This window comes from Haliotis rubra, unplaced genomic scaffold (genome assembly GCF_003918875.1).
Source record: "Haliotis rubra isolate DU_JTF1 unplaced genomic scaffold, ASM391887v1 Scf1625, whole genome shotgun sequence".
NCBI lineage: Eukaryota > Metazoa > Mollusca > Gastropoda > Lepetellida > Haliotidae > Haliotis > Haliotis rubra.
The window spans coordinates 53,232-125,320 of NW_025765587.1; the positions used below are offsets into that span (position 1 = coordinate 53,232).

General features: G+C 43.4%; 2 protein-coding genes across 2 annotated transcripts; one reads left to right on the forward strand and one right to left on the reverse strand.

The window, feature by feature from the left end:
* The first annotated feature begins 22,737 nt into the window (after window positions 1–22,737).
* On the forward strand, window positions 22,738–37,046 carry LOC124271704 (ras-related protein Rap-1-like). The gene is made up of 3 exons (XM_046706864.1): window positions 22,738–22,887; window positions 35,509–35,717; window positions 35,967–37,046. The coding sequence occupies exon 3, from the start codon at window positions 36,001–36,003 to the stop codon at window positions 36,721–36,723; it is 723 nt and encodes a 240-aa protein (XP_046562820.1). The 5' UTR covers window positions 22,738–22,887; window positions 35,509–35,717; window positions 35,967–36,000; the 3' UTR covers window positions 36,724–37,046.
* LOC124271705 (adhesive plaque matrix protein-like) lies at window positions 32,583–35,610 on the reverse strand. The gene is made up of 3 exons (XM_046706865.1): window positions 35,605–35,610; window positions 33,098–34,791; window positions 32,583–32,982 (listed from the first exon to the last, which is right to left on the reverse strand). The coding sequence occupies exons 1-3, from the start codon at window positions 35,608–35,610 to the stop codon at window positions 32,583–32,585; spliced, it is 2,100 nt and encodes a 699-aa protein (XP_046562821.1).
* Window positions 37,047–72,089: the final 35,043 nt, after the last annotated feature.

The following is a 72,089-nucleotide window of genomic DNA, read 5'->3' on the forward strand; positions in this document are numbered from 1 at the left end:
AGAAACTAACATCTGCGAATCTATAACACGATGCATTGAAAACAGTTTCATATTGGAAATGTTTAGATTTCATATGTTGTGTAAGCCTGACAACGATGCTGACTAGGACTGTGAGCACCAGGCTGCCCGTCAGGTTTGGTCACTTCCATCATTTATACCTACACTGTATGTTGATACTTATCTGCAAATGTCATTAGCTTAGAAATCTAAAAATGTCAGACGAGGTACGTGGCCGCTCTTCTGTATACAGAGAACATGTCTGCCGCTTTCAAGATGGCAGACAACAGTAGCATGGTAGAAGTTTGAGTCGATATGTGCCTCTACCTCTCAAATACTGATAGATATAGGTAGATGTTCCTCTACCTCTCAAATACTGATAGATATAGGTAGCGTAGATGTTCCTCTCCTTAAAGATAAAGAGCACTGGAATAGCCTGGTAAAGAATGTGGCTTGATATGTAAGAGTAGCATGCTTTTATTTAAGGGAGTTCTAAGCATACCGACACCTCTTATTGCTTCGTGCTAATTGTAACAAGACGGCTTGTTCTTTCGTGTGATCTACAATGATAGCTTATTCTACAAATAGTGCTTATTGTTTCGTGTGATCGACAATGATAGCCAGTTCAACAAATAGTGCTTGTTGTTTCGTGTGATCGACAATGATAGCCAGTTCAACAAATAGTGCTTGTTGTTTCCTGTTATTCATAATGATAGCCAGTTCAACAAATAGTGCTTGTTGTTTCGTGTGATCGACAATGATAGCCAGTTCAACAAATAGTGCTTGTTGTTTCCTGTTATTCATAATGATAGCTAATGACAGTCCCACCATCCTGACCTCTTGATGTCCTGCTGGCCAGTCTGTAGCAGAGCACCAGATGACAGTCCCACCATCCTGACCTCTTGATGTCCTGCTGGCCAGTCTGTAGCAGAGCACCAGATGACAGTCCCACCATACTGACCTCTTGATGTCCTGCTGGCCAGTCTGTAGCCGAGCACTAGATGACAGTCCCACCATCCTGACCTCTTGATGTCCTGCTGGCCAGTCTGTAGCCGAGCACTAGATGACAGCACCCTGACCTCTTGGTGACAGTCCCACCATCCTGACCTTGATGTCCTGCTGGCCAGTCTGTAGCCGAGCACTAGATGACAGTCCCACCATCCTGACCTCTTGATGTCCCGCTGGCCAGTCTGTAGCCGAGCACTAGATGACAGTCCCACCCTATTGACCTCTTGATGTCCCGCTGGCCAGTCTGTAGCCGAGCACTAGATGACAGTCCCACCCTACTGACCTCTTGATGTCCTGCTGGCCAGTCTTTAGCCGAGCACTAGATGACAGTCCAACCCTACTGACCTGTTGGTGTCCTGCTGGTCAGTCTGTAGCCGAGCACTAGATGGCATTCCCACCATACTGACCTCTTGGTGTCCTGCTGACCAGTCTGTAGCCGAGCACTAGATGATTGTCACGCCATAAGGAGTTCTTAGACTTGACGATAGTCCCACTCTTCAACGTCCGGTTGGTCAGTCTGTAGCCGAGGGCTACATGAAATTTTGTGCAGCTGGTCACTGGTTAAACCAAGCTTGTTTATCTTCCAATTATTATCACTATGCGGTACGGCTCGGACACAGTCCAATGTTCCTGCATGTCGTTATGTTACAATATAGCCATCAGTGCGTTGTCACGCCATAAAGAGTTCTTAGTTCCTCCTGGCCAGTCTGTAGCCGAGCACTAGATGACAGTCCCACCATACTGACCTCTTGGTGTCCTGCTGACCAGTCTGTAGCCGAGCACTAGATGACAGTCCCACCATACTGACCTCTTGGTGTCCTCCTGGCCAGTCTGTAGCCGAGCACTAGATGACAGTCCCACCATACTGACCTCTTGGTGTCCTCCTGGCCAGTCTGTAGCCGAGCATTGGATGACAGTCCCACCATGCTGACCTCTTGGTGTCCTCCTGGCCAGTCTGTAGCCGAGCACTAGATGACAGTCCCACCATGCTGACCTCTTGGTGTCCTCCTGGCCAGTCTGTAGCCGAGCACTAGATGACAGTCCCACCATACTGACCTCTTGGTGTCCTCCTGGTCCCACCATACTGACCTCTTGGTGTCCTCCTGGCCAGCCGAGCACTAGATGACAGTCCCACCATACTGACCTCTTGGTGTCCTCCTGGCCAGTCTGTAGCCGAGCATTGGATGACAGTCCCACCATGCTGACCTCTTGGTGTCCTCCTGGCCAGTCTGTAGCCGAGCACTAGATGACAGTCCCACCATACTGACCTCTTGGTGTCCTCCTGGCCAGTCTGTAGCCGAGCATTGGATGACAGTCCCACCATGCTGACCTCTTGGTGTCCTCCTGGCCAGTCTGTAGCCGAGCACTAGATGACAGTCCCACCATACTGACCTCTTGGTGTCCTCCTGGCCAGTCTGTAGCCGAGCACTAGATGACAGTCCCACCATACTGACCTCTTGGTGTCCTCCTGGCCAGTCTGTAGCCGAGCACTAGATGACAGTCCCACCCTACTGACCTCTTGATGTCCTGCTGGCCAGTCTGTAGCCGAGCACTAGATGACAGTCCCACCATACTGACCTCTTGGTGTCCTCCTGGCCAGTCTGTAGCCGAGCATTGGATGACAGTCCCACCATGCTGACCTCTTGGTGCCCGAGCACTAGATGACAGTCCCATCATACTGACCTTTTGGTGCCCTGTTGGCCAATCTGTAGCCGAGCACTAGACGATAGTCTCACTCTTCTACATCCGGTTGGCCAGTCTGTAGCCGAGCACTAGACGATAGTCCCACTCTTCAACGTCCGGTTGGTAAGTCTGTAGCCGAGGGCTACATGAAAGTCCCACTCTACTGACCTCTTGGTGTCATGCTGATCAGCCGAGTGTTAGAGGATAGACACATTGTATTGTCTTCCTGCTGGCCAGTCTGTAGCCGAGCGCTCGACTTACATTTACTACCTGCTGGTGGCTGATTGCGATTTGAATTATCTGGCTAAGTTGGGTCATTCTTCTCGTGTTGATTTTGGAATATTCAAGAAACGTTGGGTTATTGTTTTGTGTTTGTGTTAGAATGTTCTGTAAATTTTCTAGTTGCGCAATAAGTTTTCGCAATCCGTTGATGATGAAATGATCTGACATAGGGTCATTCTTCTTCAGCAGATGTGGAAATTTTGTGCAGCTGGTCACTGGTTAAACCAAGCCTGTTTATCTTCCAATATTATCACTTTGCGGTACGGCTCGGACACAGTCCAATGTTCCTGCATGTCGTTACAATATAGGCATCAGTGCGTTGCTAAGGAAACCGAAATGTGTTAAGTCGATGTAAATGCCACCAGTCGAAAGCAGCGACACATAAAGACACACATGATTATGCGATTGAACATATGGAGACGAATGTGCCCTCTCACCATTACACATGTGGTGAGGAATGTGCCCTCTCACAATTACACATACGATGAGGAATGTGCCCTCTCACCATTACACATACGATGAGGAATGTGCCCTCTCACTATCACACATATGATGACGAATGTGCCCTGCCCTCTCACTATCACACATATGATGACGAATTTGCCCTCTCACCATTACACATATGATGAGGAAAGTCCTTTTGCATAGTAACATATAAGTAAACGAAATTGCCATCTCAAGATCTTAGGATGACGAATGTGCCCTCACACGATAACATATGAACTTCAAATGCTAGCGCACATGATGATTCTATATGTGTGTGTCTTCGTTAGCACATCTGATGTCGACCATGTCTTCGTTTCCGGCTGTTTGTCTTTGGTGACAAATGATTCCATCTGTTTGTCTTTGGTGACACATGATTCCATCTGTTTGTCTGTGGTGCCACATGATTCCAGCTGTTTGTCTTTGGTGCCACATGATTCCAGTCATGTTTGTCCTTGGTGACACATGATAACAAGTACATCGTGCACGTCGTCTTAAAAAAAACCGCGCATGTCTCGAAACCAAAGAGTTTGTCTGAAGGTGAAGTATATTTTTTTGGTTTTGGTTGGTTTCTGTTGTTGTTCTTGTTGGTTTTTCTTGTTGGTTATTTTTTATTTTCTTTTGTTTTTTAATTTTTTTATTTTTTAAGGTTGATACAGTATCTTTTACTGAACGAACAACTTAATACAGTGTCTATTACTGACCGAACAACTTGATACAGTGTCTATTACTGAATGTACAACCTAATACAAGGTTTATTACTTAACGTACAACTTGATACAGTGTCTATTACTGAATGTACAACCTGATACAGTGTCTATTACTGAATGTACAACCTAACATAAGGTCTATTACTGAATGCACAGCCTGATATAGTGTCTATTTCTGAATGTACAACTTGATACAGTGTCAATTACTGAACGTACAGCTTGATACAGTGTCTATTACTGAACGTACAACTTGATACAGTGTCTATTACTGAATGTACAGCTTGATACAGTGTCTATTACTGAATGTACAACCTGATACAGTGTCTATTACTGAATGTACAACCTAATACAGTGTCTATTACTGAACGTACATCTTGATACAGTGTCTATTACTGAATGTACAGCTTGATACAGTATCTATTATTGAACGTACAACTTCATACAGTGTCTATTACTAAATGTACTTCCTGATACAGTGTCTATTACTGAATGTACAAATTGATACAGTGTCGGTTACTGAACGAACAGCCTGATACAGGGTTTATTACTGAACGTAATACCTGATACAGTGTCTATTACTGAACGTACAGCTTGATACAGTGTCTATTACTGAACGTACAACTTGATACAGTGTCTATTACTGAGCGTACAGCTTGATACAGCGTCTATTACTAAATGTACTACCTGATACAGTGTCTATTACTGAACGTACAGATTGATGCAGTGTCTATTACTGAGCGTACAGCTTGATACAGTGTCTCTTTCTGAACGTACAGCCTGATATAGTGTCTATTACTTAACGTATAACCTGTTACAGTGTCTATTACTGAACGTACAACCTGATACACTGTCTATTACTGAACGTACAACCTGGTACAGTGTCTATTACTGAACGTACAACCTGATACAGTGTCTATTACTGAATCTACAGATTTATACAGTGTCTATTACTGAACGTACAACCTGATACAGTGTCTATTACTGAATCTACAGATTTATACAGTGTCTATTACTGAACGTACAACTTGATACCGTGTATATTACTGAATGTACAGCTTGATACAGTGTCTATTACTGAACGTACGGCTTGAAACAGTGTCTATTACTGAACGTACATCTAGATACAGTGTCTATTACTGAACATACAGCCTGATACAGGGTCTATTACTGAACGTACAACCTGATACAGTGTCTATTACTCAACTTACAGCCTGATACAGTCTCTATTACTGGACGTACAACCTGGTACAGTGTCTATTACTGAACGTACAACCTGGTAGAGTTTCCATTACTGAATGTACATCATGATACAAAGTCTATTACTGAATGTACAACTTGATACAGTGTCAATTACTGAACGTACATCCTGATACAGAGTCCTTTACTGAATGTACAGCATGATACAGTATCTATTATTGAATGTACAACTTGATACAGTGTCTAATACTGAACGTACAGCTTTATACAGTGTCTATTAGTGAGAGCACAGCTTGAAACAGTGTCTATTACTGAATGTTCTACCTGATACAGAGTCTATTACTGAAAGAACAACTTGATACAGTATCTATTACTGAACGAACAGCCTGATACAGGGTCTATTACTGAACGTACAGCCTGATATATTGTCTATTACTTAATGTACAACTTGATACAGTGTCAATTACTGAACGTACAACTTGATACCGTGTATATTACTGAACGAACAGCCTGATACAGGGTCTATTACTGAACGTACAGCCTGATATATTGTCTATTACTTAATGTACAACTTGATACAGTGTCAATTACTGAACGTACAACTTCATACAGTGTCTATTACTGAACGTACAACTAGATACAGTGTTTATTACTGAACGTAATACCTGATACAGTGTCTATTACTGAACATTCAACTTCATACAGTGTCTATTACTGAACGTAAAGCTTGATACAGTGTCTATTACTGAACGTAAAGCTTGATATAGTGTCTATAACTGAATGTAGAGCTTGATACAGTGTCTATTACGGAATGTACAGCTGGATACAGTGTCTATTACTGAAAGTACAACTAGATACAGTGTCTATTACTGAACATTCAACTTCATACAGTGTCTATTACTGAACGTAAAGCTTGATACAGTGTCTATAACTGAATGTAGAGCTTGATACAGTGTCTATTACGGAATGTACAGCTGGATACAGAGTCTGTTACTGAACATACAGCCTGATACAGTGTTTATTACAGAACGTAAAACCTGATACAGTATCTATAACTGAACGAACAGCCTGATACAGTGTCTATTACTGAACGAACAGCCTGATACAGTGTCTATTACTGAACGTACAGCCTGACATAGTGTCTATTACTGAATGTACAACTTGATACAGTGTCAATTATTGAACGTACAACTTGATACCGTGTATATTACTGAATGTACAGCTTGATACAGTGTCTTTTACTGAATGTACAGCATGATACAGAGTCTATTACTGAACGTACAACCTGATACAGAGTCTTTTACTGAATGTACAGCTTGATACAGTATCTATTATTGAATGTACAACTTGACACAGTGTCTATTACTGAACGTACAGCCTGAGACAGTGTCTATCACTGAACGTACAACCTGATACAGTGTCTATTAAAGATTCTACAGCTTTATACAGGGTTTATTACTGAACGTACAACCTCATACAGTGTCTATTACTCAACGTACAGCCTTATACAGTGTCTATTACTGAACGTAGAACCTGATACAGTGCCTATTCCTGAATCTACAGCTTTATACAGGGTCTATTACTGAACGTACAACCTCATACAGTGTCTATTACTCAACGTACAGCCTGATACAGTGTCTATCACTGAACGTACAACCTGATACAGTGTCTATTACTGAATGTACATCCTGATACAGTGTCTATTACTGAATGTACAGCTTGATACAGTGTATATTACTGAATGTACAGCTTGATACAGTATCTATTATTGAATGTACAACTTGATACAGTGCCTATTACTGAATGTACAACCTGTTGGAGTGTCTATTACTGAACGTACAGCTTCATACAGTGTCTATTACTGATTGCACAACTTGATACAGTGTCTATTACTGATTGCACATCTTGATACAGTGTCTAATACTGAATGTACAAACTGTTACAGTGTCTATTACTGAATGCACAACTTTACGCAGTCTCTATTACTGATTGCACAACTTGATACAATATTTATTACTGAACGTACAGCTTGATACAGTGTCTATTACTGAATTTACTACCTGATACAGAGTCTATTACTGAATTCACAACTTGATACAGAGTCTATTACTAAAAGAAGAGCTTGATACAGTGTCTATTACTGAATGTACAGCTTGATACAGTGTCTATTACTGAACATTCAGCTTGATACAGTGTCTATTACGGAACGTAAGGCTTGATACAGTGTCTATTACTGAATGTACAGCTTGATACAGTGTCTATTACTGAACGTACATCTTGAAACAGTGTCTATTACTGAACGTACATCTTGATACAGTGTCTATTACTGAATGTACAGCTTGATACAGTGTCTATTTCTGAACATACAGCCTGATACAGTGTTTATTACTGAACGTAAAACCTGATACAGTATCTATTACTGAACGAACAGCTTGATACAGTGTCTATTACTGAACGTACACCCTAATATAGTGTCTATTACTGAACGTACAACTTGATACAGTCTCAATTACTGAATGTACATCTAGATACAGTGTCTTTTACTGAATGTACAGCTTGATACAGTGTCTATTACTGAAAGTACTACCTGATACAGGGTCTATTACTGAACGTACAACCTGATACAGTGTGTATTACTGAACGTACATCTAGATACAGTGTCTTTTACTGAATGTACAGCTTGATACAATGTCTATTACTGAACGTACAACCTGATACAGTGTCTATTACGTACAACGATACAGTGTGTATTACTGAACGTACAGTACAGTGTCTATTACTGAACGTACAAATTCCTGGTACAGTGATACAGTGCCTATTGCTGAATGTACATCTTGATAACAAAGTCTATTATTGAATGTACAATGAGATACGGTGTTTAATACTGAATGTAAAACCTGTTACAGTGGTTATTACTGAATGCACATCCTGATACAGTGTCTATTACTGATTGCACAACTTGATACAGTGTCTAATACTGAATGTACAACCTGTTACAGTGTCTATTACTGAATGCACAACTTGAAGCAGTGTCTATTACCGATTGAACAACTTGATAGAAAGTCTATTACTGAACGTACAGCTTGATACAGTGTCTATTACTGAATTTACAACTTGATACAGTGTCTATTACTGAATTTACAACTTGATACAGTGTCTATTACTTAATGCACAACTTGATACAGTGTCTATTACTGAATGTACAACTTGATACAGCGTCTATTACTGAACATACAACTTGATACAATGTCTGTTACTGAACGTACTGCCTCATGCAGGGTCTATTACTGAACGTACAACCTGATACAGTGTCTATTACTGAACGTACAACTTGATACAGTGTCTATTACTGAATGTACAACTTGATACAGTGTCTATTACTGAATGTACAACTTGATACAGCGTCTATTACTGAACATACAACTTGATACAATGTCTGTTACTGAACGTACTGCCTCATGCAGGGTCTATTACTGAACGTACAACCTGATACAGTGTCTATTACTGAACGTACAACTTGATACAGTGTCTATTACTGAATGTACAACTTGATACAGTGTCTATTACTGAATGTACAACTTGATACAGTGTCTATTACTGAATGTACAGCTTTCTACAGTGTCTATTACTGAATGCACAACTTCATACAGTTTCTATTACTGAATTTTCTACCTCATACAGTGTCTATTACTGATTACACAACTTCATACCGTGTCTATTACTGAATGTACAACTTGATACAGTGTCTATTACTGAATGCACAACTTGATGCAGTGTCTATTACTGAATGGACAACTTGATGCAGTGTCTATTACTGAATGCACAACTTGATACAGTGTCTATTACTGAACATACTTGCAGTGATACCGAACAGTGATACAGTGTCTATTACTGAACGTACAACCTGATACAGTGTCTAATACTGAATTTACAACTTGAAACAGTATCTATAACTCAAGGTACAGCCTGATACAGTGTCTATTACTGAACGTACATCCTGATACAAAGTCTATTATGAATGTACAGCTTGATACAGTGTCTATTACTGAACGTACAGCTTGATACAGTGTCTATTACTGAATGTACAGCTTGATACAGTGTCTATTACTGAAGGTACAGTTTTATACAGGGATTATTACTGGATGTACAACCTGATACAGTGTCTATTACTGAACGTACAACCAGATACAGAGTCTATTACTGATTGCACAACTTGATACAGTGTCTATTACTGAACGTACAACTTGATACAGTGTCTATTACTGAATGTACAACTTGATGCAGTGTCTATTACTGAATGTACAACTTGATACAGTGTCTATTACTGAATGTACAGCTTTCTACAGTGTCTATTACTGAATGCACAACTTCATACAGTTTCTATTACTGAATTTTCTACCTCATGGCATGCAGTGTCTATTACTGATTACACAACTTCATACCGTGTCTATTACTGAATGTACAACTTGATACAGTGTCTATTACTGAATGCACAACTTGATGCAGTGTCTATTACTGAATGGACAACTTGATGCAGTGTCTATTACTGAATGCACAACTTGATACAGTGTCTATTACTGAATGTGCAACTTGATACAGTGTCTATTACTGAATTGACTACCTGATACAGAGTCTATTACTGATTGCACAACTTGATACAGTGTCTATTACTGAATGTACAACTTGATACAGTGTCTATTACTGAACATACAACTTGATACAGTGTCTATTACCGAACGTACTGCCTGATACAGTGTCTATTACTGAACGTACAACCTGATACAGTGTCTAATACTGAATTTACAACTTGAAACAGTATCTATAACTCAAGGTACAGCCTGATACAGTGTCTATTACTGAACGTACATCCTGATACAAAGTCTATTATGAATGTACAGCTTGATACAGTGTCTATTACTGAACGTACAGCTTGATACAGTGTCTATTACTGAATGTACAGCTTGATACAGTGTCTATTACTGAAGGTACAGTTTTATACAGGGATTATTACTGAACGTACAACCTGATACAGTGTCTATTACTGAACGTACAACCAGATACAGAGTCTATTACTGATTGCACAACTTGATACAGTGTCTATTACTGAATGTACAACTCGATGCAGTGTCTATTACTGAATGGACAACTTGATGCAGTGTCTATTACTGAATGCACAACTTGATACAGTGTCTATTACTGAACGTACAGCTTGATACAGTGTCTATTACTGAATTTACTACCTGATACAGAGTATATTACTGAATTCACAACTTGATACAGAGTCTATTACTAAAAGAAGAGCTTGATACAGTGTCTATTACTGAATGTACAGCTTGATACAGTGTCTATTACTGAATGTACAGCTTGATACAGTGTCTATTACTGAGTGTCAGCTTGATACAGTGTCTATTACGGAACGTAACTTGATACAGTGTCTATTACTGAATGTACAGCTTGATACAGTGTCTATTACTGAACGTACATCTTGATACAGTGTCTATTACTGAACGTACAACTTGATACAGTGTCTATTACTGAATGTACAGCTTGATACAGTGTCTATTACTGAACGTACAGCCTGATACAGTGTTTATTACTGAACGTAAAACCTGATACAGTATCTATTACTGAACGAACAGCTTGATACAGTGTCTATTACTGAACGTACACCCTAATATAGTGTCTATTACTGAACGTACAACTTGATACAGTCTCAATTACTGAATGTACATCTAGATACAGTGTCTTTTACTGAATGTACAGCTTGATACAGTGTCTATTACTGAAAGTACTACCTGATACAGGGTCTATTACTGAACGTACAACCTGATACAGTGTGTATTACTGAACGTACATCTAGATACAGTGTCTTTTACTGAATGTACAGCTTGATACAATGTCTATTACTGAACGTACAACCTGATACAGTGTCTATTACTCAACGTACAGCCTGATACAGTGTGTATTACTGAACGTACAACCTGGTACAGTGCCTATTGCTGAATGTACATCTTGATAACAAAGTCTATTATTGAATGTACAATGAGATACGGTGTTTAATACTGAATGTAAAACCTGTTACAGTGGTTATTACTGAATGCACATCCTGATACAGTGTCTATTACTGATTGCACAACTTGATACAGTGTCTAATACTGAATGTACAACCTGTTACAGTGTCTATTACTGAATGCACAACTTGAAGCAGTGTCTATTACCGATTGAACAACTTGATAGAAAGTCTATTACTGAACGTACAGCTTGATACAGTGTCTATTACTGAATTTACAACTTGATACAGTGTCTATTACTGAATTTACAACTTGATACAGTGTCTATTACTTAATGCACAACTTGATACAGTGTCTATTACTGAATGTACAACTTGATACAGTGTCTATTACTGAACATACAACTTGATACAGTGTCTATTACTGAACGTACTGCCTGATACAGGGTCTATTACTGAATGTACAACCTGATACAGTGTCTATTACTGAACGTACAACTTGATACAGTGTCTATTACTGAATGTACAACTTGATACAGTGTCTATTACTGAATGTACAACTTGATACATACAGTGTCTATTACTGAATGTACAACTTGATACAGTGTCTATTACTGAACGTACAACCTGATACAGTGTCTATTACTGAACGTACAACCTGATACAGTGTCTATTACTGAACGTACAACTTGATACAGTGTCTATTACTGAATGTACAACTTGATACAGTGTCTATTACTGAATGTACAACTTGATACAGTGTCTATTACTGAATGTACAACTTGATACAGTGTCTATTACTGAATGTACAACTTGATACAGTGTCTATTACTGAATGTACAACCTGATACAGTGTCTATTACTGAATGTACAACTTGATACAGTGTCTATTACTGAATGTACAACTTGATACAGTGTCTATTACTGAATGTACAACTTGATACAGTGTCTATTACTGAATGTACAACTTGATACAGTGTCTATTACTGAATGTACAACTTGATACAGTGTCTATTACTGAACGTACAACTTGATACAGTGTCTATTACTGAACGTACTGCCTGATACAGTGTCTATTACTGAACGTACAACCTGATACAGTGTCTATTACTGAATTTACAACTTGATACAGTATCTATTACTGAAAGGTACAGCCTGATACAGTGTCTATTACTGAACGTACATCCTGATACAAAGTCTATTATGAATGTACAGCTTGATACAGTGTCTATTACTGAACGTACAGCTTGATACAGTGTCTATTACTGAATGTACAGCTTGATACAGTGTCTATTACTGAAGGTACAGTTTTATACAGGGATTATTACTGGATGTACAACCTGATACAGTGTCTATTACTGAACGTACAACCAGATACAGAGTCTATTACTGATTGCACAACTTGATACAGTGTCTATTACTGAACGTACAACTTGATACAGTGTCTATTACTGAATGTACAACTTGATACAGTGTCTATTACTGAATGTACAACTTGATACAGTGTCTATTACTGAATGTACAGCTTTCTACAGTGTCTATTACTGAATGCACAACTTCATACAGTTTCTATTACTGAATTTTCTACCTCATACAGTGTCTATTACTGATTACACAACTTCATACCGTGTCTATTACTGAATGTACAACTTGATACAGTGTCTATTACTGAATGCACAACTTGATGCAGTGTCTATTACTGAATGGACAACTTGATGCAGTGTCTATTACTGAATGCACAACTTGATACAGTGTCTATTACTGAATGTACAACTTGATACAGTGTCTATTACTGAATTGACTACCTGATACAGAGTCTATTACTGATTGCACAACTTGATACAGTGTCTATTACTGAATGTACAACTTGATACAGTGTCTATTACTGAACATACAACTTGATACAGTGTCTATTACCGAACGTACTGCCTGATACAGTGTCTATTACTGAACGTACAACCTGATACAGTGTCTAATACTGAATTTACAACTTGAAACAGTATCTATAACTCAAGGTACAGCCTGATACAGTGTCTATTACTGAACGTACATCCTGATACAAAGTCTATTATGAATGTACAGCTTGATACAGTGTCTATTACTGAACGTACAGCTTGATACAGTGTCTATTACTGAATGTACAGCTTGATACAGTGTCTATTACTGAAGGTACAGTTTTATACAGGGATTATTACTGAACGTACAACCTGATACAGTGTCTATTACTGAACGTACAACCAGATACAGAGTCTATTACTGATTGCACAACTTGATACAGTGTCTATTACTGAATGTACAACTCGATGCAGTGTCTATTACTGAATGGACAACTTGATGCAGTGTCTATTACTGAATGCACAACTTGATACAGTGTCTATTACTGAATGTACAACTTGATACAGTATCTATTACTGAATTGACTACCTGATACAGAGTCTATTACTGATTGCATAACTTGATACAGTGTCTATTACTGAATGTACTACCTCATACAGTGTCTATTACTGATTGCACAACTTGATACAGTGTCTATTACTGAATGTACTACCTCATACAGTGTCTATTACTGATTGCACAACTTGATACAGTGTCTATTACTGAATGTACAACTTGATACAGTGTCTATTACCGAACGTACTGCCTGATACAGGGTCTATTACTGAACGTACAACTTGATATAGTTTCTATTACTGAACATACAACTTGATACAGTGTCTATTACTGAACGTACTGCCTGATACAGGGTCTATTACTGAATGTACAGCTTGATACAGTGTCTATTATTGAATGTACAACCTGGTACATTGTCTATTACCGAATGTACATCCTGATACAAAGTCTAATAATGAATGTACAGCTTTATACAGTGTCTATTACTGAATGTACTACTTTAAACAGTCTCTATTACTGACCGTACAACCTGTTACAGTGTCTATTACTGAACGTACAGCTTTATACAGGGATTATTACTGAACGTACAACCTGATACAGTCTCTATTACTGAACGTACAACCTGATACAGAGTCTATTACTGATTGCACAACTTGATACAGTGTCTATTACTGAACGTACTACCTGATACAGAGTCTATTACTGAATGCACAACTTAATACGGTGTCTATTACTGAATGCACAACTTGATACAGAGTCTATTACTGAATGCACAACTTGATACAGTGTCTATTACTGAATGTACTACCTGATACAGAGTCTATTACTGAATGCACAACTTGATGCAGTGTCTATTACTGAATGCACAACTTGATACAGAGTCTATTACTGAATGCACAACTTGATACAGTGTCTATTACTGAAGGTACAACCTAATACAGTTTCTATTACTCCACGTACAGCCTGATACAGTGTCTATTACTGAACGTACAACCTGGTACAGTGTCTATTACTGAATGTACAACTTTATACAGGGTTTATTACTAATCGTACAACCTGGTACAGTGTCTATTACTGAACGTACAACCTGGTACAGTGTCTATTACTGAATCTACAGCTTTATACAGGGTCTATTACTGAACGTACAACCTGATACAGTGTCTATTACTGAACGTACAACCTGATACAGTGTCTATTGCTGAACGTACAGCTGGATACAGTGTCTATTACTGAATGTACAGCTTGATACAGTGTCTATTACTAAATGTACAACTTGATACAGTGTCTATTACTGAATCTACAGCTTTATACAGGGTTTATTACTGAACTTACAGCCTGATACAGTGTCTTTTACTGAACCTACAGCTTTATACAGGGTCTATTACTGAACGTACAACCTGATACAGTGTCTATTACTGAACGTACAGCTTGATACAGTGTCTATTACTGAACGTACAACCTGATACAGTGTCTATTACTGAACGAACAACCTGTAACAGTGTCTATTACTGAACGTACAACCTGATACAGTGTCTATTACTGAATGTACAACTTGATACAGTGTCTATTACTGAACGTACAACCTGACACAGTGTCTATTACTGAATGTACAGCTTAAAAAAAGTGTCTATTACTGAATGTACAACTTAATACAGTGTCTATTACTGAACATACAGCCTTAAGCAGTGTCTATTACTGGATGTACAACTTGATACAGTGTCTATTACTGGATGTACAACTTGATACAGTGTCTAAGGTGAAGTATAATACTAAACAATATATTGACCAAGTAGGCCTGTAAACATTCATTGTCCACAGTAATGCAGAGAAAATGATGGAACTTGAAGGCAAGCTATATGAAATAGTGTAAGTGCAAAGATGAAATCTATCCTTTTCATGTAATCTGATACCGTAACAAACTGCAGCAGCTTAGATCCTCTTCAGCATCAATCGCTGTTAAGTTAGGGTCGACTAATTAAAACCTAATTAAATGATTAGTTGCTAATTTGTTGACAATTGGAGACAGTTGTCCAATTCTGTGTTCCCATCCTTTAATATACGGCAATACACGCCTGACCAGGGAAGCGGTGCACATCTAAATTTAGACCTGGTATCCATCTTCTCGTAGTAGCTGGCAAAGTGTTCCTACTCAGAATAACCTAACTATATCAGCATTAAATCTTGCGTCAATTTCCGAATCAGCAGGATCTGGAATTGAATTGAACTTTTTGCATTCATCAGGATAGTTATCAGACAAGTTGCTCAGGTCTAATTTTGTACGATATAATTACACAGTGATGTTCTCTGTGGGTAGCCCTGATCCTCACATAGAGAGAACAAGGAGGATATCCGGCGGGGTCCACCCTCACAGATCTCAGAATCAGGCAGTACTGAACAACACAGATGTGGAAATACATACACTGGGTGACGTGCTGTCTTCAAACAATAGACATATATGCTGTTGCAGACAGGGATACATGGTGTTTCAGACAGGGATACATGGTGTTTCAGACAGGGATACATGGTGTTACAGACAGGGATACATGGTGTTTCAGACAGGGATACATGGTGTTTCAGAGAGGGATACATGGTGTTTCAGAGAGGGATACATGGTGTTTCAGACAGGGATACATGGTGTTTCAGACAGGGATACATGGTGTTTCAGACAGGGATACATGGTGTTACAGAGAGGGATACATGGTGTTTCAGACAGGGATACATGGTGTTTAAGAGAGGGTTACATGGTGTTTAAAGATAGGGATACATGGTGTTACAGACAGGGATACATGGTGTTTCAGACAGGGATACATGGTGTTTCAGACAGGGATACATGGTGTTTCAGACAGGGATACATGGTGTTTCAGACAGGGATACATGGTGCTACAGACAGGGATACATTGTGTTTAAGAGAGGGATGCAAGGTGTTTCAGACAGGGATACATTGATACACACAGGGACACATTGTGTTATACACAGGAATACATTGTGTTACAGACAGGGATACAATATGTTACACACGGGGATGCATTGTGTTACAGACAGGATGTATTGTAATACAGACAGGGAAACATTGCGTTACAGACATTAACACATGGTGTTACACACAGGGACACATTATGTTACAGACAGGGATACATGGTGTTACAGGTAGGGATACATGGTGTTTAAGAGAGGGATACATGGTGTTTCAGACAGGGATACATGGTGTTTCAGACAGGGATACATTGTTACACACAGGGACACATTGTGTTATACACAGGGATACACTGTTGTACAGACAGGGTTACATTGTGGTACAGACAGGTACACATTGTGATACAGACAGGGTGACGTTGTGTTACAGACAGGGATACATTGTGTTACAGACGTGGAAACATTGTGTTGCAGACAGGGGTGCATGTTGTTACACGGACGATTACATTGTTACAGACAGGGATACAATATGTTACAGAAAATGATACGTAGTGATACAGACCGGGTGACGTTGTGTTACATACAGGGATACATAGTGTTATAGACAGGGATACATTGTTGTACAGGCAGGGAAACATTGTGTTACAGACAGAGACACAATATGTTACAGACAGGGATACATTTTGTTACAGACAGGGCCATGGTGTTACACATAGGGATACATTGTCTTGCAGACTAGGATACATTATGTTACAGACAAGGAAATATTGTGTTACGGACAGAGATACATGGTGTAACTCACCCACACACCTGGTGTTACAGGTCATCTTGTGGACGCATTGTGCGTGTTACAGATTATCTTCTAGAAACTTTCAACCTGTAGCAGATCATGTAAGCATTGTGTCTGAACAAGTCACATTTATAACAACATTGCGTGTCACAGAACATCTTGTAGACGCATTGCGCATTTAACAGATCATCTTGCAGAAATATGGTGCATGTAACAGATCGTTTTGTAGAAACATTGTGCCTGTAACACCTCATCTTATAGACGCATTGTGCCTGTTGCAGCTCATCTTATAGACACAATGTGCATGTAACACATCGTTTTGTGGACACATTTTGCCTCCAACACATCATCTTGTAGACGCAGTGTGCCTGTAACAGCTCATCTTGTGGACACTTTGTGCCTGTAACAGATCATCTTGTAGACGCATTGTGCCTGTATGAGGTCATCTTGTGGACGCATTGTGCTCGGATCAGGACATTTTGTAGACGCATTGTGCCTGTATCAGGTCATCTTATAGACGCATTCTGCCTGTAACAGAACATCTTGTAGACGCATTGTGCCTGTAAACATATCATCTTGTAGACACACAGTGCCTGTATCAGATCATCTTGTAGACGCATTGTGCCTGTATCAGATCATCTTGTAGACGCATTGTGCCTGTATCAGGTCATCTTGTAGGCACATTGTGCCTGTATCAGATCATCTTGTAGACACATTGTGCCTGTAAACATATCATCCTGTAGACACAAAGTGCCTGTATCAGGTTATCTTGTAGACACATTATGCTTGCATCAAGTCATCTTGTACACACACTGTGCTAGTATCAGGTCATCTTGTACATACACTGTGCTAGTATCAGGTCATCTTGTAGACGCATTGTGCCTGTAACAGGCCCTCTTTTAGACGCATTCTGCCTGTATTAGGTCATTTTGCAGACACATAGTGTTTGTAACAGGTCATCTTGTAGACACATTGTGCCTGTATCAAGTCATCTTGTAGAAGCTTTGTGCCCGTAAACATATCATCTTGTAGACACATTGTGCCTGTATCAAGTCATCTTGTAGAAGCTTTGTGCCCGTAAACATATCATCTTGTAGACACATTGTGCCTGTATCAAGTCATCTTGTAGAAGCTTTGTGCCTGTAAACATATCATCTTGTAGACACATTGTGCCTGTATCAAGTCAGCTTGTAGACACATTCTGCCTGTATCAGGTCATCTTGTAAACACACTGTGCCTTTAACAGATCATCTTGCAGACACATTGTGCCTGTATCAGGACATCTTTTAGACACATTGTGCCTGTATCAGGTCATCTTGTAGAGACATTGGTCCTGTATCAAGTCACCTAGTTGACAAATTATGCTTGTATCAGGTCATCTTGTAGACCCATTGTTCCTATATGTGGTAATCTTATAGACACATCGTGCCTGTGACGGGTCATCTTGTAGACGCAATGTGCCTGTATCAGGTCATCTTGTAAACACGCTGTGCTTATATCAGATCATCTTGTAAACAAATTGTGCTTGTATCAGGTCATCTTGTGGACAAACTGTGCCTGTATCACGTAATATTGTAGACGCATTGTGCCTGTAACAGATCATCTTGTAGACCCATTTTGACTGTAAGAGACTGTAGACGAGTTGTATCTGTATAAGGTCATAATTTAGACACGTTGAGCCTGTATCAGGTCACCTTGTAGACGCACTGTGCCTGTAAGAGGTCAAGTTGTAGACACATTGAGCCTGTATCAGGTCATCTTGTAGACAAATTGTGCCTGTATCATGTCATCTTGTAGACACATTGTGCCTGTAAACATATCGTCTTGTAGACACATTGTGCCTGTATCAAGTAAGCTTGTAGACAAATTGTGCTTGTAACAGGTCATTTTGTTGACGCATTGTGCCTGTAAACAGATTATCTTGTAGACGCATTGTGCCTGTATCAGGTCATCTTGTAGACACATTGTGCTTCTATCAGGTCATCTTGTAGACACATTGTGCCTGTAAACAGATTATCTTGTAGACGCATTGTGCCTGTAACAGATCATACTGGAGATTGGTTGTACCTGTTTTGGGTCATCTTGTAGACACACTGTGCCTGTATCAGATCATCTTGTAGACACATCGTGCCTGTGACGGGTCATCTTGTAGACACATTGTGCCTGTATCAGGCCATCTTGTAGACGCGTTGTACCTGTATTATGTCATCTTGTAGACACATTGTGCCTGTATCAGGTCATCTTGTAGACACAATGTACCTGTATCAGGTCATCTTGTAGAGACATTGGTCCTGTATCAAGTCATTTTGTAGACCCATTGTGCCTATAACAGGTAATCTGATACAGACATCGTGCCTGTAACATATCAGGTTGTAGACAAATTGTGCTTGTATCAGGTCATCTTGTAGACATATTCTGCCTGTATTAGGTAATTATGTAGACGCTTTGTGCCTCCAACAGGTCATCTTGTAGACACGTTGTGCCTGTAAGAGATCATCTTGTAGACGAGTTGTTCCTGTATTAGGTCATCTATTAGACACGTTGTGCCTGTATCAGGTCATCTTGTAGGCACATTGTGCTTCTATCAGGTCATCGTGTAGACACATTGTGCCTGTAAGAGGTCATCTTGTAGAGACATTGTTCCTATATCAGGTCATCTTGTAGACGCACTGTGCCTGTATCAGGTCATCTTGTAGACACATTGTGCTTCTATCAGGTCATCTTGTAGAAACATTGTTCCTGTATCAGGCCATCCTGTAGACACATTGTGCCTATATCACGTCAAGTTGTAGAGACATTGTGCCTGTATCAGGTCAACTTGTAGAGACATTGTTCCTGTATCAGGTCATCTTGTAGACGCACTGTGCCTGTATCAGTTCATCTTAAAGTCGCATTGTGCCTGTAACAGGTCATCCTGTAGACGCTTTTTGCCTGTATCAGGTCATCTTGTAGACGCACTGTGCCTGTATCAGTTCATCTTAAAGTCGCATTGTGCCTGTAACAGGTCATCCTGTAGACGCTTTTTGCCTGTATCAGGTCGTCTTGTAGACGCATTGTGTCTGTATCAAGTCATTTTGTAGACACATTGTGCCTGTTAACATATTATCTTGTAGACACATTATGCTTACATCAAGTCATCTTGTACACACATTGTGCTAGTATCAGATTTTCTTGCAGACTCATTTTGCTTCTTTCAGGTTATCTTGTAGACACATTATGCTTGCATCAAGTCATCTTTTAGACGCATTGTGCCTCTATCAGGTCATCTTGTAAACCCACTGTGCCTGTATCAGATCATCTTGTAGACACATTGTGCCTGTATCAGGTCATCTTGTAGACACATTGTGCCTGTATCAGATCATCTTGTAGAGACATTGGTCCTGTATCTAGTCATCTTGTAGACCCATTGTGCCTATAACAGGTAATCTTTTAGACACTTTGTGCATGTAACAGGTGATCTCGTAGACGCACTGTGCCCGTAACAGATCATCTTGTTGACGCATTGTGCCTGTATCAGGTCATCTTGTAGACACATTGTGCTTCTATCAGGTCATCTTGTAGACACATTGTGCCTGTATCAGGTCATTTTGTAAACGCATTGTGCCTGTAAACAGATCATCTTGTAGACGCATTGTGCCTGTAACAGGCCATCTTATAGACGCATTGTGCGTGTAACAGGTCATCTTGTAGACACATTGTGCCTGTATCAGGACATCTTGTAAACACATTGTGCCTGTAAGAAATCATCTTGTAGACACACAGTGCCTGTAAGAGGTCATCTTGTAGACACATTCAGCCTGTATCAGGTCATCTTGTAGACACATTGTGCCTGTAACACATCATCTTATAGACAGTTTGTTCCTGTAACAGTTCATCTTGTAGACGCCTTGTGCCTGTAACAGGTTATCTTGTAGACACATTGTTCCTATAACAGATCATCTTGTAGACCCATAGTGCTTGCATCAGATCATCTTGTTGACACATTGTGCCTGTATCAGATCATCTTATAGACGCATTTTGCTTGTAACAGGTCATCTTGTAGACGCATTGTGCGTGTAACAGGTCATCTTGTAGACGCATTGTGCCTGTAACAGATCATCTTGTAGACGCATTGTGCCTGTAACAGATCATGATCAGGTCGTCAGTTGAAGTTAAGAAACGTTGACCTGTGACTATAACCTTATAGAACCTAACAGGCAGCTTGGGTTATCCGTGGTAATAATACTCAGATTCTGATTACTGTCACATGGTTGAGGGAGGCGTATTATGGGTGCACTGTCACATGGTTGAGGGAGGCGTATTATGGGTGCACTGTCACATGGTTGAGGGAGGCGTATTATGGGTGCACTGTCACATGGTTGAGGGAGGCGTATTATGGGTGCACTGTCTCATGGTTGAGGAAAGTTTAATGTCTGTGCACTCTCACGGGGTTGAGTGAAATCTATGAGGTCTTTACTCACATTCGTTAGGATGCGTACACTCACAGGGTTCAGGTATAAGTGGGTGTGCACCCACAGTTATCATAGGCTCATACTGTAAAGAGTAAGCTGTGTAGGTGTTGTGGGTCACAGATAGAACCCTTCGTTGGCTTATTGTTGACGACGCCTTCCCCATTATACACTTGCACTACGCAAAGCCTGGGGACTTCTATATACAGATGCATTGCTCAGTAATGGCTCCCGCGTCGACTGATGTATTCATGTACTGGCAGCCCCTTCATTACGCGGGCTGATCAGAGGAAGGCGCACCACCTCGGTGGGAGATCGCCAGGAACAAGCAAATTTCAACGTTAACAGTTTTTCTAAATTGCAAGTTTATAATTCCAGATGCTTAATCGATAGAGAAGTTAAAATGAGTTGCAGCCTCTATTTGATTAAATAAACGTTTCTGAGTAATCCTAGCATTGAAACAGTGGCTTATCAGAATAAGGCTGCATCCTCGTCTCCAGCACATATTGCTCATTTGTGGGTCGATATTCAACAAATCTACACGGGTAAGTACACCATCAGCCTCCCTCCCACCCTCTGCCTCCACAGACGCGGCCGCCGGTATAAACACTTGCTGTGAGAAACCAATGAGTGGCCTTGAATGCTGCTCAGCGGTGCACGAGGCTTTTGGGAAGGGGAGCCTACCTCCAGAGATGAGTCTGAGAGGTTAATACATTGTATAGCTGTGTTGTATTGATTGTTGGGAGTGTGTGTGGTGTGAGAGGGGAAGCACATGTTGCCGTTCTGCATTGTCTGTGTCCGTCAGTCATTCAGTCAGCTGACTATGTTACGAAGAGGTGGAGTAACACCAGCTGAGGCTTAACGTGCTAATACACACTAAGGATTAATAAGCTCTCTCCGTCAGTTGTTCTGGAGGCTGCTTGGTGGAGTTGGAAGCCTCTGTGGTGAATATCAATAGTTCAGGGCTTGACGCAGGTACGGTGAAAGCATGGCAAATTATTCCTATGTTCTCCAAACACTTCGTCATTACAGAGAAGGCAATCATTCGATTAATTACCACATACGAAGCGTTCAGTTGTTTTCTTCAATCTGTTCAGTTCTAGTATTCTTAAACTCCATGTGTTAAATGTTGCCTGTATTCCTGGCGTCAGCATGCCGTGTGTTAAATGTTGCCTTATTCTTGACGTCAGCATGCCGTGTGTTAAATGTTGCCTTATTCTTGACGTCAGCATGCCATGTGTTAAATATTGCCTTATTCTTGACGTCAGGATGCCGTGTGTTAAATGTTGCCTGTATTCTTGGCGTCAGCATGCTGTGTGTTAAATGTTGCCTGTATTCTTGACGTCAGCATGCCATGTGTTGCCTGTATTCCTGGCGTCAGCATGACATGTGTTAAATGTTGCCTGTATTCTTGACGTCAGCATGCCATGTGTTGCCTGTATTCCTGGCGTCAGCATGCCGTGTATTAATTGTTGCCTGTATTCTTGACGTCAGCATGCCGTGTGTTAAATGTTGCCCGTATTCCTGGCGTCAGCATGCTGTGTGCTAAATGTTGCCTGTATTCTTGACGTCAGCATGCTGTGTGTTAAATGTTGCCCGTATTCCTGGCGTCAGCATGCTGTGTGCTAAATGTTGCCTGTATTCTTGACGTCAGCATGCTGTGTGTTAAATGTTGCCCGTATTCTTGACGTCAGCATGCTGTGTGTTAAATGTTGCCTGTATTTTGGGCGTCCATCCTTTTGTCTGTTTTCTAATAGTTCGGATTGTTGTGTATAATACTTAATAATTCTTATATTCCCCATAACCTGATGTCACAGTTCATATTCAGCAGGCCAGTCACTTATAACGTCCCAAGGTGCTGGGCAAAGCTTAGTATACGCTCAACCATGTATATGCCTGTCATAATCATTACAGTCGAGGTAAAGATAACAAGATGTCAGTTGCTTAAACAATTCAGACCTGATTCAGGCGATTCAAGCTCTTCAATAACAAAAACTACCACTGTGTGTGAACATCCACTGATATGACGCAAGCAAGTATGGCCTTAGGTTACTCTCTACAAGGCAAAACAGTCCCAAAATACCATCCTCACCACATACCGCCTCCACGAACCGACAGATGCAACACGTGACCCGGACACCCTCAACACCGCAACCCAACACGTGATCCGGACACCCTCAACACCGCAACGGGTGACCCGGGCATCCTCAACACCACAACACGGTGCCCGGACACCCTAAACACGACAACACGTGAAACGGACACCCTCAACACCGCAACACGATACCCTGACATCCTCAACACCACAACACGGTACAATGACACCCTCAACACCACAACACGTGACCCGGACACCCTTAACACCGCAACACGAGACCCAGACACCCTAAACACCACATCACTGTGCCCGGACACCCTTAACACGACAACACGTGAACCTGACACCCTCAACACCGCAACACGGTACCGGACACTCTTAACACGACAACACGGTACCCGGACACCCTCAACACCACACCACACCACTGTGCCCGGACACCCTCAGTGCAACAGCTCGATACCCGCAAATCCTCAGCCACATATGTCAATCCACAGAATGGATACCCTCAACACATCATACCAATACCCGGACACCCTCAGCCACATATGTCAATCAACCGAATGGATACCCTCAACACAACATACCAGTACCCGGATACCCTCAACGCAATATAAAAGTGTCTGAGACCCTCAATACAATATAATGGTACCCGGATACCCTAAAAACACCATAATGGTACCTGGACACCCTTAACACAATATAACGGTGCCGGATACCCTTAATACAACATAATGGTGATGGATACCATCAACATGTTAGGTAACCTCAACACAACATAATGGTTCCCAGATACCCTCAACACAACATAACGGTACCCAGATACCCTCAACACAGCATAACGGTACAGTCAACGCCATGACACGTATGGATACATGACATAACGGTGTCTGCTTAGCGCCTCTAACACAACATAGTTAGCATACGTGCACACCACCTGTTGCTGCCATTTAGTTGGTATTTGTCTCCCAGGTTCCAGCAGTGGTAATTGCAGCAGTGCATATTCAGAAGTACACACTATTAATGAGGTCAGCTGCTGGCTAGCTGGGCTGCAATAATTGTTACGGTGCCGATATCTACCGTCCCAAGATGTGGGGTAGACAATCTGGCTGCAGACATTTCCAGTGTTTTACTCGACTGTACCGCATAACAACCCACAGACTCTCTAACAAATCCGTTGAAGTAACCTTTCTCATCTTCAGATGATCACTAACATTCGTGCAATATTCTGATAGCGAGGACGTACATACACTTTTCTAGTGTACAATAATTATCAGAACAGGACATGAGCGCCATTATCTGAACGCGGCAACAGCTTGACTTGATAATCAGAGGGAAAAACATATACTTGATCATGAAATGAACTGGCGAGTTTATACTGCCCTGAAAAAAACAATATGTAGCTATGTTGCTATATATATTTCTATATGACAACGTCAAATCTAGCTATGTTGGTTTATATGTCTCTATGTGACAACGTCAAAATCTGGCTATGTTGGTTTATATATTTTTATGTGACAACGTCAAATCTAGCTATGTTGGTATATATATTTTTATGTGACAACGTCAAATCTGGCTATGATGGTTTATATGTCTCTATGTGACAACGTCAAATCTAGCTATCTTGGTTTATATATTTCTATGTGACAAGACCGCCTCCGTGGTGTAGTGGTTAGAGCGTTCGATCCCCGACCGCGCCATACCAAAAGACGTTAAAATATGGTACTTGTTGGTCCCTGCTTGGCGCTCGGCATTAATGGGTACAACAAGGACTGGTCGGATCGGAGTCAGTATAATGTGTCTGAGTAGGATATTCATGCTTCACTGCGGCATGGTATCTCAGTGGGCTAGCACTATAAAACCAGCTTAAGTCTGGGCTAGTACAAGCAGCCGCACATACACATACACACGCATGCACGTCGTCATATGAGCGAATTATTCTCAAGCACGACGTTAAACCCAATTTCACCTCACCTCACCTCTATGTGACAACGTCAAATCTGGCTATGTTGGTTTATATATTTCTATGTGACAACGTCAAATCTGGTTATGTTGGTTTATATATTTCTATGTGACAACGTCAAATCTAGCTATGTTGGTTTATATGTCTCTATGTGACAACGTCAAATCTGGCTTTGTTGGTTTATTTGTCTCTATGTGACAACGTCAAATCTAGCTATGTTGGTTTATATATTTCTATTTCTGACAACGTCAAATCTGGCTATGTTGGTTTATATATTTCTATGTGACAAAGTCAAATCTAGCTATGTTGGTTTATATATTTCTATGTGACAACGTCAAATCTGGCTATGTTGGTTTATATGTCTCTATGTGACAAGGTCAAATCTAGCTATGTTGGTTTATATATTTCTATGTGACAACGTCAAATCTAGCTATGTTGGTTTATATGTCTCTATGTGACAACGTCAAATCTGGCTATGTTGCTTTATATATTTCTATGTGACAACGTCAAATCTAGCTATGTTGGTTTAAATGTCTCTATGTGACAACGTCAAATCTGGCTATGTTGGTTTATATATTTCTATATGACAACGTCAAATCTAGCTATGTTGGTTGATATGTCTCTATATGACAACGTCAAATCTAGCTATGTTGGTTTTTATATTTCTATGTGGCAACGTCAAATCTAGCTATGTTGGTTTTTATGTCTTCATCTGACACCAACCATGTATATGTCGGTTGATATATCTCTACATGACAACATCAGCATCTACGAGAGGCGTCTCAAAAGTAGTCGGCATCACCTAGAAAATTATACAAATGCAGCCGTTCTATTTTTCTACATATTATCTGTCAACCTCAAGCAAATTGCTTCTACCACGTTTCAGCCTCACGATCCCCATATTGTTTGACTCTTTATCTTGGTAGCCCCCCAAAACACAAGATCTGCAATAAATGCATCACAAACTTCAGGAAACAAAATATGCTAGAAACATTTTGTGTGTTTGAGGCTGACGTCCTCCAGAATCAAACGTAGATATTAAAGTGCATAAAAATGCAATTTAATACTAGAATTGGTTGTTAAAGATACTCCCCCCTTCATATTGACTGAAAGAGCTTGTTTTGGAGACACTACCCATCCCCTTTTCAGATGACGAAGTCATAAGGGCATAGCTTATTCTAATGGTTTCACTTATGCATACATAATGCCAAGGGATCAAACTAAATACTGAATGGTCACACAAGTGTCAGCTCTCAATATATTGTAAACAGTGCCAGCTTGAATATCTGGACACAATGTTTTTGAAAGATTTAAAATGGGTGTGTCCTTTAAAAACAGCCCCGTCTAAATATAAATCAAACAATCCAGATCTTCGAATGTTGATTATGACGGGAAGTCATCCAGTACTATACTGAACAGATTTTACATGATATTATCTGAAAGCATACCATTATCCAAGAGGTACAAAATGACAGATCGTTTTCAACTGTCTGCAATTTTTAAAGACATATCATATCCCAATGTGTTGTGATGACTAATATATATTATTAACCACTTTACCCACATATGTGAAATTTTGGATATGGCTTTCCTAATGATTCCTTCAAAACAAAATGGAATCTTTACTAACATTGGTCATCGAGATTATAGTTAGCCCGACTACTTTTGGGACACCCCTCGTATGCTGGTTTATATATCTTGATACAACAATATCAGATTTGCCTTGGCAAGAACACTAATGAGTGATATTAGGTTGTTATGTTGGCTTGTCAATAACAGGAGTCAGTTGATTGTGTTACGTAACTTGCTCTCACAACAACGAGTGGTACTATTGCATTACACGTCTGGCCCTGACAACAAAGAGCTATATCCAGATTTGGTTGTTGACTTGCTAGCCATTTCTACTGAGCTACATTTTCTGACGTGAGAACAAAATCTTGTTCGATTGAATAATATACTATTATCTTACCCAGACAACACTATAAAACTAGTTATTCGCTGTTTTATATCATAAAATTATTCACACATCTAGTTATACAAGTTATACATGTTCACCTAACAAAACCACGAACACAAATAACAAAGCATAATTAAAAAGTTATTGTGATGCGTTCAAGATTTATAACCAAGTATAACTAGATAATGCTGTCTGCTCACCATAGTTAACAGTGTCACTAGTTAGTGCTGTGAGGCAAGATATCTGACACAGTTTGACTAGTTAGTGCTGTGAGGCAAGATATCTGACACAGTCTGACTAGTTAGTGTTGTGAGGCAAGATATCTGACACAGTGTGACTAGTTAGTGTTGTGAGGCAAGATGTCTGACACAGTGTGACTAGTTAGTGTTGTGAGGCAAGATATCTGACACAGTGTGACTAGTTAGAGTTGTAAGATCAATATATTTTACTGAGATAAAAATATAATGCGGTCAACTTTAGTTATGTAACGCATTGTCACTAAATGTGTCTGCGTGATCCATATTGACCTGGCTGCTGCAATGTCCAGTTATATATCGTACCCTAACAACAACTCACTCTTGCTCACTTACGACTCCCGTGGTCTAAAGATGAGGGAGATTCCGCGGGATACCAGGTACGCCTCACCTCCAGACACCAGGCAAACCTCATCTCCAGACGTCAGACACACCTCACCTCCAGACATCGGACACACCTCACCTCCATACGTCAAACACGCCTCACCTCCAGCCTCCAGACACATCTCACATCCAGACACCAGACACACATCACCTCTATACATCAGACACACATCACGCCTCCAGACACGCTTGACACAAGAAACGTCTCACAAACAGACAACCGACACACCTCACCTCCAGACACCAGACACAACCCATCTCCTGACATCAGACACACCTCACCTCCAGACACCAGGCAAACCTCATCTCCAGACATCAGACACACCTCACCTCCAAACATCAGACACACCTCACCTCCATACGTCAAACACGCCTCACCTCCAGCCTCCAGACACATCTCACATCCAGACACCAGACACACATCACCTCTATACATCAGACACACACCACGCCTCCAGACACGCTTGACACCAGACACGTCTCACAAACAGACAACCGACACACCTCACCTCCACACACCAGACACAACTCATCTCCAGACATCAGACATAACTCACCTCCAGACAACAGACACACCTCACCTCCAGACAAAATGCACGCCCCATCTCCATACATCAAACACACCCTAACTCCAGACAACAGACACACCTCACCTCCAGACAGACAGACACAGGCACACCTCACCTACCGACATCAGACACATCTCACCTCCCGACATCACACACACCTCACCTCCAGACATCAGACACACCTCACCTCCAGACATCAGACACACCTCACCTCCAGACATCAGACACACCTCACCCCCAGACATCAGATACACCTCACCTCCACATATCAGACACACCTCACCTCCACACATTAGACACACCTCACCTCCAGACATCAGATACACCTCACCTCCAGACATTAGACACACTTCACCTCCCGACATCAGACACACCTCACCTCCCGACCTCCCGACATCAGATACACCTCACACCTCCACACATCAGACACACCTCACCTCCACACATCAGACACACACCTCACCTCCACACACTAGACACACACCTCACCTCAACACATCAGACTTCCACACACCTCACCTCAACACATCAGACATCAGACACACCTCACCTCCAGACATCACACACACCTCACTCCAGACATCAGACACACCTCACCTCCCGAGACAACATCAGACACACCTCACCTCCAGACATCAGACACACCTCACCTCCAGACACATCAGACACACTTCACCTCCTGACATCAGACACACTCTCACTCTCCGACCATCCACACACCTCCAGACATCAGATACACCTCACCTCCTACACATCAGACACACTCACCTCCAGACATCAGACAAACCTCACCTCCACACACTAGACACACCTCACCTCCACACATCAGACACACCTCACCTCCACACATAAGATACACCTCACCTCCACACATCAGATACACCTCACCTCCAGACATCAGATACACCTCACCTCCAGACATCAGATACACCTCACCTCCAGACATCAGATACACCTCACCTCACACACTAGACACACTTCACCTCCTGACATCAGATACACCTCACCTCCAGACATCAGACACACCTCACCTCCACACATCAGACACACTTCACCTCCCGACATCAGACACACCTCACCTACCGACCTCCCGACATCAGATACACCTCACCACCACACATCAGACACACCTCACCTCCAGACATCAGACACACCTCACCTCCACACACTAGACACACCTCACCTCCAAACATCAGACACACCTCACCTCCACACATAAGATACACCTCACCTCCACACATCAGATACACCTCACCTCCAGACATTAGATACACCTCACCTCCAGACATCAGATACACCTCACCTCACACACTAGACACACCTCACCTCCAGACATCAGATACACCTCACCTCCAGACATCAGATACACCTCACCTCCAGACATCAGACACACCTCACCTCCCGACATCAGACACACCTCACCTCCACACATCAGACACACCTCACCTCCAGACATCAGATACACCTCACCTCCAGACATCAGATACACCTCACCTCCAGACATCAGACACACCTCACCTCCAGACATCAGACACACCTCACCTCCAGACATCAGACACACCTCACCTCCACACATCAGACACACCTCACGTCCACACACTAGACATACCTCACCTCCACACATCAGACACACCTCACCTCCACACATCAGACACACCTCACCTCCAGACATCAGATACACCTCACCTCCAAACATCAGACACACCTCACCCCCAGACATCAGACACACCTCACCTCCCGACCTCCCGACATCAGACACACCTCACCTCCCGACCTCCCGACATCAGACACTCTTCACCTCCCGACATCAGACACACCTCACCTCCCGACCTCCCGACATCAGATACACCTCATCTCCACACATCAGACACACCTCACCTCCACACATCAGACACACCTCACCTCCACACACTAGACACACCTCACCTCCACACATCAGACACACCTCACCTCCACACATCAGATACACCTCACCTCCAGACATCGGATACACCTCACCTCCACACATCAGACACACCTCACCTCCAGACATCAGATACACCTCACCTCCAGACATCAGATACACCTCACCTCCAGACATCAGATACACCTCACCTCACACACTAGACACACCTCACCTCCAGACCTCAGATACACCTCACCTCACACACTAGACACACCTCACCTCCACACATCAGACACACTTCACCTCCAGACATCAGATACATCTCACCTCCAGACATCAGATACACCTCACCTCACACACTAGACACACCTCAATTCCAGACATCAGATACACCTCACCTCCAGACATCAGACACACCTCACCTCCAGACATCAGACACACCTCACCTCCAGACATCAGACACACACCTCACCTCCAGACATCAGATACACTTCACACATCAGATACACCTCACCTCCAGACATCCAGACAGATACACCTCACCTCCACACATCAGATACACCTCACCTCCAGACATCAGACACACCTCACCTCACACACATCAGACACACCTCACCTCCAGACATCAGACACACTTCACCTCACACACTAGACACACCTCACCTCCAGACATCAGATACACCTCACCTCCACACATCAGATACACCTCACCTCCAGACATCAGACACACTTCACCTCACACACTAGACACACCTCACCTCCAGACATCAGACACACTTCACCTCACACACTAGACACACCTCACCTCCAGACATCAGACACACCTCACCTCCAGACATCAGATACACCTCACCTCCAGACATCAGCTTATGGAGGTGTAGCTGATCCATCCTTTTCCAAGAACCAAGACCTGGGGGTTCACTGAACACTTATCCAGGTGGCGGCCGGTGAGGGCTGGGACGATATGCCTTGACTCGATATAAAAGCACAACTTCTGACAATTGGCTACAATAGTGGGTGTTTTTTTCCAGCTTAGATGGCCGGCTGGTTCAGCCGAGTCTGTATCATATCACACACAAGCCGCCTGGTCAATATTATACCATTCGGCCTCAGCTCAACACTCGAATTTCTTTGGCTTTCACTGAGATATATTCGGCTGTTGTAAAATTCAAATATGGCTGGCTACGTGCTGTATTCCATGAATAATTCCAAAGGCATATACGAGAAATTGTTGGGCTTGTCAGATTGTGGTTGAAATCACCCATGTACTCCCTTGGGAGGCAATCACACCCACAGATTCATGTTTGGCAATTAACGCCACAGACGAAATTATAATCCTATTTTGTTCTTATTTGTCGATCGCGTTGGTCTCGCTGTGTGAGGGTAAATACCAGTATGCTATATCAAGAACATATATATTTCTTTTGCATCCCAGTTTAAGAACGTACGACTTTCCTCAGCGGGTGAGAGAGAGAAAAACTTTACAGGTTGCAAACGTTTATGAAGAAAATAGGGAGGGGGCTGGAGCCCTGGGTTCGTGGGGAGCGTTTGGTGCCGGGTTTAGGTTCGGGGAGGGTTGGGTGCCGGGTGTAGGTTCGGGGTGAATGTTGGGTACCAGGTGTAGATACGGGGCAGTTGGGTGCCGGGTGTAGGTTCGCGGGAGCGTTGGGTGCCGGGGATGGGGTAGGGGGTAGGGAGGGTAGAGAGTGGGGGGCGTTGGGTACCAGGTGGGGAATGTTGGGTGCCGGATGTAAATACGGGGAGAATGTTGGGTGCCGGGAGGAGGTTCCGGGGAATGTTCGGTGCGGGGGTGTAGATACGGGGAGTGTTGGTTGCTTGGTGTGGGTTCGGGGAAAGAGAAGCATTTGGTGCTGGGTGTAGGGACGGGGAAGCGTTGTGTGCTGTGTGTAGATTCGGGGAGCTTCGGGTGCCGGCTGTAGGTCGGGGGAGGCTGGGTGGTCTGTGTATGTTCGGGGAGCGTTGGGTGCTGGGTGGTTTTGGGGAGAGTTGGGTGCTGGCGTAGGGTTCGGGGAATGTTGGGTGCTGGGTGTAGATACGGAGGCAATGTTGGTTACTTTGTGTTGGTCTCGGGGGAGATTTGGGTGCTTGGTGTAGGTTCGGGGAGAACGTTTGGTCCCTGGGCGTAGATACGGGGAAATGTTGGGTGCTGGGTGTAGATACTGGGGAGTGCCGGGTGCTGGGTGTAGATACGGGGAGCGTTGGGTGCCGGGTGTAGGTTCGGGAGGAGGCGTTGAGTACCAGGTGTAGTTACGAGGAAACGTTGGGTGCCGGGTGTAGGTCTCGTGGGGAATGTTGGGTGCCGGGTAAATTCGGGGGAATGTTGGGTGCTGGGTGTAGGTTCGGAGGAGTGTTGGGCGCTGGGTGTAGATTCGGTGGGAATGTTGGGTGCCAGGTGTAGGTTGGGGAGGGTTGGGTGCCGGGTGTAGGTCCGGGGGAGAAGTTGCGAGTGCTGGGTGTAGATACTGGGGAATGTTGGGTGCCAGGTCCAGGTGCGGGGAGTGTTGGGTGCTGGGTGTAGATACTGGGGAATGTTGGGTGCCAGGTGTAGGTGCGGAGGAGGTTGGAGCAGGTCCGTGGGGGTGCCAGGTGCAGGTGCGGGGAAGATCACCAGGTGTAAGAGGTCGAGGGAAGTTGGGTGCGGGTGTAGATACGTGGGGAATGTTGGGTGCCTGGGTGTAGATACTGGGGGAATGTTGGGTGCCAGGTGTAGGTGCGGGGTGTTGGGTGCTGGGTGTAGATTCGGTGGGAATGTTGGAGTGCCAGGTGTAGGTGCGGGGAGAGTTGGGTGCCGGGTGTAGGTCTGGGGGAGAGTTGGGTGCTGGGTGTAGATCTGGGGAATGTTGGGTGCCAGATGTAGGTGCGGGGAGTGTTGGGTGCTGGGTGTAGATACTGGGGAATGTTGGGTGCCAGGTGTAGGTGCGGGGAGGTTGCTGGGTGTAGATCCGGTGGAATGTTGGGTGCAGGTGTAGGTGCGGGGAGAGTTGGGTGCTGGGTGTAGGTTCTGGAGGAGTGTTGGGTGCTGTGTAGGTTCGGGGAGTGTTGGGTGCCGGGTGTAGGTGCGGGGAGTGTTGGGTGCTGGGTGTAGATACCGGGGAATGTTGGGTGCCAGGTCTAGGTGCGGGGAGTGTTGGGTGCTGGGTGTAGATACTCGGGGGAATGTTGGGTGCCAGGTGTAGGTGCGGGGGGAGTGTTGGGTGCTGGGTGTAGATTCGGTGGGAATGTTGGGTGCCAGGTGTAGGTGCGGGGGGATTGTTGGGTGCTGGGTGTAGATACTGGGGGAATGTTGCTTACTTTGTGTAGGTTCGGGGGGAGTGTTGTTTGCTTGGTGTAGGTTCGGGGAAGCATTGGTTGCTGGGTGTAGGTTCGGGAGGAGTGCTGGGTTCTTTGTGTAGATTCGGGGGAGCGTTGGGTGCCGGGTGTAGATATGGGGGAATGTTGGGCACCGGGTGTAGATACGGGGAGAGTTGGGTACCGGGTGTAGGTTCGCGGGGCGCGTTGGGTGCAGGGTGTAAATACGGGGGGAATGTTGGTTGGTTGGTGTGGGTTGGGGAGGGTTGTTTGGTGCTGGGTGTAGGGACGGGGAGCTTTGGGTGCCGGCTGTAGGTTCTGGGGGAAGTGTTGGGTGCTGGATGTAGTTTCGGGGAAGTGTTGGGTGCTGGATGTAGGTTCTGGGGGAGCGTTGGGTGCTGGATGTAGGTTCAGGGGAAGTGTTGGGTGCTGGATGTAGGTTCAGGGGAAGTGTTGGGTGCTGGGTGTAGGTTCAGGGGAAGTGTTGGGTGCTGGGTGTAGCTTCGGGGGAAGTGTTGGGTGCTGGGTGTAGGTTCAAGGGAAGTTTTGGGTGTAGGTTAGGTGGGAAGTGTTGGGTGCTGGGTGTAGGTTCGGGGGAAGTGTTGGGTGCTGGGTGTAGGTTCGAGGGAAATGTTGGGTGCTGGATGTAGGTTCGGGGGAAGTTTTGGGTGTAGGTTAGGAGGGAAGTGTTGGGTGCTGGATGTAGGTTCGGGGGAAGTGTTGGGTGTAGGTTCGGGGGAAGTGTTGGGTGTTAGTGCTGCAGGTTAGGGAAGAGTATGTTTTGCTTACAGTAGGGGCTGGTGGGGTGTAAGGAGTTTTAGGATTTTGGTGGGCCAGGGCGTAGGGTAGGGTGACGGGATGCATGGGTTCTTACAGATAGGATAGAAAAGAGCCTGAGTTTAGGGAAGTATCCGGTTTCCTCGTGGGAAAGGGGTTTTCCGAGGTGTGGAAGTGTAGGGGAGTTTATAGTTGCTCGCGAGGAGCTTCATCACAACCTGACCTGGGGTGGGTTCAGCTGACTGACATCTCGGGGTTTCTCTTGAATCAAATTAGATTTACACGAGGAAGATGAGTGGTTAGATCTCGCCCGAGTCGGGGGCTCCACGTAATTCAGTCAGCAGCTCCCAGTTAACAGGACGGTCGAACAACTAACGCTATTTTGTCATTTATCTTGCAGATGGTGGCGATGAGGGTTGTCCCCGCAGGGCCGTTGTGTGACGGGCATGCATGAGAGACAAATGCCACTCCATGTCAACATGCTGTGAGGACTTACCGTCATCGCATGTTCCTCACGATCTCGTGCTGGGTGTTTAGGGTACACAGACGTCGTGCTAATACAAGCACCTGGTACCTGTGCTGATACTTCTCTCTGACAGTCTACAGCTGGTGAGTCCACTCAACAGGCTTGTTAGCACATGGCGAAGTGTGAGTAACTTGCAGTGTGTTCAACAATAGGACCGCTAAGTTGATTTCACACCCGATTCTACCGACTCCAATATTTACTGAAAGAAAGCTGTAAAGGGCCATTAGATCTATAATGCTGTAGAGTGTGTTTACATCAGTGCCTGACTCTGTCGCAGCATTTTCCTGTGTTAATAGCTTCAGCTAAAAGCGTTGCGTCCACACTTTCCACAGACATTTCCCAGGTTTGGAGCAGTGGCCCTAAACGATGACGGACGCTGAGCAGCGGAATCGCGTGGTTCTGCTTGGTGCTGGCGGTGTGGGGAAGAGCTCAATCCTGAAGAGGTTCCTCTTTAATACATATACAGAGGAGTACAAGGAGACGGTAGAGGACCTCTATTGCCGAGAGTACGATCTTCACGGAACTAGCATCAAGGTCGACTTCTTGGATACCGCTGGAAATTTTGCGTTCCCGGCCATGCGCAAGCTATCAATGACAACAGCACATGGGTTTATCCTCGTGTACTCCATTACCAGTCAGGCATCGTTTGACGAGCTCAAGAAGTTATGGGAACAGATCAAAGAAGAACGCGTCAACTTCCAGGAGATCCCGATCGCTATTGTCGGTAACAAGGTCGATATGGAGAACGACAGACAGATCGAGAAATTTGACACGCTGAACTGGATCTATAGTGAGGGGTTTTGTGGGGGGTTTGTCGAAGTTTCTGCAAAAGAAGATGAAAGTATTTCCGATATTTTTAGAATTCTCCTTGATCAGTCACGAGGAGGAGTACACAGGCATTTTGAGCCAATCGCCAACCGCAGAGTGAGCACGAACTCCCTCGACGAGACTGAGACGGAAAAGGCCGAAGAATGGGATAGTGATGCAAAAAAGTTCAACCGTAGTCGAAGTCTCATCCGTCGTGGTAGCAAGCCCCGAATGAAAAGGTCGCCGCGCCACCACGGCAAAAATGACTGTGCTATGTCCTGATGGCGTGGTACAACAGTGTGTTGCCAGGGCTGGATGTGCCCAACTTCAAGTTCGTGGTAAGTTTTTCGCCTGGATACTGGAGTAAATGTCTGACGAACACCGGCCAGCCTTAGCAGCAGAGGGCGTGTGACGTAGAACAATGCTCAACTTTATTCAATGGATGTGTGTTTTGTTAACTGATGTGAGTATGATGTATTGCTCGTTAAGCTCCTAGTTGACTGCACCAAACTGAAGAGACAATGCATTGAAAAGTTATTGTATTGTGACAATACACCACACCTCAGTGGTAACCAGCCCCTTCCCCCGCGGGGTAGCTGTTCAGTATGTGTGCGGCCAGCCCCTCCCCCCGAGGGGTAGCTGTTCAGTATGTGTGTGTGGCGATGGCGGTTGTTACACGTGATGCAAGTATCCAGGATGTGGGAGCTCCTTCATCGGTTCCATGACATGGTCTTGACGCGGTTTATCTGAAACAGGAAAGAGACTTCAAGGAGCATTCCGAGTGAAATTCTAATTGGTGACATGTTTCCTATTACCGTATCCTCCTTTATCTTTGATTACTCTGTTCAGCAGTTTTCTTGTAGTATAGAGTACAATGATGACATACAGCTTTTAGTGCACACATACATAACGTGCAGCCAACTAGCTGAATGTGTTTGTATGACATATATCGCATGAATCAGTACTGTGAAGATATTTACCGTCATGTCCTCCATTCATCTAAGCACCACTAAGTCCTGGTGATGCCACTGGTTCCTGGACTTGCGGTCAGCCTTCACAGCAGCCGGCTCATCAACATGCTGGACTGGTGCTGCTCTGTGTACAAGTGATGTCGCTCACTAGAGGGGATTTCTATGCACACGATGTAGACATCATGTAGTCTGTCATAGGTTATGTAGCATTTGATACGATCTAATGCTTTCATGATACATGGGATTACAAAATATCGATAAAGTAGGCTTTTGCAAAGCTGGTACGGACTTCTCTTTCATAGGGTTCTTTTAAAGGTTTCTCAATCATTTCACAATGATCAATCAATTCTCATTTGGCGCCATGTGTCTGTAGCGTGCTGTGTGTGTCCATGTCCCCGTGTACACACCGGTATATAAACTGCTGGATGTATGCACAGTACACATTACACAATGTAACACACCACTGTCACATGCAACTAGGGGGCAGTTAGCATACACCATCCCGACAGATGTATCTATATCTGTGTTAAGACAATGACAGATGTGTCTAAAGCTGTGTTAGGACAATGATAGATGTTTCTATAGCTGTGTTAGTACAATGATAGATGTGTTTATAGCTGTGTTAGGACAATAAAAGATGTGCCTATATCTGTGTTAGTACAATATGATAGATGTGTCTATAGCTGTGTAAGGACAATGATAGATGTGTCTATAGCTGTGTTAGGACAATGATAGATGTGTCTATAGCTGTGTTAGGACAATGATAGATGTGTCTATAGCTGTGTTAAGACAATGATAGATGTGTCTATAGCTGTATTAGGACAATGATAGATGTGTCTATAGCTGTGTTAGGACAATGACAGATGTGTCTATAGCTGTGTTAGGACAATGATAGATGTGTCTATAGCTGTGTTAGGACAATGATAGATGTGTCTATAGCTGTGTTAGGACAATGACAGATGTGTCTATAGCTGTGTAAGGACAATGACAGATGTGTCTATAGCTGTGTTAGGACAATGATAGATGTGTCTATAGCTGTGTTAGGACAATGATAGATGTGTCTATAGCTGTGTTAGGACAATGATAGATGTGTCTATAGCTGTGTTAGGACAATGACAGATGTGTCTATAGCTGTGTTAGGACAATGACAGATGTGTCTATAGCTGTGTTAGGACAATGATAGATGTGTCTATAGCTGTATTAGGACAATGACATATGTGTCTATAGCTGTGTAAGGACAATGACAGATGTGTCTATAGCTGTGTTAGGACAATGACAGATGTGTCTATAGCTGTGTAAGGACAATGATAGATGTGTCTATAGCTGTGTTAGGACAATGATAGATGTGTCTATAGCTGTGTTGGGACAATGACAGATGTGTCTATAGCTGTGTAAGGACAATGACAGATGTGTCTATAGCTGTGTTAGGACAATGATAGATGTGTCTATAGCTGTGTTAGGACAATGACAGATGTGTCTATAGCTGTGTAAGGACAATGACAGATGTGTCTATAGCTGTGTTAGGACAATGACAGATGTGTCTATAGCTGTGTAAGGATAATGATAGATGTGTCTATAGCTGTGTTAGGACAATGATAGATGTGTCTATAGCTGTGTTGGGACAATGACAGATGTGTCTATAGCTGTGTAAGGACAATGACAGATGTGTCTATAGCTGTGTAAGGACAATGACAGATGTGTCTATAGCTGTGTAAGGACACTGACATATGCGTCTATAGCTGTGTAAGGACAATGACAGATGTGTCTATAGCTGTGTAAGGACAATGACAGATGTGTCTATAGCTGTGTTAGGACAATTACAGATGTGTCTATAGCTGTGTAAGGACAATGATATGCAGTTGTGTTATATGCATTTAGCTCAGTGTCCTTGTCCAACTAGGAACATCAACAAACGCACATTGTTTGACCTATCACCCCTGAGATTGGGGACGTTAGACACAGCTATATGCAATTGCCATATCACTCCTTGTTTACCGTGTCCATGCCTCCTCAGTTGGAAGGCGGAAGTTGTATTACCCTTATTCTAACTAATGCCGACACAACATTTCTACCCACTCACTCACTCATTGTGCTACGTTCCAACTGTATCAACTTCAGCTCCTTTTTATTGACATTTTACTATGTCATTATGCTATTTATTAACAGAGCTTCATTGCCTTTTTGGAAACGTTTGTTTATCGACAGCGTTAGTTGTGAGATTTGTTAGCAGTGTAGTTTTTATCCCATTTGTGGTTCTTAGTCAAATCGATTCCAGGGCACCCGTTTCACCAAGCGGTCATAACGCAAAGCGACTGGCACGGTTGTAGGTTGGAAGTTACAGTCACAACCCTTAAATACTCTGCATTGAGCGTGTGATGCTGGACGGGTCCGGCTGCATAGGGGCTGTATGATGCAGGTGGGAAGTAACAGTCACAAATCTTAAATACTCTGTATTGAGCGTGTGATGCTGGACGGGTCCAGCTACATAGAGGCTGTGTAATGATGGACGTGTTCAAGGGTCCTGATGCTGGACGTGTTCAAGGGTCCATATATTTACATAGAGGCTGTATGATGCTAGACGTGTCCAAGAGTCCATATATTTACATAGATCCTGTATGGTAATGGACGTGTTCATGGGCCGAGATGCATAGAGGCTGTATGATGCTAGACGTGTCCAAGGGCCGAGATGCATAGAGGCTGTATGGTAATGGACGTGTTCATGGGCCCAGATTCATAGAGGCTGTATGGTAATGGACGTGTTCATGGGCCCAGATTCATAGAGGCTGTATATGGTAATGGACGTGTTCATGGGCCCAGATGCATAGAGGCTGTATGGTGATGGACGTGTTCATGGGCCCAGATGCATAGATGCTGTATGGTGATGGACGTGTTCATGGGCCCAGATGCATAGATGCTGTATGTTGATGGACGTGTTCATGGGCCCAGATGCATAGAGGCTGTATGAGTGATGGACGTGTTCATGGGCCCAGATGCATAGATGCTGTATGTTGATGGACGTGTTCATGGGCCCAGATGCATAGAGGCTGTATGGTGATGGACGTGTTCATGGGCCCAGATGCATAGAGGCTGCATGGTGATGGACGTGTTCATGGGTCCAGCTATCTCTGATGCTGTTGTAAAGTTAACATTTGTTTCCTGACGCATCAAATGTAACACTTTCTAATTCGAATGAATACACTGAACAGACCAGCATTTAGAAATGCCCGGCAGACACCGTACGTACGTACGTACGTACGCACGCACGCACGCACGCACGCACGCACGCACGCACACAACAACAACAACAACATCAACCACACACACACACACACACACACACACACACACACACACACGACCCGCGCCCAACCTCCGCTCCTCTAGCATCCTCCCAATGTTGCGGTGTGGTTAGGTTCATTGAGTTAGTCACTGCATTAGTTCTAATGTACAACCCAACGGTGCATTAGCTAATGTACAACCCAATGTTGCGGTGTGGTTAGGTTCAATGAGTTAGTCACTGCATTAGCTCCCTAATGTACAACCCAATGTTGCGGTGTGGTTAGGTTCATTGAGTTAGTCACTGCATTAGCTCCCTAATGTACAACCCACCACTGGAGTTTTGCTAAGTACGGTGTCATAAAACAAACACAACTTTCACGCTCCACGAAGTGCAGTCAGCAGGTGAAAACAAGGCTCTCTGGTGGTAAAATTGATCGTAATTAGGAGGCTATGTAGCTAGATATGTGTCAGGGAAGGCCATATTGACCATTTCTATGTCGGAGTGTAGAGATGCTGCCGTCAGGTTGTAGTATTCAAGTAGTTGGGTGAAATCCGCTGTGGAAACACCATGGCGACGATGTTGTAGTTGCTGTTGAGGAACACGTGAACACGAGTTGGTTACCTGGTCTAGATTTTAAGCCCCGTATTTGTCTTTAAATCTGTAAGATATATTTCCCCACAGTCCGTGTACGTGATCGACGTTCAATGACTGCGGCACTCCTGATTCCGACCGACGCCTTTGTTTAAATATTGATCAGGATGACGGAGGAACTATAGGCAGACAAGGGATAGTTTAAGGATGTTAAAAGGAATATCATGTCACGTGACACATGTCTATCATATGGGTTTCCTTCTTCTAGATCCCCGTCTACGTAAGAGACGTTTCGATCCAAACCCATTCTGCCAATAGAAACATGTCACTCACCTGACACGCTGAATGGATTGATTTTTGCAAGAAGTAAAAATAGATATATTTTTGTACGTTTATTATTTTGTGAATCTGGACTTTCTGTCGGTTACTTTTATGTGTAATACTTTTTTGTGAAAATGTAAAGGTTGTTAGGTCTCTTAGGCTCTTCTATAGCAAGTATCGCCACTGTATCGGGTAGGAGAAGCTCGTGACTGGTCTGTAGGTCGTCATTGTTGTGTCGGGGATGTGCTACGTGCCTGTAGGCCGACACTGCATTGGGTCGGGGATGTGTCACGTGTCTGTAGGTCGTCGTTGTTGGCTTGGGGATGTGTCACGTGTCTGCAGGCCGACACTGTATTGGGTTGGGGATGTGTCACGTGTCTGTAGGTCATCACTGCATTGGGTTGGGAATGTGTCACGTGTCTGTAGCTCGTCACTGTATTGGGTTGGGGGAAGTGTCACGTGTCTGTAGGTCGTCACTGTATTTGGTTGGGGGATGTGTCACGTGTCTGTAGGTCATCACTGTATTGGGTTGGGGGATGTGTCACGTGTCTGTAGGTCGTGACTGTATTGGGTTGGGGGATGTGTCACGTGTCTGTAGGTCGTCACTTTATTGGGTTGGGGGATGTGTCACGTGTCTGTAGGTCGTCACTCTATTGGGTTGGGGGATGTGTCACGTGTCTGTAGGTCGTCACTCTATTGGGTTGGGGATGTGTCACGTCGTCTGTGGGGGGTCGTGACTGTATTGGGTTGGGGATGTGTCACGTGTCTGTAGGTCGTCACTGTATTGGGTTGGGGGATGTGTCACGTGTCTGTAGGTCGTCACTGTATTGGGTTGGGGGATGTGTCACGTGTCTGTAGGTCGTCACTGTATTGGGTTGGGGATGTGTCACGTGTCTGTAGGCCGTCACAGGGCTGTAGGTCGTCGATGGACATTTGGAGTGCTTGACCAATCATGACATTACGGCAGCACATCATGCTGATAGATGTTCGGTAGATATCTGTTTCAGTTTCTCGTTTCCTATGCAAAGGGATATCGCATGCTATAGCCTGAAGTAGTGTGTGCCGTATTTCCCCTGCAGCAAGGTCAGTGTTCTGCCATGTCCAGGGAGAATGACCGGCCACAACACAACATGTCAAATGCTAATGTACATTGACAGTGTCCAGCACACGTGTGTTCAACTTCAGGGTTCACTCCCAAAACAGGCATGTTTCATGTTTTTCCAACAGAAATTCACAAATGTCTATGCACTCATTTCATTAATAATTCAAATCATATATTCGCTTTAAAAGGTTTAGTCACAAAGGTGAAGTTGACATATTGGTTACCTCACAAAAGTTATATGCAGTTAGACCCATATCCTTTGATGACATGTGGCCCGGGGCAATCCTGATGTATTCAACCAAACCAGACGATGATCTGTGAAGCATTCGGGGTTCGATCCCTTACACCCGCCTGTGTGGAAGGAAGACTCTGCCCTGCTGACGGCCAGCCCGGCTATACACCGAGCGTCTGTAGCACCGTATACCGGGTGTCTGTATACCGAGTGTCTGTATACCGAGTGTCTGTACACCGAGCGTCTGTACACCGAGCGTCTGTACACCGGGTGTCTGTACACCGAGTGTCTGTACACCGAGCGTCTGTATACCGAGCGTCTGTATACCGGGTGTCTGTATACCGAGTGTCTGTACACCGAGCGTCTGTACACCGAGCGTCTGTATACCGAGCGTCTGTATACCGAGTGTCTGTATACCGAGCGTCGTCTGTACACCGAGCGTCTGTATACCGAGCGTCTGTATACCGAGTGTCTGTATACCGAGCGTCTGTACACCGGGCGTCTGTACACCGAGCGTCTGTATACCGAGCGTCTGTATACCGGGTGTCTGTATACCGAGTGTCTGTACACCGAGCGTCTGTATACCGGGTGTCTGTACACCGAGCGTCTGTACACCGAGCGTCTGTATACCGAGCGTCTGTATACCGGGTGTCTGTACACCGGGTGTCTGTATACCGAGTGTCTGTATACCGGGCGTCTGTACGTCTGGCGTCTGTATACCGGGTGTCTGTACACCGAGCGTCTGTACACCGAGCGTCTGTATACCGAGCGTCTGTACACCGGGCGTCTGTATACCGGGTGTCTGTACACCGGGTGTCTGTATACCGGGTGTCTGTATACCGTGTGTCTGTACACCGAGCGTCTGTATACCGGGTGTCTGTATACCGAGTGTCTGTACACCTAGTGTCTGTACACCGGGCGTCTGTACACCGGGCGTCTGTATACCGGGTGTCTGTATACCGGGTGTCTGTACACCGGGTGTCTGTATACCGGGCGTCTGTATACCGGGCTGTATACCGGGTGTCTGTACTCCGGGTGTCTGTACACCGGGTTTCTGTACACCGGGTTTCTGTACACCGTGTGTCTGTACACCGGGTGTGTATACCGGGCGTCTGTATACCGGGCGTCTGTACACCGGGCGTCCGTATACCGGGCGTCTGTATACCGAGCGTCTGTATACCGGGCGTCTGTATACCGGGTGTCTTTACACTTGTGTCCGCCACGTTCATCTCTCACAAGCTGACCTCTGGTTGCAGGCTTCATGTAGACCAGTGCCCACAACAACCAGACAAACGTCCGATTGTCCACTCCCAAATATCCCATCTACCCCCAACACACAGACACTCATACACACTGAGGGAAGCACACAGACTCACATACTCACATTCTCATATACTCGCCCGCACACACACACCTCCATCACAACAAAATGCATCTCGCAAAACTCATGGCTTGACAGCTAGCCTGATGTGATAGGGAATGATCTGGTAGTCCTAAATCTCCGTACATCAACTGAATGTAAACAGTGTATATATCTCCGTACATCAGTTGGATGTAAACAGTGTATATATCTCCGTAAATCAGCTGAATGTATACAGTGTATTTATCTCCGTACATCAGCTGAATGTATACAGTGTATATATCTCGGTACATCAGTTTGGATGTATACAGTGTATATATCTCCGTACATCAGTTGGATGTATACAGTGTATATATCAGTTGGATGTATACAGTGTATATATCTCCGTACATCAGTTGGATGTATACAGTGTATATATCTCCGTACATCAGCTGAATGTATACAGTGTATATATCTCCGTACATCAGCTGAATGTATACAGTGTATGTATCTCCGTACATCATCTGAATGTATACAGTGTATATATTTTCGTACATCAGCTGGATGTATACAGTGTATATATTTTCGTACATCAGCTGAATGTATACAGTGTATATATCTCCGTACATCAGCTGGATGTATACAGTGTATATATTTCGTACATCAGATGAATGTATACAGTGTACAGTGTATATTTCTCCGTACATCAGTTGGATGTATACAGTGTATATATCTCGGTACATCAGTTTGGATGTATACAGTGTATATATCTCCGTACATCAGTTGGATGTATACAGTGTATATATCAGTTGGATGTATACAGTGTATATATCTCCGTACATCAGTTGGATGTATACAGTGTATATATCTCCGTACATCAGCTGAATGTATACAGTGTATATGTCTCCGTACATCAGCTGAATGTATACAGTGTATGTATCTCCGTACATCATCTGAATGTATACAGTGTATATATTTTCGTACATCAGCTGGATGTATACAGTGTATATATTTTCGTACATCAGCTGAATGTATACAGTGTATATATCTCCGTACATCAGCTGGATGTATACAGTGTATATATTTTCGTACATCAGCTGAATGTATACAGTGTACATATTTTCGTACATCAGTTGAATGTATACAGTGTATATATCTCCGTACATCAGTTGGATGTATACAGTGTATATAAGTCCGTACATCAGTTGGATGTATACAGTGTATATATCTCCGTACATCAGTTGGATGTATACAATGTATATATCTCCGTACATCAGTTGGGTGTATACAGTGTATATATCTCCGTGCATCAGTTGGATGTATACAGTGTATATGTCTCCGTACATCAGTTGGATGTATACAGTGTATATATCTCCGTACATCAGTTGGATGTATACAGTGTATATATCTCCGTACATCAGCTGGATGTATACAGTGTATATATCTCCGTACATCAGTTGGATGTATACAGTTTATATATTTTCGTACATCAGCTGGATGTATACAGTGTATATATCTCCGTACATCAGCTGGATGTATACAGTGTATATATCTCCGTACATCAGCTGAATGAATACAGTGTATATATCTCCGTACATCAGCTGAATGTATACAGTGTATATATCTCCGTACATCAGCTGGATGTATACAGTATATATATCCTTACATCAGCTGAATGTATACAGTGTATATATCTCCGTACATCAGCTGAATGTATACAGTGTATATATCTCCGTACATCAGCTGAATGTATACAGTGTATATATCTCCGTACTACAGCTGGATGTATACAGTGTATATATCTTGAGTCTGCCGGGGAGGTGTATACAGTTGACTGGGAGTTTGAACAAGTAGGTGTGGACGTCAGTTTACCAGGAGTGTTTGATACAATGTACATGCTGGAGAAGATCTTTGTTTTTGTTTGTCCTCACTTTCATAAATCACTTTGAATGCTATGTTGAGAGAGAGAGAGAGTGTGTGTGTGTGTGTGTGTGTGTGTGTGTGTGTGTGTGTGTGTGTGTGTGTGTGTGTGTGTGTGCGTGCGTGCGTGCGTGTGTGTGTGTTCGATTAATGCTGAAAAGGGTTGTAGATGTGGACCTGGCATTTAATGCAGTAATTGAACTGTGAATTCCTTATAAAGGCTCTTCATCCATTGGTGTACGGTGTCTTCTTAATGTTATGCAACACTGAACGTTCTCATTTGCCACTTGCCACTTGTACATTTGATACTTGCCGCATGTGACGTTGCTACTTGCCGTCTATAGAATTGATACTTGCCGCATTTAGAAATACTACTTTCCTACGTACACAGAGAAGGCTTTATATCTGTGTCCCGCAATCACCAGTGAACTGTCAAGTGTAGTACTAATGTTGAAATAGGATTGTTATAGTACGTGAAACAATGTTGAATTGCGCCAAATAAAAATACAAGTAAATTTTCAATAATTGTTTGTATTTATTGATGAGAGTGTGACACTGATAGCTCCCACTATGAACCAAACACAGGGAGAAAGTATATTACCTTCAAGCAGGGTTAGAGGCAGGTAGTATATTACCTTCAAGCAGGGTTAGAGGCAGGTAGTATATTACCTTCAAGCAGGGTTAGAGGCAGGTAGTATATTACCTTCAATGGGGTTAGAGGCAGGTAGTATATTACCTTCAAGCAGGCATAGTGTTAGAGGCAGGTAGTATATTACCTTGAAGCAGGGTTAGAGGCAGGTAGTATATTACCTTCAATGGGGTTAGAGGCAGGTAGTATATTACCTTCAAGCAGGCATAGTGTTAAAGAGGCAGGTAGTAGCATACACCTTGAAGCAGGGTTAGAGACAGGTAGTATATTACCTTCAATGGGGTTAGAGGCAGGTAGTATATTACCTTCAAGCAGGCATAGTGTTAGAGGCAGGTAGTATATTACCTTCAAGCAGGGTTAGAGGCAGGTAGTATATTACCTTCAATGGGGTTAGAGGCAGGTAGTATATTACCTTCAAGCAGGCATAGTGTTAGAGGCAGGTATTATTTATTACCTTGAAGCAGGGTTAGAGACAGGTAGTATATTACCTTCAAGCAGGAATGGGGTTAGAGGCAGGTAGTATACTACCTTCAAGCAGGAATGGGGTAAGAGGCAGGTAGTATATTACCTTCAAGCAGGGTTAGAGGCAGGTAGTATATTACCTTCAAGCAGGGGTAAGAGGCAGGTAGTATATTACCTTCAAGAAGCAGGGTAAGAGGCAGGTGGTATATTATCTTCAAGCAGGGTTAGAGGCAGGTAGTATATTACCTTCAAGCAGGAATGGGGTTAGAAGCAGGTAGTATATTACCTTCAAGCAGGACTGGGGTTAGAGGCAGGTAGTATATTACCTTCAAGCAGGAAGGGGGTTAGAGGCAGGTAGTATATTACCTTCAAGCAGGAGTGGGGTTAGAGGCAGGTAGTATATTACCTTCAAGCAGGAATGGGGTTAGAGGCAGGTAGTATATTACCTTCAAGCAGGAATGGGGTTAGAGGCAGGTAGTATATTACCTTCAAGCAGGGTTAGAGGCAGGTAGTATATTACCTTCAAGCAGGGTAAGAGGCAGGTAGTATATTACCTTCAAGCAGGGTAGTATATTACCTTCAAGCAGGGTTAGAGGCAGGTAGTATATTACCTTCAAGCAGGAATGGGGTTAGAGGCAGGTAGTATATTACCTTCAAGCAGGACTGGGGTTAGAGGCAGGTAGTATATTACCTTCAAGCAGGAATGGGGTTAGAGGCAGGTAGTATATTACCTTCAAGCAGGTATGGGGTTAGAGGCAGGTAGTATATTACCTTCAAGCGGGATTGGGGTTAGAGGCAGGTAGTATATTACCTTCAAGCAGGAATTGGGTTAGAGGCAGGTAGTATATCACCTTCAAGCAGGAAGGGGTTAGAGGCAGGTAGTATATTACCTTCAAGCAGGAGTGGGGTTAGAGGCAGATAGTATATGACCTTCAAGCAGGGTTAGAGGCAGGTAGTATATTACCTTCAATGGGGTTAGAGGTAGGTAGTATATTACCTTCAAGCAGGAATGGGGTTAGAGGCAGGTAGTATATCACCTTCAATGGGGTTAGAGGCAGGTAGTATATTACCTTCAAGCAGGGTTAGAGGCAGGTAGTATATTACGTTCAAGCAGGAAGGGGGTTAAAGGCAGGTAGTATATTACCTTCAAGCAGGAATGGGGTTAGAGGCAGGTAGTATATTACCTTCAAGCAGGACTGGGGTTAGTGGCAGGTAGTATATGACCTTCAAGCAGGCATGGGATTAGAGGCAGGTAATATATTACCTTCAAGCAGGGTTAGAGGCAGGTAGTATATTACCTTCAAGCAGGGTTAGAGGCAGATAGTATATTACCTTCAAGCAGGAATGGGGTTAGAGGCAGGTAGTATATTACCTTCAAGCAGGGTTAGAAGCAGGTAGTATATTACCTTCAAGCAGGGTAAGAGGCAGGTAGTATATTTACCTTCAAGCAGGGTATATTACCTTCAAGTATATATACCTTCAAGCAGGGTTAGAGGCAGGTAGTATATTACCTTCAAGCAGGAAGGGGGTTAGAGGCAGGTAGTATATTACCTTCAAGCAGGACTGGGGTTAGAGGCAGGTAGTATATTACCTTCAAGCAGGAATGGGGTTAGAGGCAGGTAGTATATTACCTTCAAGCAGGTATGGGGTTAGAGGCAGGTAGTATATTACCTTCAAGCGGGATTGGGGTTAGAGGCAGGTAGTATATTACCTTCAAGCAGGAATTGGGTTAGAGGCAGGTAGTATATCACCTTCAAGCAGGCATGGGGTTAGAGGCAGGTAGTATATTACCTTCAAGCAGGAGTGGGGTTAGAGGCAGATAGTATATGACCTTCAAGCAGGGTTAGAGGCAGGTAGTATATTACCTTCAATGGGGTTAGAGGTAGGTAGTATATTACCTTCAAGCAGGAATGGGGTTAGAGGCAGGTAGTATATCACCTTCAATGGGGTTAGAGGCAGGTAGTATATTACCTTCAAAGCAGGGGTAAGAGGCAGGTAGTATATTACGTTCAAGCAGGAAGGGGGTTAGAGGCAGGTAGTATATTACCTTCAAGCAGGAATGGGGTTAGAGGCAGGTAGTATATTACCTTCAAGCAGGACTGGGGTTAGTGGCAGGTAGTATATGACCTTCAAGCAGGCATGGGATTAGAGGCAGGTAATATATTACCTTCAAGCAGGGTTAGAGGCAGGTAGTATATTACCTTTAAGCAGGGTTAGAGGCAGATAGTATATTACCTTCAAGCATGAATGGGGTTAGAGGCAGGTAGTATATTACCTTCAAGCAGGGTTAGAGGCAGGTAGTATATTACCTTCAATGGGGTAAGAGACAGGTAGTATATTACCTTCAAGCAGGCATGGGGTTAGAGGCAGGTAGTATATGACCTTCAAGCAGGAATGGGGTTAGAGGCAGGTAGTTTATTGCCTCCTGGTAGGAACGAGGCCAGAGGTAGAGAGTTTATTGCCTCTTGGTAGGTACGAGGTCAGAGGTAGAGAGTGTATTGCCTCCTGGTAGGAACGAGGTCAGAGGTTGAGAGTGTATTGCCTCCTGGTAGGAACGAGGTCAGAGGTAGAGAGTTTATTGCCTCCTGGTAGGAACGAGGTCAGAGGTAGAGTTTATTGCCTCCCGGTAGGAACGAGGCCAGAGGTAGAGAGTTTATTGCCTCCTGGTAGGAACAAGGCCAGAGGTAGAGAGTTTATTGCCTCCTGGTAGGAATGAGGGCAGAGGTAGAGAGTGTATTGCCTCCTGGTAGGAAGTAGGTCAGAGGCAGGTAGTTTCTTGCCTCCTGGTAGGAAGTAGGTCAGAGGCAGGTAGTTTATTCTCTCCTGGTAGGAACGAACGAGGTCAGAGGTAGAGAGTTAATTGCCTCCTGGTAGGAACGAAGCCAGAGGTAGAGAGTTTATTGCCTCCTGGTGGGAACGAGGCCAGAGGTAGAGAGTTTATTGCCTCCTGGTGGGAACGAGGCCAGAGGTACATTCACCATGTACCAAATTCACCTTCCGCTACAGTCACTATGTGTCACTTCAACATCCAGTACATTCACTACGTATCACATTCAACATCCATTACAGTCACTATCCACCGCGTTCAACTTCTACCACAATAAACATCAATCATGTCAAGGAACTATTTCAACTATTTAAGTTCACACTTCTCGACACTGTCGCAGGTAAAGATACTTCAGCCGACGACGTCAGGACATGCATCCCTCCACTGACTTCAACCCGGCCTCACTGACTTCAACCCGGCCTCACTGACTTCAACCCGGCCTGCTTGGGCCACGGACAAGTCACTGACAACTGGAGGTGTCGAAGGTTTCACTCACCCTGGGCGGCTTCCCTGTCAGTCGTGACGTGACACCGACAATCATAGCGCCTTCGGCAGTAGCCGCACACTCTCGTGTCAAAAACCATGCTTCAACTTAATCACACTTCATTTCAAGGTATCGCACATCTAACTACCACTGACCCTTATCAAGGCAATGATCGCTTATTGACTGCAGACGCTAATGTTCCTCCTGCTTCACCCGTAGCTCAACCACGACCCGATCTCAGATGGATACATTATATAGCGTGACATGTCTCATATGTCTTAGTATTAATCAGATATATAATGAAGTAAATGTTCCCCAGTAACCGCAATATAGGGTGGTTACAACACCTCGGGTGGCCGTACTGTGGGCTTGCTGAACTTTACACATTATAGGTGTGAAACAGAGCGATGGTGTGTGTCGACTGTGTGGGAGACAGACGAGGCGACTATATGGATGTAGCGAAAACATTTTGACGAGTGTGGATGTACTTACAGTGTGTTGGCGAATGTGCCTCTATTTATAATATGTGGACAAATGTGGATGTAAAGAATATGGACGAATGTGGATAAAGCGACATAATGTGGAGAAATGTGGATGTACAGAATATGGACGAACGTGGATATGGCGGCTGAAAAGTGGACGAAGGCGGATATAGCTACTGTGTGTGGAGGTATATGGCCAACTGTTGATGAAGCCACATGTACCTACATGTTGAAGGTGAAGGTGAATGTAGCTGCAGTTTGAGGGTGTAGGTGCACGTAGCTACTGTACGAGGATAAAGGTGGATGTAGCTAAAGTATGAGGGTGAAGGTGGATGTTGCTACAGTATGAGGGTGAAGGTGGATGTAGCTGCAGTTTGATGAGGTGTGAGCTAGGTATGAGGATGTGGCTACAGCTAAAGTATGAGGGTGAAGGTGGATGTAGCTACAGTATGAGGATGAAGGTGGATTTAGCTACAGTATGAGGGTGAAGGTGGATCTTGCTACAGTATGAGGGTGAAGGTGGATGTAGCTACAGTATGAGGATGAAGGTGGATGTAGCTACAGTATGAGGGTGAAGGTGGATGTAGCTACAGTATGAGGGTGAAGGTGGATGTAGCTACAGTATGAGGATGAAGGTGGATGTAGCTACAGTATGAGGGTGAAGGTGGATGAAGGTGGATGAGAAGGTGGATGTAGCCACACTATGAGGATGAATGAGGATATGAGGGATGAAGATGGATGTAGCTACAGTATGAGGCTGAAGGTGGATGTAGCTACAGTATGAGGATGAAGATGGATGTAGCTACAGTATGAGGGTGAAGGTGGATGTAGCTACAGTATGAGGATAAAAGTATATATGTAGCTACAGTATGAGGATGAAGGTGAATGTAGCTACAGTATGAGGGTGAAGGCGGATGTAGAAATAGTATGAGGATGAAAGTGGATGTAGCTACAGTATGAGGGTGAAGGTGGATGTACCTGAAGTATGAGGATGAAGGTATATATGTAGCTATAGTATGAGGGTGAAGGTGGATGTAGCTAAATTATGAGGATGAAGGTGGATGTAGCTACAGTATGAGGATGAAGGTATATATGTAGCTACTGAATGAGGATGAAGGTGAATGTAGCTACAGTATGAGGGTGAAGGTGGATGTTGCTACAGTATGAGGGTGAAGGTGGATGTAGCTACAGTATAAGGATGAAGGTGGATGTAGCTACAGTATGAGGATGAAGGTGGATGTAGCTACAGTATGAGGATGAAGGTGGATGTAGCTACAGTATGAGGATGAAGGTGGATGTAGCTACAGTATGAGGATGAAGGTGGATGTAGCTACAGTATCAGGATGAAGGTATATTTAGCTACAGTATGAGGGTGAAGGAATAGGTAGCTACAGTATGAGGGTGAAAGTATATATGTAGCTACAGTATGAGGATGAAGGTGGATGTTCCTACAGTATGAGGATGAAGGTGGATATAGCTACAGTTTGAGGATGTAGGTATCTGCAGCTACAGTATGAGGATGAAAGTGTATGAAGCTACTGTATGAGGGTGAAGGTGGAAGTAGCTACATTATGAGGATGAAGGTGGATATAGCTACAGTATGAGAATGAAAGTGGATGTAGTTGCAGTATGAGGGTGAGGGTATATGTAGCTACAGTATTAGGGTGAAGGTGTATGTAGCTACAGAATAAGGATGAAGATGGATGTAGCTACAGTATGAGGATGAAGGTGGATGTAGCTACAGTATGAGGATGAAGGTGGATGTAGTTACAGTATGAGGATGAAGGTGGATGTAGCTAGAGTATGAGGATGAAGGTATATGCAGCTGTAGTATGAGGATAAAGGTGGATGTAGGTACAGCATGAAGATGCAGGTGGATGTAGCTACAGTATGAGGATGAAGGATGATGTAGCTACAGTATGAGGATGAAGGTGGATGTAGCTACAGTATGATGATGAATTTGGACGTAACTACAGTATGAGGATGAAGGTGGATGTAGCTACAGTATAACGATGAAGGTGGATGTAGCTACAGTTTGAGGATGAAGGTATGTGCAGTTACAGTATGAGGATGAAGGTGTATGTAGCTAGAGTATGAGGATGAAGGTATATGCAGCTGCAGTATGAGGATAAAGGTGGATGTAGCTACACAGTATGAGGATGAAGATGAAGATGGATGTAGCTACAGTATGAGGATGAAGGTGGATGTAGCTACAGTATGAGGATGAAGGTGGATGTAGCTAGAGTATCAGGTATATGAGGAGTGAAGGTGGATGTAGCTACAGTATGAGGGGTGAAGGTGGATGTAGATACAGTATGAGGAATGAAGGTGGAACGTGAAGCTACAGTATGAGGATGAAGGTGGATGTAGCTACTGTATGAGGGATGAAGGTGGATGTAGCTACTGTATGAGGATAAAGACGGATGTAGCTACAGTATGACGATGAAGGTATATGTAGCTACAAAAAACGGGTGAAGGTATATGTAGCTACAGTATGAGGATGAAGGTGGACGTAGCTACAGTATGAGGGTGAAGGTGGATGTAGAAACAGTATGAGGATGAAAGTGGATGTAGCGACAGTATGAGGATGAAGGTGGATGTAGCTACAGTATGAGGGTGAAGGTGGATGTACCTGAAGTATGAGGATGAAGGTATATATGTAGCTATAGTATAAGGGTGAAGGTGGATGTAGCTAAAGTATAAGGAAGAAGGTGGATGTAGCTACAGTATGAGGATGAAGGTGGATGTAGCTAGAGTATGAGGATGAAGGTATATGCAGCTGCAGTATGAGGATAAAGGTGGATGTAGCTACAGTATGAGGATGAAGGTGGATGTAGCTACACTATGAGGATGAAGGTGGATGTAGCTACAGTATGAGGGTGAAGGTGGATGTAGCTACAGTATGAGGATGAAGGTGGACGTAGCTACAGTATGAGGATGAAGGTGGATGTAGCTACTGTATGAGGATGAAGACGGATGTAGCTACAGTATGAGGATGAAGGTATATGTAGCTACAGAAAACGGGTGAAGGTATATGTAGCTACAGTATGAGAAACAGTATGAGAGGATGAAGGTGGACGTAGCTACAGTATGAGGGTGAAGGTGGATGTAGAAACAGTATGAGGATGAAAGTGGATGTAGCTACAGTATGAGGATGAAAGTGGATGTAGCTACAGTATGAAGGTGAAGGTGGATGTACCTGAAGTATGAGGATGAAGGTATATATGTAGCTATAGTATAAGGGTGAAGGTGGATGTAGCTAAAGTATAAGGAAGAAGGTGGATGTAGCTATAGTATGAGGATGAAGGTGGATGTAGCTACTGTATAAGGATGAAGGTGGATGTAGCTACAGTATGAGGATGAAGGTATATATGTAGCTACTGTATGAGGATGAAGGTGAATGTAGCTACAGTATGAGGGTGAAGGTGGATGTTCCTACAGTATGAGGGTGAAGGTGGATGTAGCTACAGTATAAGGATGAAGGTGGATGTAGCTACAGTATGAGGATGAAGGTGGATATAGCTACAGTATGAGGATGAAGGTGGATGTAGCTACAGTATGAGGATGAAGGTGGATGTAGCTGGATGTAGCTACAGTATCAGGATGAGAAGGAGTAGGTAGCTACACTATGAGGGTGAAAGTATATATGTAGCTACAGTATGAGGATGAAAGTGCATGTAGCTACAGTTTGAGGATGTAGGTATCTGCAGCTACAGTATGAGGATGAAAGTGTATGAATCTACTGTATGAGGGTGAAGGTGGAAGTAGCTACATTATGAGGATGAAGGTGGATATAGCTACAGTATGAGAACGAAAGTGGATGTAGTTACAGTATGAGGATGAAGGTGGATGTAGCTACACTAAGAGGATAAAGGTGGATGTAGCTACAGTATGAGGATGAAGGTGGATGTAGCTACAGTATGAGGATGAAGATGGACGTAGCTACAGTATGAGGATGAAGGTGGATGTAGCTACAGTATGAGGATGAAGGTGTATGTAGCTAGAGTATGAGGATGAAGGTATATGCAGCTGCAGTATGAGGATAAAGGTGGATGTAGCTACAGTATGAGGATGAAGGTGGATGTAGCTACAATATGAGGATGAAGGTGGATGTAGCTACAGTATGAGGGTGAAGGTGGATGTAGATACAGTATGAGGATGAAGGTGGACGTAGCTACAGTATGAGGATGAAGGTGGATGTAGCTACAGTATGAGGATGAAGACGGATGTAGCTACAGTATGAGGATGAAGGTATATGTAGCTACAGAAAACGGTTGAAGGTATATGTAGCTACAGTATGAGGATGAAGGTGGACGAAGCTACAGTATGAGGATGAAGGTGGATGTAGCTACAGTATCAGGATGAAGGTATATTTAGCTACAGTATGAGTGTGAAGGTGGATGTAGCTACAGGATGAGGATGAAGGTGAATGTAGCTACAGTATGAGGATGAAGGTGCATATGGCTACAGTTATGAGGGATAAAAGGTGGATGCAGCTACAGTATGAGGATGAAAGTGTGGATGAAGCTACTGTATGAGGGTGAAGGTGGAAGTAGCTACATTATGAGGATGAAGGTGGATATAGCTACAGTATGAGAATGTAAGTGGATGTAGCTGCAGTATGAGGGTGAGGGTATATGTAGCTACAGTATGAGGATGAAGGTATATGCAGCTGCAGTATGAGGATAAAGGTGGATGTAGCTACAGTATGAGGATGAAGGTGGATGTAGCTACAGTATGAGGATGAAGGTGGATGTAGCTACAGTATGAGGGTGAAGGTGGATGTAGCTACAGTATGAGGATGAAGGTGGACGTAGCTACAGTATGAGGATGAAGGTGGATGTAGCTACTGTATGAGGATGAAGACGGATGTAGCTACAGTATGAGGATGAAGGTGGATATAGCTACAGTATGAGGATGAAGGTGGATGTAGCTACAGTATGAGGATGAAGGTGGATGTAGCTACTGTATGAGGATGAAGGTGGATGTAGCTACAGTATGAGGATGAATGCATCTGTAGCTACAGTATGAGGGTGAAGGTGGATGTAGCTACAGTATGAGGATGAAGGTGGATGTAGCTACAGTATGAGGATGAAAGGTGGATGTAGCTACAGTATGAGGATGAAGGTGGATGTAGCTACAGTATCCAGGATGAAGGTATATGTAGCTACACAGTATATGTAGCTACAGTATGAGGGTGAATGTAGGAATAGGTAGCTACAGTATGAAGGAGGATGTGAAGGTGGATGTAGCTACAGTATGAGGATGAAGGTGGATGTAGCTACAGTATGAGGGATGAAGGTGGATATAGCTACAGTATGAGGTGAAAGGTTGGTATGTATGTGGATGCAGCTACATTATTAGGGTGAGTGAAAGGTGGTATGTAGCTACAGTATGAGGATGAAGATGGATGTAGCTACAGTATGAGGATGAAGGTGGATGTAGCTACAGTATGAGGATGAAGGTGGATGTAGCTACAGTATGAGGATGAAGGTGGATGTAGCTACAGTATGAGGATGAAGGTATATGCAGCTGTATGAGATAGGTGATGGCTACAGTATGAGGATAAAGATGGATGTTGGTACATCATGAAGATGCAGGTGGATGTAGCTACAGTATGAGGATGAAGGTGGATGTAGCTACAGTATGAGGATGAAGGTGGACGTCACTACAGTATGAGGATGAAGGTGGATGTAGCTACAGTATGAGGATGAAGGTGGATGTAGCTACAGTTTGACGATGAAGGTATGTGCAGCTACAGTATGAGGATGAAGGTGTATGTAGCTAGAGTATGAGGATGAAGGTATATGCAGCTGCAGTATGAGGATAAAGGTGGATGTAGCTACAGTATGAGGATGAAGTTGGATGTAGCTACACTATGAGGATGAAGGTGGATGTAGCTACAGTATGAGGTTGAAGGTGGATGTAGCTACTGTATGAGGATGAAGGTGGACGTAGCTACAGTATGAGGATGAAGGTGGATGTAGCTACAGTATGAGGATGAAGGTGTATGTAGCTAGAGTATGAGGATGAAGGTATATGCAGCTGCAGTATGAGGATAAAGGTGGATGTAGCTACAGTATGAGGATGAAGGTGGATGTAGCTACAGAATGAGGATGAAGGTGGATGTAGCTAGAGTATGAGGATGAAGGTATATGCAGCTGTAGTATGAGGATAAAGATGGATGTTGGTACATCATGAAGATGCAGGTGGATGTAGCTACAGTATGAGGATGAAGGTGGATGTAGCTACAGTATGAGGATGAAAGGTGGACGTCACTGAGGATGAAAGATGTGGCTACTGTATGAGGATGATGAAGGTGGATGTAGCTACAGTATGAGGATGAAGGTGGATGTAGCTACAGTTTGACGATGAAGGTATGTGCAGCTACAGTATGAGGATGAAGGTGTATGTAGCTAGAGTATGAGGATGAAGGTATATGCAGCTGCAGTATGAGGATAAAGGTGGATGTAGCTACAGTATGAGGATGAAGTTGGATGTAGCTACACTATGAGGATGAAGGTGGATGTAGCTACAGTATGAGGTTGAAGGTGGATGTAGCTACTGTATGAGGATGAAGGTGGACGTAGCTACAGTATGAGGATGAAGGTGGATGTAGCTACAGTATGAGGATGAAGGTGTATGTAGCTAGAGTATGAGGATGAAGGTATATGCAGCTGCAGTATGAGGATAAAGGTGGATGTAGCTACAGTATGAGGATGAAGGTGGGTGTAGCTATACTATGAGGATGAAGGTGGATGTAGCTACAGTATGATGTTTGAAGGTGGATGTTGATACAGTATGAGGATGAAGATGAACGTAACTACAATATGAGGATGAAGGTGGATGTAGCTACTGTATGAGGATGAAGACGGATGTAGCTACAGTATAAGGATGAAGGTGGATATAGATACAGTATGAGGATGAAGGTGGATGTAGCTACTGTATGAGGTTGAAGGTGGATGTAGCTACTGTATGATGATGAAGGTGGATGTAGCTACAGTATGAGGATGAACAGTATAGCTATAGCTACTGTATGATGATGAAGGTGGATGTAGCTACAGTATGAGGATGAAGGTGGATGTAGCTACAGTATGAAGATGAAGGCATCTGTAGCTACAGTATGAGGGTGAAAGTGGATGTAGCTACAGTAGGAGGATGAAGGTTGATGTAGACATTGGATGATGATGAAGGTGGATGTAGCAACTGTATGAGGTTAAATGTATGTGTAGCTAGAGTATGAGGATGAAAGTTGATGTGGCTACAGTATGAGGATGAAGGTCGATGTAGCTACTGTATGATCTTGAAGGTCGATGTAGGTACAGTATGAGGATGAAGGTGGATGTAGGTACAGTATGAGGATGAAGGTGGATGTAGCTACAGTTTGAGGATGAAGGTATGTGCAGCTACAGTTTGAGGATGAAGGTGTATGTAGCTAGAGTATGAGGATGAAGGTATATGCAGCTGCAGTATGAGGATAAAGGTGGATGTAGCTACAGTATGAGGATGAAATTGGATGTAGCTACACTATGAGGATGAAGGTGGATGTAGCTACAGTATGAGGTTGAAGGTGGATGTAGCTACAGTATGAGGATGAAGGTGGATGTAGCTAGAGTATGAGGATGAAGGTATATACAGCAGCAGTATGAGGATAAAGGTGGATGTAGCTACAGTATGAGGATGAAGGTGGATGTAGCTACACTATGAGGATGAAGGTGGATGTAGCTACAGTATGAGGTTGAAGGTGAATGTAGATACAGTATGAGGATGAAGGTGAACGTAACTACAGTATGAGGATGAAGGTGGATGTAGCAACTGTATGAGGATGTAGACGGATGAAGCTACAGTATAAGGATGAAGGTGGATATAGATACAGTATGAGGATGAAGGTGAATGTAGCTACTGTATGATGATGAAGGTGGATGTAGCTACAGTATTAAGATGAAGGTGGATGTAGCTACTGTATGATGATGAAGGTCGATGTAGGTACAGTATGACGATGAAGGTGGATGTAGCTACAGTATGAGGATGAAGGTGGATGTGGCTACAGTTTGAGGATGAAGGTATGTGCAGCTACAGTATGAGGATGAAGGTGTATGTAGCTAGAGTATGAGGATGAAGGTATATGCAGCTGCAGTATGAGGATAAAGGTGGATGTAGCTACAGTATGAGGATGAAGGTGAAGGATGTAGCTACAGTATGAGGATGAAAAGGTGGATGTAGCTACAGTATGAGGTTGAAAGGTGGATGTAGCTACAGTATATGAGGTGGATGGATGAAGGTGGACGTAGCTACAGTATGAGGATGAAGGTGGATGTAGCTACAGTATGAGGATGAAGTTGTATGTAGGTACAGTATGAGGATGAAGGTATATGCAACTGCAGTATGAGGATAAAGGTGGATGTAGCTACTATATGAGGATGAAGGCGGATGTAGCTACAGTATGAGGATGAAGGTGGATATAGATACAGTATGAGGATGAAGGTGAATGTAGCTACTGTATGAGGTTGATGTAGCTACTGTATGAGGTTGAAGGTGGATGTAGCTACTGTATGATGATGAAGGTGGATGTAGCTACAGTATGAGGATGAAGGTGGATGTAGCTACAGTATGAATATGAAGGCATCTGTAGCTACAGTATGAGGGTGAAGGTGGATGTAGCTACAGTAGGAGGATGAAGGTTGATGTAGAAATTGGATGATGATGAAGGTGGATGTAGCAACTGTATGAGGTTAAACGTATGTGTAGCTAGAGTATGAGGATGAAAGTGGATGTAGCTACAGTATGATGGTGAAGGTATATGTACCTACAGTATGAGGATGAAGGTCGATGTAGCTACAGTATGAGGATGAAGGTGGATGTAGCTACAGTTTGACGATGAAGGTATGTGCAGCTACAGTATGAGGATAAAGGTGGATGTAGCTACACTGTATGAGGATGAAGGTGGATGTAGCTACAGTATGAGGATGAAGGTGGATGTAGCTACAGTATGAGGATGAAGGTGGATGTAGCTAGAGTATGAGGATGAAGGTATATGCAGCTGCAGTATGAGGATAAAGGTGGATGTAGCTACAGTATGAGGATGAAGGTGGATGTAGCTACAGTATGAGGATGAAGGTGGATGTAGCTACAGTATGAGGATGAAGGTATATGTAGCTAACACAGTATGAGGATGAAGGTGGATGTAGCTACTGTACATCATGAAGTATGAAGGTGGATATAGATACAGTATGAGGATGAAGGTGGATGTAGCTACAGTATGAGGATGAAGGTGGATGTAGCTACAGTATGAGGATGAAGGTGGATGTAGCTACAGTATGAGGATGAAAGAAGGTGGATGTAGCTACAGTATGAGGATATGAGAGTGAAAGTGGATGTAGCACACTAGGAGGATGAGGTTGATGAAGGTGGATGTAGCAAACTGTATGAGGTTAAATGTATGTGTAGCTAGAGTATGAGGATGAAAGTGGATGTGGCTACAGTATGAGGATGAAGGTCGATGTAGCTACTGTATGATCTTGAAGGTCGATGTAGGTACAGTATGAGGATGAAGGTGGATGTAGGTACAGTATGAGGATGAAGGTGGATGTAGCTACAGTTTGAGGATGAAGGTATGTGCAGCTACAGTTTGAGGATGAAGGTGTATGTAGCTAGAGTATGAGGATGAAGGTATATGCAGCTGCAGTATGAGGATAAAGGTGGATGTAGCTACAGTATGAGGATGAAGGTGGATGTAGCTACACTATGAGGATGAAGGTGGATGTAGCTACAGTATGAGGATGAAGGTGGATGTAGCTACAGTATGAGGATGAAGGTGTATGTAGCTAGAGTATGAGGATGAAGGTATATGCAGCTACAGTATGAGGATAAAGGTGGATGTAGCTACAGTATGAGGATGAAGGTGGATGTAGCTACACTATGAGGATGAAGGTGGATGTAGCTACAGTATGAGGTTGAAGGTGAATGTAGATACAGTATGAGGATGAAGGTGAACGTAACTACAGTATGAGGATGAAGGTGGATGTAGCTACTGTATGAGGATGAAGGTGAATGTAGCTACAGTATAAGGATGAAGGTGGATATAGCTACAGTATGAGGATGAAAGGTGGATGTACAGTATGTATGAGGTTGAAGGTGAATGTAGCTACTGTATGAGGATGAAGGTGGATGTAGCTACAGTATGAGGATGAAGGTGGATGTAGCTACTGTATGAGGATGAAGGTCGATGTAGCTACAGTATGAGGATGAAGGTGGATGTAGCTACAGTATGAGGATGAAGGTGGATGTAGCTACAGTATGAGGATGAAGGTATGTGCAGCTACAGTATGAGGATGAAGGTGTATGTAGCTAGAGTATGAGGATGAAGGTATATGCAGCTGCAGTATGAGGATGAAGGTGGATGTAGCTACAGTATGAGGATGAAGGTGGATGTAGCTACAGTATGAGGATGAAGGTGGATGTAGCTACAGTATGAGGTTGAAGGTGGATGTAGCTACAGTATGAGGATGAAGGTGGACGTAGCTACAGTATGAGGATGAAGGTGGATGTAGCTACAGTATGAGGATGAAGGTGTATGTAGCTAAAGTATGAGGATGAAGGTATATGCAGCTGCAGTATGAGGATAAAGGTGGATGTAGCTACAATATGAGGATGAAGGTGGATGTAGCTACACTATGAGGATGAAGGTGGATGTAGCTACAGTATGAGGTTGAAGGTGAATGTAGATACAGTATGAGGATGAAGGTGAACGTAACTACAGTATGAGGATGAAGGTGGATGTAGCTACTGTATGAGGATGAAGACGGATGTAGCTACAGTATAAGGATGAAGGTGGATATAGATACAGTATGAGGATGAAGGTGGATGTAGTTACTGTATGAGGTTGAAGGTGGATGTAGCTACTGTATGATGATGAAGGTGGATGTAGCTACAGTATGAGGATGAAGGTGGATGTAGCTACAGTATGAAGATGAAGGTATCTGTAGCTACAGTATGAGGTTGAAGGTGAATGTAGCTACTGTATGAGGTTGAAGGTGGATGTAGCTACTGTATGATGATGAAGGTGGATGTAGCTACAGTATGTAAGATGAAGGTGGATGTAGCTACTGTATGATGATGAAGGTCGATGTAGGTACAGTATGAGGATGAAGGTGGATGTAGCTACAGTATGAGGATGAAGGTGGATGTAGCTACAGTTTGAGGATGAAGGTATGTGCAGCTACAGTATGAGGATGAAGGTGTATGTAGCTAGAGTATGAGGATGAAGGTATATGCAGCTGCAGTATGAGGATAAAGGTGGATGTAGCTACAGTATGAGGATGAAGGTGGATGTAGCTACAGTATGAGGATGAAGGTGGATGTAGCTACAGTATGAGGTTGAAGGTGGATGTAGCTACAGTATGAGGATGAAGGTGGACGTAGCTACAGTATGAGGATGAAGGTGGATGTAGCTACAGTATGAGGATGAAGGTGTATGTAGCTAGAGTATGAGGATGAAGGTATATGCAGCTGCAGTATGAGGATAAAGGTGGATGTAGCTACATATATGAGGATGAAGGTTTATGTAGCTACACTATGAGGATGAAGGTGGATGTAGCTACAGTATGAGGTTGAAGGTGAATGTAGATACAGTATGAGGATGAAGGTGAACGTAACTACAGTATGAGGATGAAGGGGGATGTAGCTACTGTAGGAGGATGAAGACGGATGTAGCTACAGTATAAGGATGAAGGTGGATATAGATACAGTATGAGGATGAAGGTGAATGTAGCTACTGTATGAGGTTGAAGGTGGATGTAGCTACTGTATGATGATGAAGGTGGATGTAGCTACAGTATAAGGATGAAGGTGGATGTAGCTACAGTATGAAGATGAAGGCATCTGTAGCTACAGTATGAGGGTGAAGGTGGATGTAGCTACAGTAGGAGGATGAAGGTTGATGTAGAATTGGATGATGATGAAGGTGGATGTAGCAACTGTATGAGGTTAAACGTATGTGTAGCTAGAGTATGAGGATGAAAGTGGATGTAGCTACAGTATGATGGTGAAAGGTCGATGTAGCTACAGTATGAGGATGAAGGTGGATGTAGCTACAGTATGAGGATGAAGGTGGATGTAGCTACAGTATGAGGATGAAGGTGGATGTAGCTACAGTATGAGGATAAAGGTGGATGTAGCTACAGTATGAGGATGAAGGTGGATGTAGCTACAGTATGAGGATGAAGGTGGATGTAGCTACAGTATGAGGATGAAGGTGGATGTAGCTACAGTATGAGGATGAAGGTGGATGTAGCTACAGTGAGGAGGATGAAGGTGGATATAGCTACAGTATGAGGATAGAAAGGTGGATGTAGCTACTGTATGAGGATGAAGACGGATGTAGCTACAGTATAAGGATGAAGGTGGATATAGCTACAGTATGAGGATGAAGGTGGATGTAGTTACAGTATGAGGATGAAGGTGGATGTAGCTACAGTATGAAGATGAAGGCATCTGTAGCTACAGTATGAGGGTGAAGGTGGATGTAGCTACAGTAGGAGGATGAAGGTTGATGTAGAAATTGGATGATGATTATTATTATAATAGGATATTTATATAGCGCACATATCCAGGCAACTAGTGCATGCTCAAGGCGCTGGTATTTTCCCCTCGATCATTGGATGTCAATCTCAACGGCACATCGTATTATCAATCTCAACTCCCTGGGGAGTATACAACTCTTGCAGCCACTAGGCGCACCGAGTTATTGTGGCCTTCTCATCCTAACGAGGTACCCATTCACAGCTGGGTGGACTGGGACACATAGTCACAGTACTTTGTCCAAGTTCACTGCACGTTGCTGTACCCGCAACTAGGTGTTTGCACGTATTCATGTGGCCACCATCTGGTCATATACCAACGGATTCGTGGGTTCTTTTAAGTGCACAGGGATGTGTACTGTACACTAGGGGTTGTGACAACACTGAAAGAGTCTGCACAGAAAGTTGACTCCAAGGTTTTTACACCCGGTCACAGGTGGGCTCGATCCCGGCACCTCAACCTCGCTGGATCACTAGCCTGGCGTCTTAGCCAGCTCGCCCACCGCGCCCCATGATGATGAAGGTGGATGTAGCAACTGTATGAGGTTAAACGTATGTGTAGCTAGAGTATGAGGATGAAAGCAGATGTAGCTACAGTATGAGGATGAAGGTGGATGTAGCTACAGTATGATCTTGAAGGTCGATGTAGGTACAGTATGAGGATGAAGGTGGATGTAGGTACAGTGTGATGATGAAGATGGATGTAGCTACAGTATGAGGGTGAAGGTATATGTAGCTACAGTATAAGGATGAAGGCGTATGTATCTTCTGCATGAAGATGAAGGGATATGTAGCTACACTATGAAGAAGATGGCGGATTTAGCTACACTAAGAGGATAAAGGTGTATGTAGTTACAGTATGAGGATGAAGGTATATGTAGCTACAGTATGAGGATGAAGGTATATGTAGCTACAGTATACGGGTGAAGGTATATGTATCTAGAATATAAGGATGAAGGTGGATGTAGCTACAGTATGAGGGTGAAGTGGATGTAGCGACAGTATGATGGTGAAGATATATGTAGCTACATTTTGAGGATGATGGTGGATGTAGCTACAGTATGAGGATCAAGGTGGATGTAGCTACAGTATGAGGATGAAGATAGACGTAGCTACAGTATGAGGATGAAGGTGGATGTAGCTACAGTATGAGGATGAAGGTGTATGTAGCTAGAGTATGAGGATGAAGGTATATGCAGCTGCAGTATGAGGATAAAGGTGGATGTAGCTACAGTATGAGGATGAAGGTGGATGAAGCTACACTATGAGGATGAAGGTGGATATAGCTACAGTATGAGGGTGAAGGTGCATGTAGTAACTGCATGAGGATGAAGACTGATGTAGCTACAGTATGAGGATGAAGGTATATGTAGCTACAGAAAACGGGTGAAGGTATATGTAGCTACAGTATGAGGATGAAGGTGGATGTAGCTACAGTTTCAGGATGAAGGTATATTTAGCTACAGTATGAGGGTGAAGGAATAGGTAGCTACAGTATGAGGGTGAAGGTATATGTAGCTACAGTATGAGGATGAAGGTGGATGTAGCTACAGTATGAGGATGAAGGTGGATATAGCTACAGTTTGAGTATGTATATATCTGCAGCTACAGTATGAGGATGAAAGAAAGGTGTATGAATACTGTATGTAGCTAAGTAGCATTATGAGGATGAAGGTGGATATAGCTACAGTATGAGAATGAAAGGTGGATGTAGCTACAGTATGAGGATGAAGAAGGTATATGTAGCTACTGTATAAGGATGAAGGTGTATGTAGCTACAGTATGAGGATGAAAGATGGATGTAGCTACAGTATGAAGATGAAGGTGGATGTAGATACAGTATGAGGATGAAGGTGGATGTAGCTACAGTATGAGGATGAGGGTGGAGTAGCTACAGAATGAGGATGAAAGGTGGATGTAGCTACAGTATGAGGATGAGAAGGTATATGCAGCTACAGTATGAGGATAAAGGTGGATGTAGGTACATCATGAAGAAGGTGGATGTAGCTACAGTATGAGGATGAGAAGGTGGATGTAGCTACAGTATGAGGATGAAGGTGGATGTAGCTACAGTATGAGGATGAAGGTGGATGTAGCTACAGTATGAGGATGAAGGTGGATGTAGCTACAGTATTATGAGGATGAAAGGTGGATGTAGCTACAGTATGAGGATGAAGGTGGATGTAGCTACAGTATGAGGATGAAGGTGTATGTAGCTAGAGTATGAGGATGAAGGTATATGCAGCTACAGTATGAGGATGAAGGTGGATGTAGCTACAGTATGAGGATGAAGGTGGATGTAGCTACACTATGAGGATGAAGGTGGATGTAGCTACAGTATGAGGTTGAAGGTGAATGTAGATACAGTATGAGGATGAAGGTGAACGTAACTACAGTATGAGGATGAAGGTGGATGTAGCTACTGTATGAGGATGAAGACGGATGAAGCTACAGTATAAGGATGAAGGTGGATATAGATACAGTATGAGGATGAAGGTGAATGCAGCTACTATATGAGGTTGAAGGTGGATGTAGCTACTGTATGAGGATGAAGGTGGATGTAGCTACAGTATGAGGATGAAGGTGGATATAGATACAGTATGAGGATGAAGGTGAATGTAGCTACTGTATGAGGTTGAAGGTGAATGTAGCTACTGTATGATGATGAAGGTGGATGTAGCTACAGTATGAAGATGAAGGTGGATGTAGCTACTGTATGATGATGAAGGTCGATGTAGGTACAGTATGAGGATGAAGGTGGATGTAGCTACAGTATGAGGATGAAGGTGGATGTAGCTACAGTTTGAGGATGAAGGTATGTGCAGCTACAGTATGAGGATGAAGGTGTATGTAGCTAGAGTATGAGGATGAAGGTATATGCAGCTGCAGTATGAGCATAAAGGTGGATGTAGCTACAGTATGAGGATGAAGTTGGATGTAGCTACAGTATGAGGATGAAGGTGGATGTAGCTACAGTATGAGGTTGAAGGTGGATGTAGCTACAGTATGAGGATGAAGGTGGACGTAGCTACAGTATGAGGATGAAAGGTGGATGTAGCTACAGTATGAGGATGAAAGGTGTATGTAGCTACAGTATGAGGATGAAGGTATATGCAGCTGCAGTATGAGGGATAAAGGTGGATGTAGCTACAATATGAGGAAAGGTTGATGTAGCTACAGTATGAGGATGAAGGTGGACAGTATGAGCTGAAGGTGGATAGCTACTGTATGAGGATGAAGACGGATGTAGCTACAGTATATGAGGATGAAGGTGGATGTAGATACAGTATGAGGATGATGAAGGTGAATGTAGCTACTGTATGAGGATGAAGAGTGATGTAGCTACAGTATGAGGATGAAGGTATATGTAGCTACAGAAAACGGGTGAAGGTATATGTAGCTACAGTATGAGGATGAAGGTGGATGTAGCTACAGTTTCAGGATGAAGGTATATTTAGCTACAGTATGAGGGTGAAGGAATAGGTAGCTACAGTATGAGGGTGAAGGTATATGTAGCTACAGTATGAGGATGAAGGTGGATGTAGCTACAGTATGAGGATGAAGGTGGATATAGCTACAGTTTGAGTATGTATGTATCTGCAGCTACAGTATGAGGATGAAGGTGTATGTAGCTACAGTATGAGGGTGAAGGTGGATGTAGCTACAGTATGAGGATGAAGGTGGATGTAGCTACAGTATGAGGATGAAGGTGGATGTAGCTACAGTATGAGGATGAAGGTATATGTAGCTACAGTATGAGGATGAAAGGTGTATGTAGCTACAGCTGAGTATGAGGATGAAGGTGGATGTAGCTACAGTATGAGGATGAAGGTGGATGTAGCTACTGTATGAGGATGAAGGTGGATGTAGCTACAGTATGAGGATGAAGGTGGATGTAGCTACAGTATGAGGATGAAGGTGGATGTAGCTACAGTATGAGGATGAAGGTGGATGTAGCTACAGTATGAGGATGAAGGTGGATGTAGCTACAGTATGAGGATGAAGGTGGATGTAGCTACAGTATGAGGATGAAGGTGGATGTAGCTACAGTATGAGGATGAAGGTATATGTAGCTACAGTATGAGGATGAAGGTGGATGTAGCTACAGTATGAGGATGAAGGTGGATGTAGCTACAGTATGAGGATGAAGGTGGATGTAGCTACAGTATGAGGATGAAGGTGGATGTAGCTAGAGTATGAGGATGAAGGTATATGCAGCTGCAGTATGAGGATAAAGGTGGATGTAGCTACAGTATGAGGATGAAGTTGGATGTAGCTACAGTATATGAGGATGAAGGTGGATGTAGCTACAGTATGAGGTTGAAGGTGGATGTAGCTACTGTATGAGGATGAAAGGTGGATGTAGCTACAGTATGAGGATGAAAGGTGGATGTAGCTACAGTATGAGGATGAAGGTGTATGTAGCTAGAGTATGAGGGATGATGAAGGTATATGCAGCTGCAGTATGAGGATAAAAGGTGGATGTAGCTACAGTATGAGGATGAAAGGTGGATGGTGTAGCTACAGTATGAGGATGAAGGTGGATGTAGCTACAGTATGAGGATGAAGGTGGATGTAGCTACAGTATATGAGGATGAAAGGTGGATGTAGCGCTACAGTATGAGGATGAAGGTGGATGTAGCTACAGTATGAGGATGAAAGGTGTATGTAGCTACAGTATGAGGATGAAGGTATATGCAGCTACAGTATGAGGATAAAAGGTGGATGTAGCTACAGTATGAGGATGAAGGTGGATGTAGCTACAGTATGAGGATGAAAGGTGGATGTAGCTACAGTATGAGGTTGAGAAGGTGGATGTAGCTACAGTATGAGGATGAAGGTGGATGTAGCTACAGTATGAGGATGAGGATGAAAGGTGGATGTAGCTACAGTATGAGGATGAAGGTATATGTAGCTACAGTATGAGGATGAAAGGTGGATGTAGCTACAGTATGAGGATGAAGGTGGATGTAGCTACAGTATGAGGATGAGAAGGTGGATGTAGCTACAGTATGAGGATGAAGGTGGATGTAGCTACAGTATGAGGATGAAGGTGGATGTAGCTACAGTATGAGGATGAAGGTGGATGTAGCTACTGTATGAGGATGAAGGTGGATGTAGCTACAGTATGAGGATGAAGGTGGATATAGATACAGTATGAGGATGAAGGTGGATGTAGCTACAGTATGAGGATGAAGGTGGATGTAGCTACAGTATGAGGATGAAAAGGTGGATGTAGCTACAGTATGAGGAGGATGAGGTGGATGGCTACAGTATGTAGATACATCTATGAGCTACAGTATGATGAAGGTGGATGTAGCTACTGTTATGAGGATGAAGGTGGATGTAGCTACTGTATGAGGATGAATGTGGATGTAGCTACAGTATGAGGATGAAAGGTGGATGTAGCTACAGTATGAGGATGAAGGTGATATGTAGCTACAGTATGAGAGATGAAAGGTGGATGTAGCTACAGTATGAGGGTGAAGGTGGATGTAGCTACAGTATGAGCTACAGTATGAAAAGGTATATGTAGCTACAGTATGAGGGTGAAGGTATATGTAGCTACAGTATGAGGATGAAGGTGGATGTAGCTACAGTATGAGGATGAAGGTGGATGTAGCTACAGTATGAGGAGGTGAGAAGGTGGATGTAGCTACAGTATGAGGATGAAGGTATATGTAGCTACAGTATGAGGATGAAGGTATATGTAGCTACAGTATGAGGGATGAAGGTGGATGTAGCTACAGTATGAGAGGAAGGTGATGTAAGGTGGATGTATGCTACAGTATGAGGATGAAAGGTGGATGTAGCTACAGTATGAGGGTGAAGGTTGATGTAGCTACAGTATGAGGATGAAGGTATATGTAGCTACAGTATGAGGATGAAGGTATATGTAGCTACAGTATGAGGGTTGAAGGTATATGTAGCTACAGTATGAGGATGAAAGGTGGATGTAGCTACAGTATGAGGATGAAGGTGGATGTAGCTACAGTATGAGGATGAAAGGTGGATGTAGCTACAGTATGAGGATGAAGGTGTGGATGTAGCTACAGTATGAGGTGAAGTGAAGGTGGATGTAGCTACAGTATGAAGGAGTGGTGAAGGTATATGTAGCTACAGTATGAGGGATGAAGGTATATGTAGCTACAGTATGAGGATGAAGGTGGATGTAGCTACAGTATGAGGTCGAAGGTGGATGTAGCTACAGTATGAGGATGAAGGTATATGTAGCTACAGTATGAGGATGAAGGTGGATGTAGCTACAGTATGAGGGTGAAGGTAGATGTAGCTACAGTATGACGAGATGAAGGTGGATATGTAGCTACAGTATGAGGATGAAGGGTGCATATAGCTACAGTATGAGGATGAAAGTTGGATGTAGCTACAGTATGAGGATGAAGGTGTATGTAGCTAGCTACAGTATGAGGATGAAAGGTGGATGTAGCTACAGTATGAGAGGTGAAGGTGGATGTAGCTACAGTATATGAGGATGAAGGTGGATGTAGCTACAGTATGAGGTGAAGGTATATGTAGCTACAGTATGAGGGTGAAGGTATATGTAGCTACAGTATGAGGATGAAAGTGGATGTAGCTACAGTATGAGGATGAAGGTATATGTAGCTACAGTATGAGGATGAAGGTATATGTAGCTACAGTATGAGGATGAAGGTATATGTAGCTACAGTATGAGGGTGAAGGTATATGTAGCTACAGTATGAGGATGAAGGTGGATGTAGCTACTGTATGTGGATGGAAGTTGATGTATCTACAGTATGAGGTGGAAGGTATATGTAGCTACAGTATGAAGGTGAAGGTGGATATAGCTACAGTATGAGGGTTAAGGTGGATGCATCTACAGTATGAGGGTGAAGGGGGATGTAGCTACAGTATGAGAATGAAAGTGAATGTAGCTACAGTATAAGGGTGAAGGTGGATGTAGCTACTCTATGAGGGTGAAGGTATATGTAGCTACAGTATGAGGGTGAAGGTACATATAGCTACAGTATGAGTGTGAAGGTGGATGTAGCTAAAATATGAGAGTGAAGGTGTATGTAGCTAAAGAATTAGGGTGAAGGTATATGTAGCTACAGCATGATGATGAAGGTATATGTACCTACAATATGAGGGTGAAGGTAAAGTACCTAAAGTATGAGGATGAAGGTCGATGTAGTTACAGTATGAGGGTGGAGGTGGATGTAGCTACAGTATGAGGGTGAAGGTATGTGAAGCTACAGTATGAGGATGAAGGTACATATAGCTACAGTATGAGGGTGAAGGTATATGTAGCTACATTATGAGGATGAAAGTGGATGTAGCTACTGTATGACGGTGAAGGTGGATGTAGCTACAGTATGAGGATGAAGGTGTATGTAGCTACAGTATGATGGTAAAGGTTTATGTAGCTACAGTATGAGGATGAAGGTGGTTAAAGCTACAGTATGAGGGTGAAGGTGTATGTAGTTACAGTATGAGAGGGTGAAGGTGTATGAAGCTACAGTATTAGGGTGAAGGTATATGTAGCTACAGTATGAGAATGAAAGTGGATGAAGCTATAGTATGATGGTGAAGTTGGATGTAGCTTCAGTATGAGGATGAAGTCATCTGTAGCTACAGTATGAGGGTGAGGGTATATGTAGCTACAGTATGAGGGTAAAGGTATATGTAGCTACAGTATGAGGATGAAGGTGAATGTAGCTACAGTATGAGGGTGAAGGTGGATGTAGCTACAGTATGAGGGTGAAGGTATATGTAGCTACAGTATGAGAATGAAAGTGGATGTAGCTACAGTATGAGGGTGAAGGTATATGTAGCTACAGTATGAGGTGAAAGTATATGTAGCTACAGTATGAGGATTAAGGTATATATAGCTACAGTGTGAGAGTGAAGGTGGATATAGCTACTGTATGAGGGTGAAGGTATATTTAGCTACAGTATGAGGGTGAAGGTATATGTAGCTACAGTATGAGGATGAAGGTGGATCTTGCTATAGTATGAGGGTGAAGGTATATGTAGCTACAGTATGAGGATGAAGGTATATGTAGCTACAGTATGAGGATGAATGAATATGTAGCTACAGTATGAGGGTAAAGGTGGATGTAGCTACAGTATGATGATGAGGGTGTATGTAGATACACTATGATAATGGGGGTGGATGTTGCTACTGTTTGAGGATGGAGGTTGATGTAGCTACTGTATGACGATGACTGTAAATGTTTTAACAGTATGAGGACGAACGTGGATTTAGCTACAGTATGAGGATGAAGGTATATGTAGCTACGGTATGAGGGTGAACGTTGATTTAGCTACAGTATGAAGGTGAAGGTGGATGTAGCTACATTATGAGAATGAATGTATATGTAGCTACAATATGAGGGTGAAGGTATATGTAGCTACTGTATGAGAATGA

What these genes read in the sequence shown, in the direction of transcription:
- LOC124271705 (XM_046706865.1), bottom strand. An exon ending in TCCCCCGAGACCAACACAAA is followed by an intron (nt 32,983 to 33,097) that starts GTAACCAACATT and finishes GAACATACACAG; the next exon opens with ACCACCCAGCCTCCCCCGAC.
- LOC124271704 (XM_046706864.1), top strand. Translation starts at nt 36,001, where the DNA reads ATGACGGACGCTGAGCAGCGGAATCGCGTGGTTCTGCTTGGTGCTGGC.